Source organism: Nuphar pumila, chromosome 5 (assembly GCF_984573655.1).
Source record: "Nuphar pumila chromosome 5, dmNupPumi1.hap1.1, whole genome shotgun sequence".
Lineage (NCBI taxonomy): Eukaryota > Viridiplantae > Streptophyta > Magnoliopsida > Nymphaeales > Nymphaeaceae > Nuphar > Nuphar pumila.
The window spans coordinates 2,045,841-2,117,929 of record NC_143253.1 but is presented as its reverse complement, the minus strand read 5'-3'; the positions used below and the strand labels follow the sequence as shown (position 1 = coordinate 2,117,929).

At 38.5% G+C, this 72,089-nt stretch overlaps 3 protein-coding genes across 4 annotated transcripts; 1 reads left to right on the top strand and 2 right to left on the bottom strand.

The window, feature by feature from the left end:
* Window positions 1-903: 903 nt before the first annotated feature.
* LOC149836445 (pentatricopeptide repeat-containing protein At2g19280-like) lies at window positions 904-3,323 on the bottom strand. Its single transcript, XM_090006997.1, has 2 exons — window positions 3,037-3,323; window positions 904-2,938 (listed from the first exon to the last, which is right to left on the bottom strand). The coding sequence occupies exon 2, from the start codon at window positions 2,817-2,819 to the stop codon at window positions 1,599-1,601; it is 1,221 nt and encodes a 406-aa protein (XP_089863123.1). The 5' UTR covers window positions 2,820-2,938; window positions 3,037-3,323; the 3' UTR covers window positions 904-1,598.
* Window positions 3,324-7,195: 3,872 nt separating this feature from the next.
* On the top strand, window positions 7,196-9,273 carry LOC149836444 (calmodulin-binding protein 25-like). Its single transcript, XM_090006995.1, has one exon. It carries the CDS (start codon window positions 8,503-8,505, stop codon window positions 9,100-9,102), a length of 600 nt encoding a protein of 199 aa, XP_089863121.1. The 5' UTR covers window positions 7,196-8,502; the 3' UTR covers window positions 9,103-9,273.
* Window positions 9,274-37,393: 28,120 nt separating this feature from the next.
* On the bottom strand, window positions 37,394-63,729 carry LOC149836443 (protein sym-1-like). 2 transcript variants are annotated; one of them, XM_090006994.1, is made up of 9 exons: window positions 63,287-63,729; window positions 63,114-63,201; window positions 53,489-53,583; window positions 39,832-39,904; window positions 39,631-39,723; window positions 39,454-39,540; window positions 38,002-38,082; window positions 37,842-37,898; window positions 37,394-37,634 (listed from the first exon to the last, which is right to left on the bottom strand). In XM_090006994.1, the coding sequence occupies exons 1-7, from the start codon at window positions 63,712-63,714 to the stop codon at window positions 38,002-38,004; spliced, it is 945 nt and encodes a 314-aa protein (XP_089863120.1). In that variant the 5' UTR covers window positions 63,715-63,729; the 3' UTR covers window positions 37,394-37,634; window positions 37,842-37,898. The 2 variants fall into 2 exon arrangements, with proteins under 2 accessions (XP_089863120.1, XP_089863119.1); XM_090006993.1 differs by having other exon boundaries at window positions 37,394-37,631.
* Between the last annotated feature and the right edge of the window lie 8,360 nt (window positions 63,730-72,089).

Genomic DNA, 72,089 nt, shown 5'->3' with positions numbered 1-72,089 from the left:
GATGAGCTTACGAGATCAATTCAAGAAAATGTGTCATGGTGTATGTTGTTTGTTGATGATATTGTTTTGATTGATGAGTCTAGAGCTGGGGTTAATGCTAAGTTAGAATTATGGAGACAGACATTGGAAGCAAGAGGTTTTAAGTTGAGTAAGAGTAAGACAAAATATATGAAATGTCGGTTTAGTAAGCAATGAAGTAGTGATGGGAGTGTAGTGAAGCTTGGTGAGCAAGAAATACCGGTGGATGATTGTTTCAAATATTTGAGATTTATCATTCAAAAGTATGGATAAATTGATGGAGATGTAAATCATATGATAAAGGTTGGGTGGATGAAATAGAAAAGTGCAACTGAAGTGTTGTACGATCGTAGAATGCCATTGTGGTTGAAGGAAAAGTTTTATAGGACGACTATTAGGCCCGCTTTACTATATGGTACAGAATGTTGGACTGCCAAGAGACATCATATTCAAAAAATGAGTGTAGTTGAGATGCGTATGCTTAGATGGATGTGTGAAAATACAATAAAAGATAAGATTCGGAACGAGGAGATACGTAAGAAGGTAGGCGTTGCACCCATTGAAAATAAGATAAGAGAGAATCGTTTACGGTGGTTTGGACATATTCGGCGAAGGCCTAATGATGCTCCAGTTAAAAAGATAGAGAAATGGGAAAATATATTAGTTAAAAGAGGTCGGGGTAGGCCTAGGAAGACTTGGATGGAGATGATAGGAAATGATATGAATGCTTTGAATCTCACCGAGGACATGGCATTGGATAGAAATGATTGGAGGAAAAGGATTCATGTGGAAGACCCAGAATGATTTTCTTTTTTGGTTCATATCGCCGACCCCAATTGTTTTGGGATGAAGGCGTAGTTGTTGTTTTCATATTATAAGAACTGGTTTACTTATTAAAGAAAAATTTGGTCTCAAAATTTCAATATTTGAACAATAATTAAACATAAAATTTTAGGAGCGTTACAAAAACCTTGCCTGATATGGTTAGTTTCTACATGTTCCACACCATTCTTCACAGCCATTAACAAGCGACATATATGTAACTACATTCGGATATATTCCATTCTTTACCATCATACTTATCAATCGACAGGCATCTGGTACATTTCCTCCATTAGAGAGGCCTTGAATAAGCTCATTATATATGATCCTCTGGTTTTAATCCTGCATCCGACATATTTTAGAATAAGGCAGCTGCTTCTTCCATACTATGTGTCTTGCAGAATCCATCGAGTAGAGCACTGCATGTCTATGACATCTGGTTTTATGCCCTTTTCACTCATGTGACACCATATCAAGAAAGCTTCCTGAAAATCACCCGCCTTTGAGTACCCATCAATTATGTTGGTATAAGTAAGCTCATCAAGACAAAATCCTCTCCTCACAAGTTCATCAAAAAATTGTCGTGACTCTAAAAAATCCCCTTCTAATAAGGCCATGAATGATGATATTATAAGTTGTGATATCCGGTGAAATCCCCACTGTTCTCATACCATCCAACCACTCGAAAGCCTTGTACATATTCCCATTCTTGCTATACCCATCTATCAATGCATTATAAGCGAAAAGACTGGTTCCAGTCAGTCTGACAACATCAAGCTAAGAAAATATTCAGCTTCCTCCGAATTCCTGGCCTTACAATAGCCTTTAATTAGCACGGTGTAAGTAACAACACCTGGCTTCAGCACTTTCTTCAACATTTTACAAAGATATCCCATTGCTCTATTCATGTCATATACGTTACAGTATCCACCAATGATTGCCGTGTAACTATGACAATCAGGGATCAGACTGATATGACACATTTCATCAAACAATTCAGTGGCTTCCACCATGAGACCATCTCTACATAGCATCGATATGAAACTGTCATATACATAAATATCAGGTTGGCATCTTGATTCCTTCAAAACATTTTGGGCTTCAGCCCACCTACCTATTTTACAATAACCATCAATAACTGCAGCAATCGATACAATATCAGGAACCACACCAATTTCTGTCATTTTGTATAGTAAAGCATTCGCCTCCTTGACATTCCCCTGCTTAGATAGTGCATTAATCAACACTGTGTAAGCAACAACATCTGGTTTACCTCCGCTATCCTGCAAACCAACAACAAGCTTGAAGGCTTGCAATATATCTCCTTCTACACAATAACTATTCATAAACAAAGAAACCAAAATGGCATTCGGAGAATGAAATCCTGCAAACAACTCCCAAGCACTTTCGAATTGTTTCAGCTTCAACAGCAATGCAATTAAACCATTACAAACTTGAATTGATGGAGAGAATCCCAGCAGCTGCATCCGGTAATTAAAACTAAGAGCCTCATTAATCATCCTGTCCTCTACAAAACAATGAACGAGCGTACTACATACAGTAGCAGTAGTTTTCCTGTCTCTACGAGTCTCCTCAAGTGTGTCAAATATCACATTCCAGCAATCAAAACGTTCCCTGAACGACTCAATCAATCTCGAAACCAAAGGCATTGCTGCATGATTCATATTTGCAGAAACCAGGAGATGGATCATCGTGCAAACAGAATAAGTACCATGAGGTGATCCGTTCTGCCTTTTCGACCATCTGAAGAAATCAAAAGCGAGTTGAGCATCCTTGCTCGCATCAAACACATCGTTCAGGGCCCGGGGCAGATTCAATTCATCGAAATTGACTCGAATTCCATCAGATAAACTGAAATCCCACCCATGACTTCTTAGAGTGGATGATATCTGCATGATAAAATCCAATTTTTTTGTTCTTGGGTACCGCCGAAACACGGCCACGGTTCCGCAATTCATCTTCTGCTTCCTCTGGTTGATCTTCTAGGCATGACAACGGTAGTGAGGCAAGGCTCCTAATCGAGGGAAAACTAAGTGGGTACCTCTTGGAAACAAAAAGCAACCCTCTAATGCAATCACTGAAGAAAGGAAATGGAGAAACCCTCATCAAAATCAACAATAAACCAATAAGTCGTGCTGAAATAGGGCCTAACAGTGATGGAAGTGGCTTCCTCACCATTTTGGAGACACCCAGATGATGGTTTAACACAAAACCGCCTCAAATGGACGATCTAGAAGCTATCCACATGGGAATTTTTGAATTCAAGTAGCACCCAAATGATGGTTTCAACTAAAAAAACCAAGAATCCAGAAGCATCTGATGATTTGAAGGCAACCAAATAGGAATTTCTTTCGCAATGGGTAGATGGGCTACACAAAAGAGATCCAAAGAAGCAAACAACGGATTGAAACTCACCTTGGTTGAAGCTTCTGGGGAGAATTAGGGTTTACTTACCCCCTTTGTAGCGACCAGACAAATCATTATATTCTAAAAAACATTGTCATGTTTTTATGCTGTTTTGGACATAGGTCCAAATATGACTCAAATACACGCTTAGATCTTATTATAAGATCTATATCTGAGAATAAATTTGTAGGATTTAGGTTTACGGCGTGTTTGCTTTGGTCACAAGTAAGGATGAACAATCACAGCAGAAAGTAGAAGCTGTGATTGTTAGTCACAAGGTCAACCTAGTGGACTTTTACACGATTCAAGGAAAAAACAATCACTGATAGCAATTAAAATCAGAACTTATACTTTTCTCGTGTTTCACTAACCTTGAGAAAATGTTGTAATTGTGATTTACAATAACAGGATCTTGAGAAAATCTAAGAATAATATGGCATTGAAAGCATGCCCTTGAAATCCAAATAATTCCAATCCATTTGCACCTATAAGCTTTAATACGTGCATAGCAATGGCTAACAGTAGAACAAAATGTCAGAAATTAGACAATTCCAAATAAACAATTCAATTTTATGTTTGTAATTTGATTTAGAAGGATATTTTCAAATTTTATGATTATAGCTATTATTAACAACAGATAGAGAATGCCAGCCTGGTGGCTTGTCAAGGGGTTGAGATTCAGGTGATATTGAAAATCATCACCAATGGTGATATTTCTAGTATCCGCATTCATTACTGTGGTACCATAGTGACAAACGTTTTAAACGGCAATTTCTCGTTTTTCAAAAACTCGTGAGAAATTGAATTTTTTTCATAAATCTCACATTTTTTTCGGCAAAATCTCGGCAATAAAAAAATAAATTAAAAAATATAAATTGTATTTTTTATAAGAAAATATTAATAAAAATTATTTTAAAATAAAAATACACATTTTTTTGCAATAAATAGCCATTTAAAACATAAATATCACGTTTAAATCGCAGTATTTATGTTTTCTCATAAATCTAACGATATTTTGAAAATCTCATGAGAAATTTCAGTTTTAAACTTTCAGGCAATTTCTCGCGATATTATCACGAGATTTTCATAAATCTCGCGATATTTGTCACTATGGGCGGTACTGAGCACCACCCTGCGGAGGTCCTTTTAGGCTTCTCTCAAGGGCATTTTTGTACCACCATTTGGGCTCCCTGGAGAGCATTTTAGTACCACCAGGCCATTTTTGTGGTACGGACATGCCTCCGCATATGATGTGTGGTGGATATTGAAAATCACCACTGATCCCAACCCCTTGCCAAGTGGGTGTTCTTTGTAGGTTAAGGGCACTCACCCAGATTTTACTATCTAGGAGAAGAGGCCCATCAAGTGACCTTTGTTCCTAAGCAGGTTCCTAATCATAAAAAGAAGGTTTAAAAAAAAGAAGATTGAGAATGGACTTGGATAACATCAATGCAGACCCACTTTAAACTCTCAAGGCACAACCAAGTCATGTAGAACCAAAACTGGTCCGGTCGTCACTAGTCCTAGAAAGGCTTAGCATGGCCCTTGAGTCTTGCAAGGCTCGGTCAGACCAACCCATTAGCCAAGTTAAAACTCTTACCAAATCACCAGCCCATGAGCCAGCTTATTAACTTGGATTTTGAGTGGAATTGAATGCTATCAGGGTGGTTCAAACCAGGCTTTTCTTTTTTTCGAAAGTAACCAAATGGATATTCAGATCAACTCACTGAGCCTGAACCAATTGTCAATGTGGTGTAAAAGCGATTGTTTAAGCCTTAAATCTGCAGGTAAGAAGAGCATGTGACAAGTGTGAAAGTTCAAAAGTAAATAAATCTCTAGTAGTACATCCTTTATGACGATCAGTTAAACTCCAATTTAACAGATTATAAAACAAGTATAAGACGAATCATGTAACATGAATTATATTGATAAACTCCAAATGGATCTTCCATCCATCCATTCACTCTCTTAATCTCATGTCTTTTTTATTTTTCTGATGACGAAGGAAAACCCCCACCTAGAACCAGGTGGGAGAGCAGATCAGGTGATTAGTGATTTGGCATCCTCACCGTCTACAATATGAGGTCCTTGTGAGATGAATCAATGGACGGTGAAGATGCCTGATTTGCTTTCAGCCAATGGGGGGGCTCCGCTTGTTTGGTAGGAGCTGTTAGTGCAAGTCACTATGTGTTGAGACATTGCAAGTTCAAAAACCCAATGGTATGTTGCTTGTAATTGGTGAGGGGTCTGCCTAACCCCAGCTTGCCTTATAAAAAATAAAAAATAAATAAAAGTGCAGGACTTGTCATATTTCAACACAAACAACATGATTTCAAAAAGAAGATTTTTCAGATTATAATAAACTCAGCTTCTGCCTTGGGCATTGCGAACAGGTGTGTGAACCCAAAGATAAAACACCAGTCCAGCTAGGGATGTAAAGGGTTAGGATTCAGGCAGGATATCTGACCAAATCAGAATTCATTTAGTCAGATTCGTGAGCCAAAATGGAATTAGTCCAGCACAATTAGCTCTTCCTGGCTGCCAAAGTAGTTAATTTTGGCAGTCAAGTAAAAAGTGTCAAATAGGAGAGAAAGCATCTAGATTGTCCGTGCAATCTTGAGACTAAATCCTTCTCAAGAGCTCCCCCCCAAACTTTGAACGCAAACAGAGTCCAAAAATTTCCTCGGTATCCTTAGCAGATAGGAAAACAGGAACAAACATGTCGGCCTCATCCGGATGAGTCCATGAAAAATGGAAAAATGTGGGGCCCACCGCCATGCCATGCGAGCGACCTGCAGACCAATTTTCCGCTGGACCAAATTGTTTCATATCCCAGAAAAATTTTCTCATGAAACAAACATGCCCTAAAAGTAACAAAGTCTATTAGTTAGAGAAAATCTTCAAACACACTTCTACTCTAAAGGCACAGGAGTCGGAAAGGATGATTGGCAGGCTCGTTAGAAAGGGTGAACACTTCACAAGTGTTGGAATAAAGTGTTCACCCCCAAACACTGAACCAGTACACCTCTCCAGTACGCCAGTGTCCCAGTCAGCTTATGTACACCCCTACAGTAAACAGAGCGAACGGAGATGACTTAGGCCCTTCCCATGTGAAGGAATTGATTGATGTGGGTTCGCTTCATATTTTCATGATTTAACCAATCTTTCCCCCCTCAAATAATTATTGTAGAGATTAAAATCCTTGATTCCCAATAACCACTAAGTTTCTAGAAGCAAGTAGGGTAATATTAAAGTCACAGTCCAACTTATCACATGACAATAAATATGAAACCAACTTCCTAAAATCTTCTCCGTGGGTAAGGGAGTAAGCCACGGAGTTTTACTCTATCAAGACATTGACCGTAAGTACGGCAGGCAAAGCCAAGGGTGGCTTCTTGTGTAAACATAAAAAAAAAAAAAAAAAACTTCTTAAAATCTTTGTCATTACAACCTCTTATCCGTAATTAGCAAAGGCAGTGGATCGGGAAAACGGGCCCGGCTCCGCCTCACCCCATTTGGACCAGGGATGGAGGACATGAAACGAGAGATAGAGGTTAAAATAAAAACTCGTGAAGGGATGAATGGACTTACACTTTTCTCCGCCCCGCCTTATTCCCATCTTCAATCCCCGCCTTGCCCCACCCCACCCCACCCCGTCTCCAATCCTTCTTTAGGGATGACAGTAGATCGAGGGGAAACGGGCTCCACCCTGCATCGCTCGGTTTGAACCAGGGATGAAAGACACAAAACAAGGATAAAGGCAAGGATGGAGGTTAAAATCAAAACCTGTGCGGGGGATAAAGGCGGAGATGGCGGGCAGGATTTTGAGACGGGGCGGGGGTGGAGACCCTGTACCCCGCCCCTGCCCCGGTCCACTGCTATCCTTAATCCGTAATTTCTGTTTGCAGTTTAATTTTAATGCTTTTTTTTTGGCGGACCCCACTTTTCCAAATGACATTTCTCCACGTCATCAAAGTGGTGACGTCATCATGACGAAAGGTCTTACGTCACTGCAAACCTTAGGGTGGCGTCGAGCATATTTACAAAAACGGTCCCCGTCACCATTTCAATAATTTGCAGAGACTCCTCCAACGGACCGCAATTTAGCGAGGAATAAGATATCAAAATTTCACGATTGACCTCCTAAACATAAATATTTAGCAGAAAGCTTATTATATCGCCAAAGGAATAACGAGGCTATTTTCGTCAATAAAGGATAAAAGAAAACAAAAGAGTAGCCAACGGTAACAGCCCTACTTACTTTCCAAAACATACCCTTCTCAAGTTCACGAAACACTGAGCGAATGTACGCACATAACCAAGCAAGGGTCAGGGTAATTTCGTCACTTCGGAGATCCCTCGCGGGTGAACGCTCTTGACCGTCAACGTCTAACGCCGTCTGATGAGCCAATGACGCGTCTTGACAAGCCCTACTGTTGGGTCCCACCGACCGATCGAGAATGCGATAAACGCGCCACGTGGATGGAAATCGACGCGGTTTCGGTCGAGGGGGTCCGACTATTTAAGGACGGTCGAGCCGCGGGTGAACGCTCCTCGTTAGCCCCCGACCCTTCTTCTTCTTCTTCTTCTTAATTCAATGCAGACGATATCGGTATAGAGAGTCGGATATAGTGAGTTTTTGTGCCTCTCCGAACCGAGAGATTCCGGCCGACCTTCTGGTTTTCCGGCGAGTTTTTCCCGAAGTTCTTCTTCTTCTGTAGCTCAATTCAAACTGTATAAGTAGATAGAATCGGAGCAGGAGGTGTGTGTTTCTTCTCTTTCCGAACCGAGAAATCCCGGCCGAACTTCTCATTTTCAGCCGAGTTTTCCTTGCGTTTCAGGGTTTTCTTTTTTCCTGTTTTCTCCCGAAAAGGAAACGGCGTTTCTTTCGGAGGATTTTCGCTGTTTTTTTTTTTGTTACAGAGTCTGCTATTCTAGAAGCTTCGTTGCAGTAGGAGAAGAGGTTGCTTCCCTCTCACGCAACAGTAGAGCGTGTACTACATACGGAGTGAGAGCTCGCTCGGTTTCTTCAGACACGGATCAATCATCTAGCTGACCGGTTCCGGGAGGACACTGCCTTTATTCCACACAGAGATATTAGAAGACGTTCGATCCGATACAGAGAGACGAAGCAGGGATCTTTGGACTCTCCGTTTGAACTAAATTGCAAACAATTTTTTTCGAGTTTTCCTTTGTGATTTTTCTGACGAGAAAGGAAAAGGAGGAGGAGAAAATATGGCGTCCCAGAACTGTTCCAGCCTCGAAACGTGCGCATTCCGGCCGTTCCTGACCGTCGATTCTTGGTTCTCGGAGGCCTTGATGAGTAGGGAGACCGACGCCCTTACTCGGGCGCTCCAGCTCGAGATCTGCAACTCCGACTCCTCCGCCTTCCTCCCCAAATCCGACACCCTCACCACTACCAGCTCCGAGACGGACGGCTCTTTCCAACCTTCGTCCCGCCGGGAAACCGTCGTTCCTCCGCCCACCGGAAAGATCTCCAAGAGGAAATCCCGTGCGTCGAAGAAATCGCCGACGACCTTCATCAACGCCGATCCCGCCAACTTCCGTCAGATGGTCCAGCAGATCACCGGAATCCGATGCCCCGCCGCCGTCGGAAGCTCGTCCATCCTCAGACCCGAGCCGCAGAGGCCGAGAACCTCTCTACCCACTGGAGAGGTCCTCCCGACGCTGGACAACTCGGCGTTCCTACTGAACCAGGCCGGTTCAGTGCAACCGGAGCGGTTGGGATTCGTCCCGGTTCCTGAGAGTCCGATTCTGGACTTCGACTCGTTTCAGAGCGCCTTCCCCACGTTGGAATCTTGGCGCGTCATGTAAATCGTAGCTTTTTTTTTAATCTTTTTTTGTGTTTATCTTTGCTTTTTTTTTGTGTGTGTGTGTGTGGTGTTTTATTTGTAGAAGGGTTTTACTGTGGGGTCAATCCCTGTGTACTCTTTTGTAGATAGGTGTCCTTTTCAGAGCTTATCTAGTGGCTTTTCCCCTTGTCCATCCGGAAAGAAGTTTGATTGTTTATTGTTAAAGATGGGATTGACTCCAATGGGGGCAGATTCTGCGTTTTAAGGTGGAGTCAGTACGGCTAGGTCTCTGATCCTGTGGGCGGTTTCTTTACAGAAATATTAAAAAAAAAAAAAAAGATTGACTGAAAAGTCAAGAAGCACGGTTGCGCGTTGGAAGGTGCCACCATCGAAGCATGTGCTCACCGGGAAACGGGAGGTGCGGGAGTGGTTGGGGTTGTGGCCAATGACGATCTCGCTCACATATTTGTGATGACTGGTAAACGAGCCAAACAAACCCAAAAGAGAGTTTAATTTGTGCTCGTTCTTGTGGCAAGCTGAGTCTAAGTTTGAGTTGAACGAGTTAAGAAAGAGTTGGCTCACTGGAAAAAAATGCATTTTTTAAAAAATTCAAAATATTTGTGATGACTGGTAAACGAGCCAAACAAACCCAAAAGAGAGAGTTTAATTTGTGCTCGTTCTTGTGGCAAGCTGAGTCTAAGTTTGAGTTGAACGAGTTAAGAAAGAGTTGGCTCACTGGAAAAAAAATGCATTTTTTCAAAAATTCAAAATAATAAAATTTGGACTCTAAACTTAAGGATACTGTTTGTAAAGCCAATAGCTTCAACCATTTACATTCCATGATATAAAATATATTTATTACTACTTAATTGAGCTTATATGGGCGCATGCAATCATCTTGCCAAACACATATTCACGAGCTGAATCACGAGTGGTTCATTTCATTTCTCAGCCCTATAATCTCCTAAAACAAATCACAAGGTGTTGATTTGAGTGGGGTATATGTATAATGTGGGTGTTCTGAGGCTTTATGTAAGGCTGCCATGTGATTGGTCATCATAATATGGCGTATGACATTCCTGACAATTAGATTGGGATCACGAAATTGGAAAGATCAAAAGCTGTAATATGGTTGATAACATAGATTTAGTAATACCACGGTGAAGAACTGGAGGTAAAACCTCGATCAGTTACAAGTCAAATGAGTTCCAAAAGTTCCTAATTAGCAAAAAGATGAATAAAAAAAAAGAGTTCCAAGGATTTGTTTGATTTTCCTTTTTCACAATTGGTTCCTGGGAATTGTTTCATTCTATCTATCAATGTTGAAGTTCTAGACAGACAGAAAGGAATCTATAAACCTTGTGTGGTTCGGATGTTTGATCAATTATTAAATTTCTTTTGTTGTTTTACAGCACGTGAAGGCATGACCTTTTTTTTTCATAACCGAAGTTTTTTCTTAAAAAGATGCAAAGTGGAAAAGGCTGTTGAAAATTCATGAGAATTTCATTGTCAAGTACCGTTTGGATGTAAAGAGGGAAAACTAGGTTCCATAGAAACCTGGTTTTCTTTAAAACTTGGTTTTTGGTAAACTTGATTTTTACCAAAACCCAAATTTTATTGGTGCTTGGATGACCCAAAATCTTAAAAACAAGGTTTTCGAATTTCACCACATACAAAACAACAACAACCAAGTTCCTCGTTATTTTCCGCTCTCCACTAGCCGGGAAATGGTCGGGTTGTTGCCTCCCGGCAAGGATGGCATCAGCTCAGCCATTTCCCGGCCAGTGGCTGACCGGAAAATGGTTGAATATCCTAAAATGAAAAAAACATTTAAAAAAGTTTCAAAAAAAGAAAATTAATAATAAGGCCATTTACCAGCAGGGCTGGTGCCACTCTGAAAGGGAGGCACCAGTCCGGCCATTCCCAGTGGTAGGTGACTGGCCAGAAAATGGCAGGATAACATAAAATAAAAAATTGTTAAAAAGTTTCAAAAAAAAGAAAAAAGTGGCTGGAATTTTTCCGGCCTGCCACCGGCCAGAAAATGGCAGGATAACATAAAATAAAAAATATATTCATATATATATATATATATATATATACACTAATTGAAAAATAATCCTAAAATATTATGCATGGGATCAAGTTTAATGTTGATTGAAATAAAAAAACACAAAAATACCTAAATGCTAATTTAAGAAAAAAAACACAAAAATCCCTTAAACCAAATGAAATATTCATGGCTCATGATATTTAAAAAATAAAAGTTAAATTAAAAACCTAAATCTTAAACAAACATCATTCATATTTAACATTGATTGAAAATAAAAACACAAAAACTAACGTTGCATTCATCTCATTTTGCAAAAATAAAAATAAAAAACAAAATTGCTAATTGAAAAAAACAAAACAAAACACCTTAAAGCTCTAAAAACAAGAAGAAGAAAATGCAGTGCCCAACACCTCATGCTTGCTGGAGAGCTTGTCGAAAGTTGGACTTGGACTGCTTGCTTGGGACTTGAGAGAGAGAGAGAGAGAGAGAGAGAGAGAGAGAGAGAGAGAGAGTGTGAGTCGGGTGGAGAGAGGGGCACTTCGTGGCCCCTGGCAGGTTGGGCCCAGGTGGTGCCCACCCTGACCTGGTCCTCTCTTTAGAGTTCCAGGTCAGGGTGGGCACTACTACAAATAGTGGAGCCCAAAATCAGACTAAAAACCTGAACTGGTTAAGTGTAAATATAGAGTATTAAACTAATTGGTTTCAGTTAAGTTTTTATCTTTTCTTCGTCCAAATCCAAATCAGATTAAGTCAATATCGATTACGTAGGACTCAGTAATGACCAGCATTTTTTTAAAGTTGGTCAGGTTGGTATCTCTAGGCTGGTCAAATTTGTAGTACTTACCGTACACCCCTCAATTGTTAGTTGCCCACTTTCCTTGACCAAAGCTACGGGTCAGTTTTTTCAGGTCTACTTGCGGAAAAGTTCCATCTCTTCGTTAAGCAAGAAATCATAGTCGACAATCTCGCTCTCGGTATAACAACAGTGAGGTCAAAGTTTGGATTTACTCTATGTTGGGCCTTGAAAACCTCAAGGCTTTTACTAACAGAGTCATGCCAATGGTAAGATGTGGACTTTTCCCTTGGCCTAGAAAAGAAAAAGAATAGCGAGATGACTCTGGCCTCAGACAACTTATCAATGTTGTGCGTATCGGCCTGATAAGTATCGTATCAGCAGAAAATTGTTACGAATAAATATAAAAATACTAGAAATTAATTTTTAATATTATTTTAATGATTACATGGGGATTTTAACCTCCACCCCCCCCCCCCCCCATCCTCGTTTCATGTTCTCCATCCCCAGTCCAAACGGGGGTGAGGCGGGGGGCCGTTTCCCCTCTGTCTATCATCATCCCCTAAAAGAACTGGGGATGGAGATTGGGATGGGGCGGGACAAGGCGGGGATGCGGATGGGGCGGGGCGGGGCTGGGGTGGGGCAGGAGAAAGCGTAAGTCCATCCCCGCATGGGGATGGATTTTAACCTCCATCCCCGTTTCATGCCCTTCATCGAGCGAGGGGAGGCGGGGTATGGCAGGGCTCCGTTTTCCCCCGGTCCACTGCCATCTCTAGTTATATAATAGAGAATTTTCAAGGTATTATTTTGCACTCAGTTTGGACCATGATGTAAGGCTATATGGACATAAGGTGACTCTTGGGGGTTATTCTAACAATCCTTATATTTAAAATGTAAAGAGATGGGTCTCTTGGGGCTGAAAGGATTTTTCTCAGAAATGTGTCTCAAACTTGAACTATTTACAAGATTATAAATGCAGTGAAATAGTATGCGATCATGCATATATTTTGCATTTTATTCATACTATTTTATGCATGATCCAATGAAAAAATGTATTAAAAACTCATTCTTGTCAATATTTTTGAGAAACTGCTTTAAATTGAAAATAAAAAAAAAATCGCATATTTCAAGCTCTTCCCTGCATTTTTAAGTGTTTTGTTTAGTTTAAAACTTTTCAGTTATTAGTCTAATTAGTTTAGAAGTGTTTAAATTAATATTTTAGTTTGTTTGGAAGCCCCTTTTCAAAACACGTTTTTGGAGAGGTGAATTTTAAAATTTTCAAAAATTAACAAGGGTTTTCAGGAAAAATCATATGACCTAGATTTTACATTATAAAAACTATTTTTTTAGCAAAGAAGGATGTCTTCTCTCTTAGAAAACACAGGCCTCTGTCTCCCTCCCCCTCTTCTCTTCTTCCCCTGTTTCACTCTTGGTCGGTTCCTCCCTCGGTTCTTCATTTCCCTCTTGTTTCATCATGCTTCTAATTCCTGCTATCGTCGGCTTCTCCTTGTCCCCATCGTTAGAGGTATGTGCAGCCCGGAGGAAAGATCACTTCTTCTTCTCAACCCCTCCATCAGAGGTAAATCACACAGTTTGCTTCTTCTCCCCCATCTCCGTAGTATTTAGAATCATTGCATGCATTATATTTGATTTTCTACATCTTCATCGCATATAGCATAATCTGATTTTTAATTATTTCATTTTCACATCTTAGAGTAGTCATATGCATCGAAAAGATATAGTTGCAGAGTTAACTTGGAGGTCCACATGTTGCTTGACGTCAATCATGCAGCAGCGTGAGTAGCATCAAGACGTGAACCAACATTTCAGTTCAGTGTTAATTTCTTTTTGTTTTATTTTATAGTTTAGTTAAAATTTGTTCGGGTCCAGTTATTTCAATAGATACAGTTGATTTAACATTGTGTTTTCTTTTAGTGAGATTTATAAATTAATCATGTTTCGAAGAACGTAGTAGATGTTTTCATTTTTTAGTCCCCAACCTACATGGTCTTTTATTTATCGTTGGATGTGTTTCAGCCTAGTTAGTTTAGTCTTGATAAATTTTCGTTTATGTTTAAGTTTTCATTGAATTAAATCTGTATGTTCGCATGTGTAGTGAGTCGGTATAGCCTACAGTTTAGTGTTAAACAAAACCAGTGTGTTCTGAGCTCAACGTCAATCACACAAATTCTAAATATGTGTGATTGACACTGATTATTATTCAGGTTCTGTTTAGATTAGTTAATTAGTGGATAGTTTCCATATTTTATTAGTCGGTTGCACCATTACGTTAGCATATTCCGTGTGTTTTAGACTTGTATAGCCTAATGATTAGTTATGAATACGTTTTGTTTTAGCTCATATAACAATCCAGCATTAGTTGTTAGCTATATTCAAGTTAGTTTTACTTTTAATTAGTTAGAGTAGATTTACAGATTTTATAATTGCCTTTAGTTAACATTTTATTTAGACCAGATGTAGTTGTGTTTCATGTTTTTAATTAGCTGGTTTGAATCCACGTTTTCCTTGAAGTAGAATAATTAATTTGTTTAGTTCATTTTATGCATAGGTAAATTAATCCTATCTACGGTTTCTTTGCTTTATAATTAGTTAGTTGAATAGTTTATCTTAGAGTGTAATTAAATTAATTCATAGATTGTTATTAAGTTAGTTTGTAGTAGTTTCATAATTTGTTAGTTAATTGGTTACATTAGTTTGTTTCTTGATGGTTAGTTTGTTTTGCGATTTTGTCATTTAGTGGTTTAGTTTGTTACAAGTTAGTTCATATTTGTTACATATAGTTAGTTTGTTATTAACAGTTAGATTCTTGTTTTTGTGATTTTTGATCAAACTAACATTAATTTTTTGTCTAGTTTTTTGTTGTTTTGTTTTCGTTTTATGATTTTGTTTTGCAGGGAAGTGATTGATCGTACGGTGAGCTCTCAAAAGTACCCTCGAAGAGCCCTCTAAAAGTTTCCAAAAGGTTCTCTCAAAAGGCCTTTTGAGCCCCTCAGGGAACCCTCAACAATAAGCAAAGGAATATCAAATAAAGCAGAGACATCAAAAGGAACTAGAAGCTCAAGCATTAACGACCCTTTTCTTTTAGTTTTAACTTAGGAATTATTCATTCATGTATTCTGAGTTTGTAATAAGGCCACTTAACTTATTTTTATTTGTTTAAGCCCTCCGCAGAGGGTCGTACTCTTAGTTAATTAATTAATTTTTTTAGTTTTCAAGGTAATAAAGAGTAGATTAGTTTTCTATGGAATACAAAGTGTTTCTTCCATTCCGTGAAATCGACCCGGACTCTACCACTCGTGCGAGCCAGTTTTTAGTATTTGGTATCTGGCTTTCACAAACATTTTTATCAAAAATATCATTTCATAAAACTTACACCAAATTTTTTGCACCATTGCCGAAGAATGCCGATAGAAATACGAGTATTCACTTTATTGCCTATTGCGTGTTCTCGTTTTACTTAGGATTGCTAGTTTCTTTTTTGTTACTTATTTAGGGCTGCCAGTTTATTTTCTTGCTTATTACTCAAGGTTGTTAGTTTATTTCAGTACTTAGGATTGTAGAACCACGTGCTTGTAAGCCCTAGAGACTAGTTTACTATTCCTGTATGGCCCACCTATTAGGCTATCACTAGGAGGTGACTGTGCACGATTCATATCGTGCTTATAGTTTATTTTCTGCAAAATATTTGTTTGGGTGCAAATGTGTGGTGTGTGTTTACTGTTTTCTTTCCTTATTTTATTTTACCTGTTATATGGTTTGTTGTGGTTTGATCACACTGCGTGTTAGGTAGATAGAAAGCCCCGCTTTAGGACGATTGCTATACCGGTCTACCCTGAGGTGTATGCAAGAGCGACGCTCGCTTGACCCCGAGCTTGTTGAGCAAGTTGAGGATCCCAAGTCTATTATTAGAAGAGCCTGTTGATCTGACCCCATGGTTGAGGATCAGCAGTTGACCCATCCCCTAAGGGAGTATTTCATTCCCAATGAATATACTCCCGCCTCCTGCATTGCTAGACCTGTTGTAGGAGCACCACAGTTCGAGATCAAGACCCGTATAATGTTACCATCATTTTATGGTCTTAGCAACGAAGACCCCTACTGTCATCTCGATGAGTTCATCGAGATCTGCTCTACTATAAGACCCGTAATTTTTCAGCAAAAATTCTGAATAAATTCATGAGGTATTTTCAAGTGAAAATAGCATATGAACCCAAAATACGAATCAAATCAAATCGAATTCAATGAACCAGTTATACTTAGGATATTCGTATCTTCGCGAATATATGCTCAAACATTCAGAAAGCAATAACTTTCTCCCTGAGTAAAATTAGAAAATTTTGTATCAGCCAACTTTCTTAGTTACATTGATATGAAGAGAATGACGTAATTAAAAAATTTTGAAAAAAATTGCCAAAAACCTAAAATTTTTGCGGGACCCACAAAAATGTTGGTGGGACCCACAAAAATATTCCTCAAAAAATATCTTGTGGGACCCACAGAATATTCTATAAAATATTTTATTAAATATTCTATGTGGGCCCCACACCAAAAGAACCTACAGTCTTTATCTAGAAAGATAAGGGCAAAAGGAGAAAAAGAAAACTTGGAAGAAAAGTTTTCTTTGGCTATAAATAACCTTTCCCTCTCTCTCTCTTCTCATAAAATCGTCCCTCGTCTCTCTCTTGATCTCTTTCTCTCTCTAGAACCTCTCCTACCTAGCCTACTTGGTCTGAGTCTGCCTGATCTGGTATGAGCCTACCTGACCTAGTCTGAACCTATCTGACCTGGTCCAAACCCACTTGACTTGGCTTGAGCTCAGCTGGGTCTAGTCAAAAGTCAATGTCTCTTTTGGTCCTAAACCCAAGTTTGATTCATTTGACCTAGACCTAGCCTACTTGGGCTAAGTCTGAACCTGCTTGACCAGTTGACTTGGACCGAACTCAGTTTTGTTCAAACCACTTGGGTTTAGCAGCTTGACCTGCTCTTCCTCCTTCTCAACTAGATCGAACTCATCTGACCTAGTTTAGCCTTTCGAAAGGAGGTTCAAACCCAGTTCAAAGTAGACAGAGCGTTCCAGAGTCGTTCTTCACCGATCGGAGAGTAAGTTTGATTCGTCGATCACTCTCTCTCAAGTATTTAATGATTTGTGTTGTGATATATATCGTATACGTTCTGAAGTAGTATCTGACCCTAGTTCTTGGTTTACTCCTTTTGAGACACTTCGGTGTTCACCCGCGTCTCTTTACTATTATCGTTAGATATTTTATGATAAAAGCCCCTTCTTAAGGCAGTATATATGTATTTGAGATTGTTGTTGCGTCAAATGATGGCAAGGCTTCTGCTTTCTGCATATTACATATATATGTATCTGCTTATGCTTTTAAGATTATCATCGCGTCGAGCGATGCCAAAGCGCTTGTTTTCTGTAATTTAAATTATGCATTTAAGATTGCTATCGTAGAGAGTGATGCCAAGGCTTCTGCTTTCTGCATATTACATATATATGTATTTGCTTATGCTTTTAAGATTGCCATTGCGTCGAATGATGCCAAAGCTTCTGCTTTCTGTAAATATATATGTATTTGTTTTCTGCAAGTTATTTAGTTCATTTTTTCTCGCCAAATATTAAATATGCACTCATTTACGCCATCACATTATAAAGCACATGTGCCTACTTATATTACATATAGTACGCATAAATGAGCGTTCAAATGAAGATCAACTCTAAATCACCAATGTGAATCTATTGCCGCTCCTCGATCAAGATTCTGCTTGACGAAAGAAGTCTCTATTAGAAAGGCTTTGCTTTTGCATAAAATTATTTTTTTGTAAAAACCCAAGTCACTTGCACATGGTCTGGCTATGACCCAAGGTTCCAACAAACCTCGATGGATGCAAAGTATGCACAACGGTGTGCATCCATCCTGAGTTAAGCGTAGCAATTTTTTTATCAAAAAGAGAAAATGCTGCTAAATTTTTTGAAAAGATGCTCACCGATCTTAAAAAAAATACACGCTTTCTCCGTCAAAGAGATGGAAGTGCCGCAGAATTTTTTAAAGAAGCTCAACCAGCTTAGAAAGGCATAGCATCTTACTTCGTCATACAAAGGAGGTGCTGACCAAATTCTGTCAAGTACTTTCTATAACATAGAAAGAGTCATCACACTTCTGTCGTCAAAGCAGAAAAAGTATTGTCGAAATAGTTCACAAAAGATTTGCCTAAATCGGTTGAATGACACGAGGATTCCCTGTTGTCGAAATGGTACCAGAATGGCTCATTCCCATGTTTGTCTATAAAGGCACTTTACTCGTAAGGGCCGAAGAGTCAGAGTAGTTGTTGCGCCTTGACTAGGTCAAGTGCTCATTGTGGTGATATAAACCGAGTAGTCGATCCGTTGAGATCATGTCATATGCATGCTCATGAAAAATATTGTTATACAACTAGACTCGTAAGTGTCGAAGAGTCAAAGTTTTATATCCATCTGAAAGAGGTGAGGTGCTCGTGATGGTCGTAGATGCTGAGAGCAGAGTCAAGCATGCATGTGAATAAAACTTAAGGTCGCAGGACCCCATAGTTTTTTATCGTGCTAGGGAATACTAAATGGGGTCAGGTATATATTTGCTCAGTGTGGGATGCACTGGCTTGCCTGAATGACATGTGAATATCCAACAAGTAATGGTTAGACCGGCAGACCCCTTCAGGACTATTGCTCATCGTAGAAAACGATGATAGTACAACTACGAGTGACACATATTTGATTATGAGCCAAAGAGTTCAAGGGGCCTTCCGACACTCATGAGGTATGGAGGTCATGATTATTCTTAAATATCTAAGGATTGAACCCAACTACTATAGTAGAGGATGCATCCAAACCGGCCTGTTAGGGTTATCCCGGTATGAGTTCTACTATCCTATCATGGACAGGATCAACAGGTCTCTAGGTTATCTAAAATACATAAAATAATAAACCCCCAGAATGTCGCATTGATGCCTGAGTTCTAGCTTCTCTCTCGTACCAGGGGGTGAACGGGTTAATATCGAAATAATGCATTAGTTTTAGGTTCAACGATGTATGAATGCATGAGTGAATGAACGTTGTTCTGTTAAGTCCTGCATAACCTTGAGAAATGTGCCACGATCGATATACTATTGGGCCGATAGGGCAAAGACTTATGTGGTATCCACATGACTAAGCGGAGCTCGAGGAGCTTGTGCTTAGGTTCATGGGATACAAATGTGCTAAGTCATGAAGACTTGAGCTTAGTGTTCTAATTGAGACCTGAAAGAGTTTAATTGAAGCCATGAAGAAGCTCACGCCAAGTCTTGGAGACTTGAGCAAAATGTTCAACTCGAATCCCTAAAGAGGCTCTCACGATATACGCTAAGTCATGGAGACTTGACCATCGTTGTTGCGAATTGAGACCCTGAGTGGTCTGTGCATTTCTATGAGTTGATACTTGTTTGAACGTGTGGATGAATACTTGTTTATCAGACCAGCAGTGGTTCTGACCTCGTTTAATAGGGATTACAGATGTTGAACCTACGATGCAATATGTGAAGCAAGGCGGTATCGAGTTTTAGGGTTTCTCTAGACAGTGTTGTACTGCTTCCTTTATAAAACTAAATATTGTTTTTTCAAGTAGTGATGTTTGTAATAAACAAGTGATTTTGATAAATGGAACACCTTGGTGGTCAATGAGTGCTTGGCCACATACCTATGACTTGTCCGAAGTTTTCTAAAACTCACGACTCATTATCGTCCATTTTCGCTGCTAAAACCGTTTTTAAGTTCTGCTGCAAAGAAAAAAAATAATGAAATTTTCAACTTAGCTTTGTTTTAGAATTTCGGAGCATTACATCTATGGTGCGGATCAACAATTTTAGGAATAACACATTGAGGTTGACGTTGTTCTCATTCTCCCTCAAGGACAAAGTCAAGCACTGGCAAAAGGCCTTAGATATGGTTCAAATTACCACTTGAAAATACATGCAGCAAGAATTTCTCAAGATATACTTCTCAATTGGTAAGACAAATCAGTTTTGAAAAGCCATCACCAGCTTTTCTCAGATTGAGAGAGAATAATTTCATAAGACTTGGGAGATTCTCCAGAAGTGTCCCCACCACCAGGTGCCTCATTGGCAACTGATGTAGTACTTTTACGATAGCCTGACCGAGAAGGACATGCAAATGGTTGATTTTTCATGTGGGGGCACGTTCATGCTCAAGAGCGAGGATGAGGCATGGGCCTTGTTTGAAACATTGAGTGAAAATGCTATACACCATGCCCTATCATCGAGACTTGATAGGACCATATCTGTTCCTAGTGGTCCTAAAAAGGGAGGGATTTATGGAGTTGGGTTCGAATATGAATTGCCAATCAAAGTGGACCAGTTGACCAGGAAAGTTGATCAATTAGTGACCAATCCAACTTCATTAAATCACGTAGGAAAAATGTTCGAGCAATGCTCTAGCCCTGCACACTATGTTTCAGACTGTCCGACAATGCCACTCTATCCTGAATTTGTTTAGAAGCAAGTGAGTATTGCCCAAAGTTTTGCCAGACCGATGCATGATCTATATGCAACCACCTATAACCCAGAATGGCGAAATCACCCCAACTTTGTGTGGAGCAATCCACAAGCCACACCTCATCTGCCTTCCCAAATACAGCATAGACCGGGTAACCCCCCACAAGGTTGCCCACGGTCCACATTCCCACAGGCCCCTCCCCAGCTTAGCTTACCTTTTACCCAAGAGCTCACATCGAGTCAATCTTTTTAGGAGAAGCTTCTAGAGGCCTTCTCTGACATCAAGGCTAACCTCGGTTCTCATACATAATCGATAGTGAAGCTAGAAACCCAGATGAGACAGTTGGTTGAGGCCTTGAGCAGGTGAAGCGAGGGAAGCCTCCTAAGTCAGTCTGTTGTCAACCTGAGGGGTAAAGAACCCATGCATATCACAGAATCTTATCAAGAGCATGCCAACTCTGTTATGACCTTTCAGAGTGGGAAGGAACTCTACCCTACTTAGTAGAAGACTAAAGAGCCCATTAACAAACCTATTGACTAGTCGATCTCTCATACCAGGCCCAAGGAAAGCGGGCAGGGCCCATGGCCTATGCCTTCTCCTTCGTATATTTGTAGAGCCCCTTTTCCTCAAGCTTTAAAAAAACTGAATGATTTTGGCAAGCAAGGGGCTAGAATGCACGAAATGCTTGACATATTCAAGCATGTTCACATAAACCTCCCCCTATTGGATGTCATCCAACAAGTGCCCACCTATGCAAAGTTTCTTAAGAAACTTTGCACATAGAAAAGAAAGTCAAGATCGTTGCCCAAGAAGATCTTCCTAACTGAGCAGGTGAGCTTTGTGTTTCGATACCAAGCCCCACCTAAACTGAAGGATCCTAGGGCACCGATCATATCTTGTGTCATAGGGAACATGACCATTGAGTGTGCATTGTTTGATCTTGGGGCAAGTATGAATATATTGTCAGGTTCTCTTTATGATATTTTTGGGATTGGGGATTTAAAGTCCACGACGATCATCTTACAGTTGACCGACAGGTCTACCAAGCTCCTCTGAGGAATCTTGGAAGACATGTTAATCAAGGTTGAGGACTTTTATTTCCCTGTTGATTTTCTCATTCTGGATATGGAGGGCACATATATCGCTCACCAGAATCCCATCATTCTTGGCAGACCATTCTTGGCCACTGCCAATGCTCGTATTGATTTTCGTACTGGGAAGATAGATGTTTCTTTTGGCAACAAGCGACTGCAGATAAATATTTTTTATGTTGCCTTGAGAGTGAGAGGAAATGATGAATGCTTCCATATGATGGACATTAAATGGAAGCAATCTGATTCGTTGTTGGATGCCTGCATGGATAAAAAATCAGTTTATGGCTCACCATCATGTGAGAATAGTCTTCACATGGAGACTAAGCTTAGTTTTAGCAGCCTAAAGAGCCATTGCAGGGCCCAGAGGGGTAGAGTTGGAGAAAATGTTGTAGATAGGGTCATAGATGAAACCATTTCCCTCAGACCTCTCGATTGAGAATGACTTCGCATCCATTGATCTGTCTGCCTGAAGATGTAAAATTTAGCGCCCTCTGGGAGGCAGCCCATATTAGTGTTGTGATATTAGTAGTTTTGCTATTTTTCTATCATTTTCTTTGTTCATGAGCATGAATGTTAGATCATGTATGCATTGCATTTTGTGCATTTTTATGAGCTGTAAACATTGAGACATGTGGAATCTCTGCAGAGCCAGTATAGGGTAGCATCAGGTAAGATTTCATAGTGCGAATCAGGTGACTTCTATTACTTTTCATCTATTTTTCTGTTTCTCATATGCATTCATATAGTTTCATGCAGGCATGGGGGAGTGCCACTGAGGACAGTGTCATTCAAGCATGGGGAAGGGTGTAGTTTGCACACCCAAAGTTTTCCTATCTTTGTACTTGCACATTGATGAAAACTCATAAAAATTGAGCTTTTAAATAATGAGTTTGACCTTATATGAATGTTTTACATAATCTAATATTTTTAGAGAATTTTTAAGCCCCACGAAAAAAAAAATCTGATACTAATATAAAAAGACATGGTTATTTATGTGGATTTCAAAGACATGGTGATAGATGCATGTTAGAGTTTATTTTGAATCACAAGTATGAATATGCATGGTATATTTTTGAAAACCAAGCAAATGAACAACATTAAAAAAAAGAGCTCAAAAAGTAAAAAAAAAGCATACGTTTAGTCATTTGATATCTTCGTATTCTTCAGTAGCAAGGCTCAAACACAAGCTGAAGTGTTTGAGTTTCATGTCGAAAATGATAATAAAGGAAATCACTTTTTTGTCTAAGTTGATATATGTGACCTATTTTGTTCGAGCAAGTATATACTGAGGGATGTTAAAACTTGGTGCCCTAAAGCCATCTGGTTTGGAAACCACTGATCTGAAAGCCCGTTTCATGGACTTTATAGAGAGTCTAATAGATATTGACATTGCACATGACAAGAAACAAGTTATACGTAAAACTATGAAAATAGAAGGTCTAGTGACTCGAGCAATTAAGTCTGAGGGATACTTTGTATCTGGTGCCCTAAGGTCGTCTGGCCTGGGAGTCACTGACCCAAAGCTCGTTACACGGGTCATGAAAACTAAAAATTTGATATTGTGCTCAAAAAAAGAAAAATATATATAGAAAAATTAAAAAAGAAAAAAAAGAGTCAAGAGCATAAAGATTAAGTTCATTGCTTAGGAATAAGTATTGAAAAAACCTGTGCAGAAAACATATAAGTGAAGATGAATAAACAATGACATGTGTGTATTTAATTTTTCGAGAATAAAACATAAATGATTATGGTTTTCTTAGAAAAGTAAAAGAAACAATTTTCTCTGTGGTGGCATGTAAAAGGCTCTAATTCTGTTTTGAAAATATAATGACATGAAATATTTGTGAAAACAAACTCCTTTACTGCATAATACTTTTTGAAGTTGAATTTTTATGCATACATAACAAAGATGTTTGTGGGTAGCATCACTGGAAACCCTCACGAGACCTTACTCGTCCACTAGGGTAACCCAGGGGTTTAAAGGGCTTGTTGCATATGCTAAATGCATCCGTAATTCCTACAAAAGTGAGTTAGGCCTTTGCTTTGTTAGTTTGTTTATTTTTTTTTTTTGTTATTTAGGGTCAATTTGCTTGAGGAGTAGCAAACAATAAGCATGGAGAAATTTGATCATGCATATATTTTGCATTTTTATTCATACTATTTTATGCATGATCCAATGAAAAATTGCATTAAAAACTCATTTTTGTCAATATTTTTGAGAAATTGCTTTAAATTAAAAATTTAAAAAAAATCACATATTTCAAGATCGTCCCTGCATTTTTCAGTGTTTTATTTAGTTTAGAACTTTTCAATCATTAGTCTAATTAGTTTAGAAGTATTTAAATTAATATTTTAGTTTGTTTGGAAGCCCCTTTTCAAAACACGTTTTTGGAGAGATGTCTTTTAAAAATTTTGAAAATTAATAGGGGTTTTCAGGAAAAATCGTGTGACCTAAATTTTACATTATAAAAACTATTTTTTTTAGCAAAGAGGGGTGTCTTCTCTCTTGAAAAATGCAGGCCTCTATCACCCTCCCCTGCTTCTCTTCTTCCCCCGTTTCACTCTTGGTTGATTCCTCCCTTGGTTCTTCCTTTCCCTATTGTTTCATCTTGCTTCTAATCCCTGCTATCGTTGGCTTCTCCTTGTCCCCGTCGTTAGAGGTACGTGCAGCCTGAAGGAAAGATCACTTCTTCTTCTCAACCCCTCTATCATAGGTAAATCACACAGTTTGCTTATTCTCTCCCATATTTGATTTTCTGCATCTTCATCGCATATAGCGTAATCTGATTTTTAATTGTTTCATTTTTGTATCTTAGAGTAGTCATATGCATCAGAAAGATATAGTTGCAGAGTTAACTTGCAGGTCCATATGTTGCTTGACGTCAATCACACAATAGCGTGAGTAACGTCAAGGCGTGAACCAATGTTTCAGTTCAGTGTTAATTTCTTTTTGTTTTATTTTAGTTTAGTTAAAATTTGTTCGGGTCCAGTTATTTCAATAGATACCGCTGATTTAACATTGTGTTTTCTTTTAGTGAGATTTACAAATTAATCTTGTTTCGTAGAAAGTAGTTGACGTTTTCTTTTTTTAGTCCCCAACCTACATGGTCTTTTATTTATCGTTGGATGTGTTTCAGCCTAGTTAGTTTAGTCTTGATAAATTTTCGTTTATGTTTAAGTTTTCATTGGATTAAATCTATATGTTCTCATGTGCAGTGAGTCGGTATAGCCTACAGTTTAGTGTTAAACAGAACCAGCGTGTTTTGAGCTCAACGTCAATCATGCAAATTCTAAATATGCGTGATTGACACTGATTATTATTCAGGTTTTGTTACAAGTTAATTCATATTTTTTACATATAGCTAGTTTGTTATTAGCAGTTAGATTCTTGTTTTTGTGATGTTTGATCAAACTAACATTGAATTTTTATCTAATTTTTCATTGTTTTGTTTTTGTTTTGTGATTTTGTTTTGCAGGGAAGCGGTTGATCGTGCGGTAAGCCCTCAAAAATACCCTCGAAGAGCCCTCTAAGGTCCCCAAAAGGCCCTTTGAGCCTCTCAGGGAGCCAGCCCTCAACAATAAGCAAAGGAAGGTCAAATAAAGCAAAGGCATCAAAAGGGACTAGAAGCTCAAGCATTGAAGACCCTTTTCTTTTAGTTTTAGCTTAGGAATTATTTATTCATGTATTCTGGGTTTGTAATAAAGCCACTTAACTCATTTTTATTTGTTTAAGCCTTCTGTAGATGACCATACTTTTAGTTACTTAATTAATTATTTTTTTATTTTTCAAGGTAATAAAGAGTAGATTAGTTTTCTATTGAATACAAAGTGTTTCTCCTGTTCTCTGAGATCGCCCCAGACTCCACCACTCATGCAAGCCGGTTTTTAGTATTTGGTGTCTGGCTTTCACAAACATTTTTATCAAAAATATCTTTTAAAATAACATTTTATAAAACTTACATCAGTACGGAAACATACGATTACCAGAAAGGCATTCAAATTGTAAGTGAGTTGAGAGTGTGGATCTCCCTGGCCATTTCGAACGTAACAACATATACTTCACCCCATAGTAATTCTGCATTCGAGCTTTATCAGAGCGGGTTTGATCGATCCCTGACAGTGCCAAAAGCAGTCTCCGTGTGTGTGGGTGTATTGATGCAGGAATCGAACACGATCGATCTCGACAAAAACAAGAGAAAGAATATTTTAGCGAAATAGGGTTAGTAGAAAATTTTGTTTTCTGACAAACAAACAGTGAAAAGAAAAATCATGTTTATGAAAGCCGAAGGGGGCTTGAGAACGTACTCTGTCTGAACGGTATCGAAAGTTCTCACCATCGGTTGCCCTGGTGTCACTGAAAAACCGGGTATCTCTGGATTCATCGTTGGTTGTCGAGGAAGGTAAAACATTCAGACTTGTTTCCTCGATAGTCAGATACCACTAATTGAATAGTGGTGGTTGATTGCCTGAAAAGAGGGAAAACCCTCATTTTTAAAGGGAGAAGAGGAAAGATGGGCAGTCAACAAAAATTGGTGTGTCAAGAGTGTTAAAACTTTTGATGAAAGCCTTCTCTGTCTGGTTCGGCCTTTAAATCAACAATAACAAAATTCCATCGAAATTTCTTTTTTTTCGCCTGATTAGTGGCCGAATTGAATGCTTGTGGTGGTCGCTGGTGATGCCGGGGGGGGGGGGGGGGGGGGGGTCTGTCACCAGATCTGGCTGTTGGTGACCAGATCGGACACCGGAGGTAGAAGAACCTTCTCTCGAACGTCATCGCCGGAATATCCCTTTTCATGGTGGGGACTCATCATCGAAGAAGCGGAACGAAAAAAAAACAAAAAGAGAAAAATAGGAAAGGGGCTTTTACCTTTGCCTGTGATACCCCAATCCTTGGGTATCGCTGGATAGGCCGCCATCAATCACCAAAGGAGGTAGCCGAACCTCCTTGTCCTTGTCTCCATCATCAGCCACCGTAAAAGGTGGTCAGTGACTCACCAGAAAGCTCACGCAGTTCCGACTGCTCGCCTTCCTCTGTCGTCAACGCTCCTCCGAGCAAAGGGCGGTTTGATTCAACCTAGAGGTGATGGATCACCGAAAGAAGCATTGGGCTGCAACTCGTTGCTAAAAAAAGCACCGGGCTGCCACCCGTTGCCGAAAAATCCTTCATCGCTCTAGCTGTCATTCTCCTCAAAGAAAAAAAATAAAAAGGAAACCCTAATCGAGTTTTTCTTTTTCGTTTTTACTTATAAGCTTTTACTTAAAAAAATATTTCAATTTGGAACTAAAATTTCTTGAAAATTCCAAATCGGGTCTCAATAACAGGTTGTTAATTCGAGTTTTTCTAAAAATGGTTTTTCTGTTTTCAGAAATTCCAAAATAGTATCTTAAATTTTCTGTTTAACTTTAAAAAAAATCAGATTTTCTGTTTAAGGTTATTATCTATAAAATAGTACACTGACTTTTTTGAAATTACAGAAAAGTGGTTCTCTTTTTTTCTATTAAAATCAGGAAATTTTAAACATATATATAGCTTGCTGGATAATTACAGAAAGGCTACTGATATTTTTTTAAATTACAGAAATAGGGTTGAATCTTTCTGTTTAACTCAGAAAATTTTCAGTTTAAAGTTTCTGTTTTCATTTTTTCTTAGAAAGACTTATGCTTTTCTAAAAATTGCAGAAAGGTGATTCATCTTTTCTGATAAACTCAAAAATTTTAGAAAGTGTTTTGCTTTATTGTTTTTTTACAAAACAAAACATCTAATCATTTATGATATTACAAAAAGAGGGTTAAAAACTTTCTATTTAACTCAGAAAGTTGCAGAAAGAGGTTTATGTGCTTTTGCCTACATAAAGCCTCTTCTTTTGTTTTCTGAAATTGTAGAAAAATAGTTTTGAGTTTCTGAAAACCACCTAGTGCTAAAAGTATTTAGAATTTAGCAATTTTTTTTCATATTCTTGCACATTTAAGTATCTTATTACATGTTAAACTTGTTTAGAATGATCAAAACTAGTTACATTTATAAATATTAGTTGAAATAAGCATTATTAATTCTAATATTTGTTTATAATTAGAAAAATGGCAAATCAAATAGTCATTGGTTGAGTTGTCCAAAATTGGAAAACTCAATTGGACGAATTTTGGAATATGGAGAAGGAAGATGGAATATCTATTAACACATAACAAGACTCTATATATATTGAATAATGTAAAATCTTTACTAACTGATAAATCAAGTTAAGAAAATAAAAAAGCTCATAATAAGTTTTTTGAAGACGATCAACTTCTTGAGCAACTCTTCTAACATTTATATAAGATTACCTCATCCGAGTATTTAAAAACTTTGACACTACAAAGAAAATGATAAAAAAAGTTAGAAAAAAGTATGATATATCTTCAGAAACCCACATTCAACTTCTTCTGGATCAATACAACTCATGTAGGATGAAAGAGTCAGATAATGTAGTCGATCATGTGAATTGAATGTTGATAATAGGTAAAGGACTTAGTCATAGCTGAAAATGATATTCCTGAACGAATGCAAATCTCCATCATACTAAACAATCTTCCTCTAACTTGAAAGATGGTGTCAATTGCCATGAGATTAAACCAAAAAAGTCTTACTCTAACTGAGCTCCTTCTATAATTAGCCCTTGAGCAAGAGCACATGTCAAAAGACAGGAAGGGAGAAGTTATGAATACCCAAGAATCCTTTCTGGCAACTTCTCGCATGTTCAAGCCTAAAGGCACATTCTTCAAGAATTTCAAGAAGAATAAATTCAACAAGCGTCTAGTGCAAACAAAAAACTCCAAGTCTGTAACCAGAGGAGCATATTTTTTCCACGAAAAGTTAGTTATTTTAAGAATAATTGCCCAAATAAAACCAAAAAAGAGAATCTAGGAAAGCAAGTAAATGAAGAACGAAAAATATTATGCACTATGTCTGAATCATTGATCGCAGATAATGATCTTTCAGGATGGTGTATTGATTCAGGGGCAATGCGACATGTGTCTAAGTCAAAAGAAGGACTCGTAGAGTTGAAGAAGCTAAAGCCTAGATATCACAAGGTCTATATGAGAAATAACATATATAGTGATGTGGTCGGGATAGGGACCTACAGGCTCCAAGTAGAAGGGACCAGTCTCCAACTAACAAATGTACTTTATGTACCTTTCATGAGAATGAATCTTTTAGCAGTAGGAGATTTTGCTAAAAAGGGTTTCAAAATCTGCTTTCGGGGTGATAAGGTCACTATTGGAAAAGATGAAAAAGTGAAGATTAGGGGTTGCTATGATGTTGACCATGGTCTCTTTCGTTTAAATATAACTCCTTCTATAAATAATGCAATGAATATTTCTGGTTATATTGATTGTGTATTTAATGTCGATGCATATTTATGGCATTTAAGGTTAGGGCATATAAATGTTAATAAAATAAAAAGAATAATTAGCATGGGATTACTACCCTCTCTTAAAAATGTATAATTTAAAAGATGTGAACCATGCATATCAGAAAAAATGACTAGAAAACTTTTTCCTAAGAAAAGTAGGTCATGCGACTTACTAGTTTTAGTGCACACAGATATTTATGGACCCTTAACAGTAGAAACACATGAAAATATCATATTTCATCACATTTATAAATGACTACTCAAAGTATGAATACATATACCTAATTTCTAAGAAATTCAAAGCTCTAGAAAAATTTAAGATATATAAACATGAAGTTGAAGATTACTAGGAAGAAAAATTTAAGTTATTAGATCTGATAGAGAAAGTGAATATAACTATAATGAGTTTGAGACCTTTTGCAATGATAATAATATAACTCCTCATACAACTATACCTTATAGACCTCAACAAAATGGTGTAGCAGAACGAAGGAATAGAACTCTAATGGATATGACAAGGTTCATGTTGGCACATGCAAATCTTCTCAAGAAATTCTAGGAAGAAGCAATTTGCACTGTCATGCATATCCTAAATAAAGTTCCTTCTAAGGCTATAGAGCTTACATCCCATGAATTATGGACTGGTAGGAAGCTAGATTTGAGTCATTTGTAAAAGTGAGGATCACTTGCTCATGTGTTGATTCCTAGTCAAATGAGGGACAAGTTAGATAGCAAGACTATCAAATGCATCTTCATGGGATACCCAAAAGGATCAAAGATATATCGTTTATATAATTCTTAAAAGGGATTTATAGAGAGTAGAGAGGTAGAATTCTTGAAAACTAAAGAAAGTAATTTTGATCCTGAAGATGATGGTGTCTTTTTTGATATCATAAATGATCTTGAGGTACCTACTCAAGAATTAGAGCATAACGATCCAATTATAAATAATAAGCAAAACTCACAACCAATAATTGGACAAAAAAGAACAAGAACTCCTCCATCCTATTTGAATGATTATTATACATTCTTAAGTGAGAAATTATGTTATTCTATGAATTTGGATAAAATCCTTGACAACTTAAGTTTTGAAGATACAGTTGCTTCCAATAAGTCTGAACTATGAAAGGAAGCGATGAAATATGAGTTGGACTACATAAAAAAATAGAGTTTGGAAATTAGCCACACTGCCTAATGGATAAAGGGCAATTGGTAGTAACTGGGTTCTTAAGAAAAAACTCAAGGCAAATGGATTTATTGATAAATTCAAGACAAGACTAGTAGCAAAAGGCTATTCTCAACGAGAAGGGATTGATTATGAAGAAACTTATTCTCATGTAGCCAAACTGATCTTGACCTATATCAAATGAATGTAAAAACGACTTTCTTGAATGGTGAACTAAATAAAATTATTTTCATGCAACAACCAGAAGGTTTTGAAATTGAAGGTCAAGAGAATAAAGTATACAAGTTGAATAAATCCTTGTATAGACTTAGGCAGTCACCAAGACAGTGATATTTGACTTTTCCTAATGCTATAACCGAGTTGGGTTATGAGGCAAATAGTTTGAACCACTATGTATATGCCAAGAATAGTGGGAGTAAGTTTATTGTATTATCTCTCTATGCTGATGACATATTAATTACAGAAAATGACATAGACATGATAAATATGACTAAATCATGGTTAAGTTCTCGATTTTAAATGAAGGATATGGGTGAAGCTTCATATATCCTTGAAATTAAAATACAAAGAAATAGAAAATCGAGATTGTTGTGTCTAAGTCAAGAAAAATATCTTGACCACATTCTAAAGAAATTTAAAATCGATAGTACCAAGGCAAAGGGTACTCCTATAGTAAAAGATATAAAACTAAGTAAGAATTATTATCCAAAAGATGAATAGAAAAAATTGAATGTTCCCTATGCCCAAACAATTGGAAGCCTGATATATGCAATGCTTTGCACTATACCTGATTTAAGTTTTGTTGTAAGTTTAGTGATTAGATATCAAAGTAATCATGGGCTCTCTCATTGGAAAACAGTGAAAATGATTTTTCGATATCTAAAGGGAACTAAGGAACTTAAACTATGCTATCAATCAGATAGTCTAAAGCTTGCGGGTTATTTAGATGCTGACTTTGTTGAAAATAGAGATGAAGCAAAGTCCACTTCTAGTTATGTATTTATGTTAGGAGGTGGAGCAATTGCATGGTCATGCAAGAAACAATGGTGTGACACAACATACCCAAGAAGCTGAGTATATTGCCTGTAATATGACAACCACATTTGGAGTATGGATAAATCGTTTCCTAAATAAGTTTAAATTGAATATACCAAAAGATCTAGTTCAACTTTATTATGACAATAAAGGTGCTATAAGACTAATATAAACATGAGCTGATAGCTCTAAAAGTAAGCATATTGAAGTTAAATATCAATTATTCATGATATGCTTATGAAAAATGAAATATCAGTGGACTATATTCCTTCAAGTGACATGGTAGCAGATTCGCTAACCAAGGCAATCACTGAGGATGTTTTTACTAGACATGTGAGTCAGATGGGACTGAGATATGTCTAAGTGGTGAGTGAGTAAAGATCACTAAGAAAGTGTGTATGCAAGATTTTGGTTGAGAACAAGCATGTAAACATAGGATATCCCTTATGGCCAAGTGAAAGATGTAAGGCTATATGGCCATTAGTTGATTGATAGGGGTTATTCCAATAGTCACTATGTTTAAAATGTAAAGAGACGTGTCTATTGGGGCTGAAGGGATTTCTTTCAGGGATGTGTCCCAAACTTGAACTATTTACAAGATTATAAATGCAGCAGAATAGTATGAAAACATACAGTTACAAGTAAGGCATTCAAATTGTAAGTGAGTTGCGAGTGCAAATCTCCCTGGCGATTTTGAGCGTTAACAGTGTATACTTCACCTCACAGTAATTCTGCATCCAAGCATTCAAGTGCTTACACATGAAAAGCACGTTATCAATTTCCATAGACATAAGGCCAAGGACAAAAACCAAGATGGTGTTGGATGGAAAAGCTACTTTCTCTTTCCCCTCCCCTCCCCTCCTAAGCAAGAGAAATAGAGAAAGAGGCTTCCAATTATGGCAACCCCTTCTCACAGCGCGACACAACAACGAATAGACTTATAATCACTTATAAAAAATATTTTAAATAGGAAAGCAATTGTTCATTGTTTAACTTTGTGAGCTTCCAAGTAAATATTATCATTATCGTCCAAAACATGTATTCATATGTGTTGGTTGTTTATGCTTGTAGAATAACAATACCGGAAACTCAATAATTTTTATACATATCAAGTTTTACAAGACATCAAAATCATAAATTTCTTAAAGCTATTATTTTTTAAGATCATTATGGGTCTCCAATTAGTGTTATCAGTACTACTATGGTAGTATACTTTAACTCTTTTAGATGTCATCATTAATTGCCTACATCAACCACACGTGTCATTCATCTAATGAAAATACCATGTGACTAAAAAGTCATTCATACATTCAGTTAACAAAACTACCTACAACAATCACTCTTAATGCCAAGTATCTACAAAAACCTTAACCCTTGTTAAATGCTTATTCACATCCAATCATAAAGTCATTTCTCCAAAGATATAACCATCAAATACTAAATAAATGATAAAAAACAAACATAAAGTATCTACAATACCAACAAATATATATAAATATATGAAAGAACATAAAAAAACCCTAAACAAAAAATCTTATGTCAAATATTAAATAAAACACATGCAAACATACATAAATCTTCCACAACAATAACCAAATACAAATAATACAAGATTGTATTAAATATATATTTACAAAAAAAACTTCAAAATGCAGAAGAACAATATATATATATATATATATATATATATATATATATATATATATATAACTCATTTTAAAACCTAACAAAAAGACGAGAAAGTTGACCAAAAGGATATCGCAATCCCATTAGAATGCTACAAGATGATTTCACAAGAATTGCCGCAAAGATGAGAGGTGGAAAGAAAAAGGGTTAGGGTTTTAACAATAAAAAAATATCACAATAACTTTATAAATGAATCAACAAATATGCGAAAGTTGAGGACATTCACAACAAGTATTTGTGAATATTAGCATATTTGCAAACCTTCTCAAAAAGTATTTAGTTAAAGAAGGTTTGCAGGTTATATTTGAAAAGGTCATATTGTATTTGCAGAGGTTTCATCAGAGTGCGAATGTCAGAAAGATTCGCAACAAGTATTTGTGAATGTCAACAGACATTTGCAAAGCTCCTTGAAAAATATTTACTTAAGTGAGATTCGCAAGTTATATTTGTGAAATTTGTACTATATTTGCAAATGTTGTACTATATTTAAGATCTCATCATAGTCTTGAACATTCGCAATAGTTATTTGCGAATGTTATACATTTGCAAAATTTCTTGAAGAGTATTTAATTAAAGTTTACAGGTTATTCGTAAAGGTCATACTGTATTTGTGGATTTTTGCAGGATCTCCTTTTTATTGAAAGGTTGCAAACTTTCTATAGAGTACCTATATATTACACAAATCTCAGCAATTTTGCATGTGCCAAAGGCAAAAAATATCCTAAAAAAAGTTGAGCATTGACGATTTTAGATATGCAGGGCATTTTGTCAAATTGCTGCTACAAACTTTTGTATGTACAAATACCTCTAAATCAACTAAGAAGCAGTGAGTGTGCGTCACCTTGTATTGGGACGTTGCAAGTTCAAATCATGATATGGTTGTGCATCTGGTGAGGGTCTGCCTAACCCCAGCTTGCCTATCTAAAAAAATACCTCTAGATCACCATGGCAAAGGCTGTTTTTAGCCAATCGAACCTCATCTATAGATTCAGTATAGTCCAAACGCTAAGAATCGGCATTTGGATCAAGTTTTTTGCACTTAAAAATATGACTTTAGATACTGAAAAAATATTGCATATTGTAGGCGGTTGATTTTTCAAGCCTTATAAAACCCTACCTACAGGCAATCTAAGGGCCCTTTTTCACTAAACAAAACATATAGATCACATATGTAAGGTTAGTTCCAAGAAATACAATTAAAAAAAGAAAAAAAAAACATTTGTACATACAAACAATTTCAGCACATACCAACTCCTAATAATATGAAATCAAACAATCAACAGAAATGATTAGGCTTAGGTTCTAAAATGCAAATTTGAAGCCGGAACGATCTGGTTACCACAGGGCTTAAGGTAGGGCTCCCATTGTTGACTTCTTGGCACAAAAAGTTGAGAAAAAGGATAGCAATGGTATGTGAGGTGCAGTACAAGTGCAGAACCTCTGGTGATTACACTTGCCTTCACACCTACCAATTAGAATGACTAGAAGAGCCCTCCAAAAGGGAAGACCTACAAGACTTGTAAAAGATTTGACGAACAATGACCTAGATGGCCCTCCCTTTTATTGGAAATACCACCGCTAACTGCAAGTTAGATAATATAACGAACATGGCCAATTTATTGTTAACTTGACGTTTTTGCTCTTTATCACCTACGCATTCAGGCGTCTGATTTTTTTGGGCAACTTATATGGCACGTGATTTTTTCTAGGTGACACTTACATGGCACCTAGTTTTTTAGGCGACAACATAGATAAAATGGTTTAAAGAAGGCACAAACTTTTGTAGTCCACAAAAAGGGAAAAGTGTCAAGTAAACATGTTCGATATATTATCATTCAAAAATCAGATTTGTGCCAAAAGTGAGTACCATCATCATTTCCATAAGATTTAACAACAGACTAGGAAGAGACCTAAATGAGAAACGAGTCCAGACCATCCCAAGTGCTGCCAGTTCCTGTTATGGTCTCAACACAGACTCGTGGGGAGGGTCAAGCACAATGTGATCATGCTTGCCCCCTACAATGTCCAATTCTAGACATGTTATTGGTCCATAAAATCTTTTGACGATAAACATGGACAGTCACTACATGTAGGTGGAGCCTCAAGGGGGTTGGTGCAGTGGAAGGGGACTTGGCCACTAGACGGGTAGTCAGGGTACAAAAAAAAAAATTTTTTTGAGATAAAATAAAAAATGGCTACAATTATTAATAAAAATCTATTTCATGTGGACAAATCAAACTATTTGCTGCAGTCAGGGCTGGGTTAGGACTGGACTGGGCTACAAAAATGGATAAAAATCTATTTCATATGGAATCAGGGCTGGGCTAGGACTGGGCTTTAAAAAAAAAACAAAAAAAATTAACTGTTTCAGGAGGCAGGACTGGGCTGTCCCTTGCACTGACTGGCTTTCTGCTGCTGTTTCACATGTGCTCGTGTCAAACAAATGGCACCAGAACACGCCATTGAGAAGGATCAGGTATTATGACAGTGATTGATCCGCTCCTGGTTTTCTTCCTCAGAGAAGGAAAACCAAAACATTTGACAGGGCCTTCTGAAAGGTTACCTAAAAACAGGATATTTTTTAACTTTTTGGCTCCTTTTCTGCACTAAACCAAATGCAAGCCTATCTGCTACTATCAATAGCACCATCTTATCTATCAGGAAATCGTCAGTGTGAATTTCAACTGCTCAATCTGACCTCTAGATGCTTTCAGTAGGTTTCTTTATTAGGAAAGTGCACTTTGAGTCAAAGCTATTTCGATGTAAAAACTGGATAATTTTTTACCATGAAGATTTGTGTACTATGGACTGTTGATTTTCGAAGCACATGAAAAACCTTCTTGCACATCACAATCATGCTATTCAAAATATGTTTCTTACTAAATAAACTGTTTGATTATATCCATGGTGTTTTTTATCAATAAAACATTCAGAAAAAACATCAAAAAACCAAGTGTAGTAGATAGCATGGTGCCGACAATAGCGGTCAATGTTTTCCTTCACATATTTTATATTAATGCAACTGTCGCAGCAGCTTCAGAAAATAACACAGACGAGTCAACCTAATGCAAAATCTGACTAGAAGTGATTGGGTTGCATTATGATTAACTCCAACTTGACCCAAACCCAACCCATCTGCAGCACTATGAATAGATACGGATGGAAATAGGATGCATCAAGAGAAGCAAGGTCCAATTCTAATGGCCGTGTTTAAGAGAAGATGAAGTCCTTGTTTCAGCCCATTTAATAAACTAACTCGATTCACTAAAAACTTTCTTGTTATATTTAAAAAATTTTTCTTTCACTAAGATGGCCATAGGCCAAAATCTGCATTATGGGCCTTACGGGCATGTTTGAATGCCTCGGATCTCAAATTCAAAATGATATCAATCCCACAATCTAAAACACATGACCATCTTGATCTCAGATCTGAAGGCTAAAGATCCACTTTGAAATAAAACAGGGATTCGGTGAGAGACCCACTCCAGGAAGCCTCATCCACCAACTGGTCTAAACAAAGATTTGCACCACTTGATCAAATATTCAAATGTGACATGTCTCAGTTGAATGCATGATCTCCTTTTTGCAGGGTGTTCCACCCACTGATTTATGCTATGAGTACATGTTTAGATTGAAAGTAGCCAAACTAGTATTCAAAACTAGATAAGTAATTTAATCTGAATGTTTAAGTGGCTCACCTAGAACAAGAGAGATTTCAAAATGAAAAATAATAAAGACATAAGATCTTATCAGAAGAACAAGAAAATGATAAAGTCGAGTTTAACATGAGGAAGAAATAATATTGCGGAACATGAAACAAAAGGAGCCGGAGAGATTGGGAACAATATGTGTACAGACAAGCAGTAGGAAAGAAGCAGCCGTCCCTTTCCTAAGCCACTGGATAGGCTTCTCTCTGCCATTAATCCTAGAATAGTCAACCTCTTGATAATATATTGAGGCAGGGATGAAACCAGGCACCTGCTCTATCATTGGCAAGACCTCTAACCAAGATTATCAGCCAACACTATAAAAGCTTCAATAAAAGAAAAAGGTGTCTTCAAATTTGGGGTCCACCACCCTAGTAAATATGGTTCTCAATTATACACTACAGTCTACCTTAAATCTGGATGAGAAAACAGTACAACACAAATCCCCAGTCAGGTTCCCGTGATTTGCAATTTGATCTAATTTTTACAAGAACCCAAAAAGAAAGTAAAGGAAAAGGTGTCTTCAAATTATTCCTCTTTAGAGTTCTCTATAATCTATGTACACCATCAGCAGATTAAGTTACTTGCAACTTCTGTTGTTTCTAATACATATAGGGTTGCAAACGGGTTGGATTCAGGTAGCCAAATATGCAAAATTTAGCTGTCCCGGATCCGAACCGATCTGACTTCCCAATGTATGAGATCTGATCCGTTTGCAACCCGAAATACATATATATGGCAGGGTTCTATCAACTGCTGAGGGCAGGTTATTACAAGCATCATCAACAATAGCAATGCCTTCCCATGAAAGAGCATCAACTAAAAACACCAACTCAGCATGCATAACCACTGAAGCAAAATGTCAACTATCAACATGGATTCACCAGATTTCACAACATGTCTGCATAATTACAAAAAAAAAAATGAACTTGTTTTTCCATGAACAGATCCAAATTTTGATGATCAAAGCACCTCCTTCATTTAAACCAGTGCAGGCAGTTGTTGGAGAATACCTTGTCAGGTCATTAACAGCTTTGGCAAGGAACCTTCACACCAGCCTGCTTTCAAAGATGAATAAGGCAAAATGAAAACATAGTTTAAATTCTTCAACATCAACTTAAACAAAGATCTAAAAACATGAATACTTGGATGTCTTCTGCAAGTACAAAGACGTCCAGACAGCACATTATTAGAGAAGCATGAGGCTATAAGAGAAAACTAGAGATCAGTAATGAGGTTAGTAGATAAAAAGTGAGAATCAAACTTACAAGAAGCTTTCCACTTTAAATAGGAAGGCTGGTATAGCAGTTCACAGCAATCCTTCTCTGTTAGTGCCAAAGAAATAGAGTTAGATTCTGTTATAGCAATAAACAAGATCACATGAATGTGAATGACAGCAATCACAGAGTGGCTTTACTGAAGTTATACCTACTGAGAGGAGACATTTCTGTGGGCCTTGAATGATAGGATCACATTCCATGCCACAGCAATCACATTTGCAGCAAGTACCTGCTTGACAATCAAGGAGCAGCATAATTGAGAGAGAGAGGGAGGCAAAGGTAAACCACAAATGCTAATGAACTATATGTGGACTGAGAGAGACAGAGAGAAGCAAAGGTAAACCACAAATGCTAGCGAACTATATATGGACTTCAAGTGGAAAAAACAAAAGCTAATAGCTGCTGCATAACTGCAATGACCTTCCAAAATTCTTGAAACCCAGCAATGATATGAAATTATTATTCTTGAGGAAAACACTGCAACCAAAATAATTTTGCATCTAACATATTAGCTAGAAAATAATTTCCTTTGTCTTGGTTGCTCGAAGTCTGGAACTGTCAAGAACAGAGCCATGGTCGTCATAAATCATTGTGGAATTATCTTAGTTTTAGCCAAAGGGAAAATACAGACGGCGTATTCATGAACAGTGAAAGCACTCATTTTAAAACATACCTCATATAATTATAACATCACATGAAATGATGACAAAATGTAGGAGTACTCACAAGACCACTAGCTGATGGCAAAATATGAGAGTCCCATGCACATATATAATTATATAAACGCACACATGCCCACACGCACACACAAGAATTCAGAGTTTCCAGTCAAGAAAGCGGAAGCGGAAAGCGATTCGGGAAGCGGAAGCGGGAAGCGAGACACTTCTAAAATTTTAAGAAGCGGGAAGTGTGGAATGACTTAGAAGCGAATCGGGAATCTTCTCAGAAGTGAGAAGGGAAGCGACCTAAAAAGCGAAGAGGAAACAAAGTGGGAAGCGACCTAGAATTCGAGTGGAAAGCGAATAGGAATTGAGTTTTCCCGATATTGGGCAAAAAAAAAATTTGTTCAAGACTCCAAGCCCCCCAAAAAAAGGAAATTCACTTCTTGATATTGGGAAGCGAGATTCCCAATAATGGGAAGTGTGCTTCCCATTTCGCTTTCCCGGACGTTTTGGAAACGACGTGTTTCGCGCTTCCGAAACATGTTTCGGGGGAGCGCACTTCACCAAGTCATATAACGTTTCCGGTAACCCTGGAAGAAACATCAAAGACACTCTTATTTCCCAAATTAATGGTGCATTAGAGTTGGTCCAAGAACCCACTTGATGTTCGATAAGCATGACTTCAAATGATTAACACAGGCAATGCACATGCACGCAAGCACACAAGAAATATCAAAGATACTTTTATTTTCCAAAATCGTGGTGCATCAGATTTGGTCCAAACACCAACACAAGAACATTCACTTGATAAGCAAGCATTCGGGTCATTAAACGATAGTGGACCTATAATGAAAGTAGTAAGCAGCAACACGATATGCAAATAAGTAAAAAGCTGAGTTCATCCATGACATTTCATGCCAGAAAGGCATCTTTCCCACCTGGAATTTCTGAGGAACATATAAGAAATTGAGAAATTGGAAGGGTATCCATAGTTGCCAGTTTGCCATGACCGCAGAAAACCACTCCTGAAACCAATAGTACAAAGTGAAAAGTCACATGAATAAAAGATAAGGAAAGTGCGCATACATAATATAAATCAGCAAGGGCAATGTAACCTGGCGAAGCTTTGGCAGGACTTCTGAAGGCCTTCCTTCTAAGGTCACAAGTGTGGACAAGAAGAGCCCAATGAAGAGAGGAGAGAAAATGAACTATAACAGGCACAAGACCATAAGTTTTGCCAATATTCATCTTAAATCAAGCTTGTAACCTTCTGTAGGCAAGAATGAAAAACCAAAAAAGAATGAAGAAACTATTACCTGATCAAGCAGAAGACGCAAGAATGCACCTGATCCTCCAGGAAGAGATACCATCTTACTCAGAGATAAATACCTAAAATGTCAAATATTTCAAGTGAATTACACAAATATCCAATCCACACAGAGAGAGAGGGACAAGCAAGCACACACACACACACACATATGTATATATATATATATATATATATAGAGAGAGAGAGAGAGAGAGAGAGAGATTTCCAACAGAGATTATCATCCACATATCCATCATTTTTCTCTTTGAAAAGTCAAGATGGGGAACAACCTCCCACTGGATTTCAATATGACAACCATCGAGTATGCTGGAGCATTTCAATTGTCTGTGATCTTTTGAGTATGTTGGTCAATAAATGGAAAAAATAATACCAACTCAAAAAAGGCCATAAACTAATTGTCCATGAACATAGAAGCGTATAATCTATTTTTCCTCATGACAAACAATGAAAAGACGACGATTCCTTTAGGGGGGAAAGCATGTCACAACTAAGAAATACATGTCTGTCAGAAAAAAGATGATAAACAAAGGATAGCAGATCATTCATGTGCTTATTTCAAAAGCTGCAATTTCAACTAAGTGACTCCCATATATATTTCTTGGGAAAGAGCATATGGTGAAACAATCACTTCAAAGAAAGACTTCTTGAAATAGTTCACTACAGTAATATTTACAGGACATTACACCTAAAATAACACTTTGCAAATTAATTCATAAAACTTCTCACTTAATAATGCACCTCAATTACATTTACACTAGGGAAATAAATGACAAAGACAACACAGTGCACCTACCATGCAAAGATTGTGCATGAGAACATGCTTTAATCCTCGAGATACCAGAATAAGTTTTTAAATAGCAAATTGAAGTTCCAATTTACACCCATACAAATATATATAGGATAAATATTGGATACTAATGAAGGTATGGGACTAATGAGCTAGAAATCATAGGTGCAAGTTGTATCGACTCAATATAACCACATAGATGTGTTCAACATGGTTTGTTTGCTAAGGATCAAGCCTTGGATCATGCTTTTCTGATGTAACAATTGTTGGAATTTGTGATTCCAGCCACGTCAACCTTCAACAGAGAAAGAGATAGAGAAAGACAAGAGGTTGCTGCATAGAAAAGGTCATTATCGTGACCTAGAAAGGTTGTGTTTATATACAGTGTTTTACAAAATACTATGAACAATAATGTCCCTGATTATAAATACAAAATACAAATATGTGCACATGTGCAAATTAGAAATACTAAACATAAAGTATGGATCTGGACCAGACGTACATCCAGAACCGTATCACGGCTTCTTTAACAGCCTCGCTCAAGTTGTGCATGATCTCGAATCATGGACAACTTGCTTTTTAAGAACCAAAAATTATACTTGGTCAGCCCCTTTGTAAACATATCAGCTACTTGATCTTCAGTGCGAACATAGTATGGCTCAATTTCTTTCTCTTCAACCTTTTGCCTGAAAAAATGTTGATCTATCTCGATATGTTTAGTGCGACTATGACGAATGAGATTAAAAGAAATATTTATCACACTTTGATTGTCACACAATAATAATGATCTTGAGATAGATTCTCCCAATTCTGTTAGCAAGTGTCTAACCCACGTAGCTTCTGCTGTGGTCGTTGCCATGGAACGATATTCAGCCTCAGTACTAGATCTGGCAACAACCTTCTGTTTTCTACTACTCCAAGACACAATGTTGCTGCCAAGAAATATACAATAGCCTGAAACTGACCTTCTCTCATTTGGATCTCCTGCACAGTCCGCATTTGTATAGATAAAAAATTTATGAACCCCATTATCTATAAGATTCCTCTTGTAAACAAGTCCATCTCCTACCGTACCCTTTAAGTATCTCAATATCTGTTTGATTGCATCCATGTGCCCAGTTCGAGGTTCATGCATAAATTGAGACACTTGATTTACAGAATAGACAATGTCAGGTCTAGTGAAGGTAAGATACTGGAGCATTCCGACTATACTTCGGTATTTGGTGGGATCATCATATAAGTCTCCATCGTGGGAACTCAACTTCTGTTGTAAAACGCTCGGAGTAGCTAAAGGCTTGCGATCTTTCATTCCCACTCTACTTAACAAGTCAAGAGTATATTTATGTTGTGTTAGGGTCAACACATTATCTTTCCTGTCAACTTCTATTCCAAGGAAGTACCTCAGTTCTCCAAGGTCCTTCATTTTAAAATTCTAACTTAAGAATTCCTTGACTTCCTGGATATGACTGCAAGAGTTGCCCGTGATAATTATGTCATCTACATAAATCAATAAGAATGTGATTGTATGCTTGTTCCTGAAGATAAAGAGTGAGTGATCAAGAGTGCATCTACGAAAACCAAGATTTTGAACTTTGAGAGAAAAACTATCAAACCAGGACCGTGATGCTTGTTTTAAACCATAAATAGCTCCCTTCAATTTGCAGACATACGCCTTAAGATCTCCTTTCGCATATCTAGGTGGTTGTTCCATATAAACTTCTTCTTTAAGGGCCCCATGAAGGAAAGCATTCTTCACATCCATCTTGCTCAATGTCCATTTGTGATGGACGACTAAAGATAATATAATACGAATTGTCCCCATCTTGACCACAGGACTAAAAGTCTCATCGTAATTCTGGCCATATTCTTGAGTGAAACCACGTGCAACAAGTCTTGCTTTGTGTCGTTCAATGCTCCCATCAGGTTTATACTTGATCTTATAAACCCACTTAGACCCTATGATATTTCTATCATTGGGTCTGGGAACAACTTCCCATGTTTGACATTCATGTAACGCTTATATTTCTTCATTCATTGCCTCTATCCACTTGTGTGACTTGACTGACTGATAGAAGGTAGTAGGTTCATCTTGCTTTTCAACCTGTGACAGAAATAACTGAAAATCCATAGTGAAATTATCATAACTAACCCATCTCTGAATTGGGTGTCGAATTCTTTCAGATCTCCTGACAAAAGAATGATTTTCAGGTTATCAACAATCACATCAGTAATGGTGGGAATATTTTTTGCTGCTCTTCTCATATAGACTGGTCCTGAAAACTTCTTAATCTCCTTGGGCGGCAAATTGTCAATCTCAATTTGAGTTGTGCAAGAGGTTTCATCTGGTACAAGAATAGGCATGGGAGCAACACTTTAATCAGATGAATACTCTCCATTGATGTTAGCAAACAACTCGAATTCAACCATGGAGAATAAACTTCAACACTATGATGCGTATTTTGTAAAGAATGCCCATCTTCAAAATTTTGCTCATCAAAAACCACATTTCTGGAGATCTTAACACGCTTGGACAGAGGCTCGTAGCAACGATATCCCTTATAATCATCCGCATATCCCACAAATTTGCATTTAGAAGTTTTATCCTAAAACTTATTTCTTAATGATTTGTCAATATGCACATAACACAGCCAAAAACTCGTAAATTATCATAATCTGGGTGTTGTCCAAAAAGAGTATAATAAGGTGATTTATTTGCTAAAATGACCATTGGCAAACGATTTATAATATAAACCGCAGAGTGAAAAGCTTCTGTCCATAACTCAATAGGAATATGATTGTCATGCAACATGCTCATCGCACTCTCAACAATATGGCGGTGTTTCCGTTCAGCCACACCATTCTGTTGCAGTGTGTGAGAGCAGGAAACTCTACGACTTATACCATTGTTTCGAAGAAAAGAAATAAAGTCATTTGAAATGTACTCACCTCCTCCGTCACACTGAAAATTCATAATATTTGACGAAAATTGAGTTTTGACAAAGGCACAAAACGTTCTGAACAATTGAGGAACTTCAAATTTATGTTTCATGAAGTATATCCAGGTATAACCCGAATAACTATCAATGAAAACAACATAGTATCGACTTCCCGAAAGAGAACAAGTAGGTGCAGGACCCCATACATCAGAGTAGATAATCTCAAAAGGTCTTGAAGCTCTTTTATTAATTGAATTGAAAGGAAGAACATGGTTCTTGCACAATTGACAACTTGTATATTGCTCATTACCAAAAGTAGGACTCAAACTAGATGAGGAGATAAGATTATCTCTTACAAGCTTTAAAACAAAAGAGGAACTACAGTGACCAAGTCGACTATGCCAACTATTTGACTTATTACATTTAGACAGACTAAGAAGACATTTAGAAGAGGATTCATCGGACTCCAATGAAGGCTTCAAGACAACAGGAGCAGAAACACGAACAAAAGGATCTTCCTTGAAGATATACATATTTCCTCGTCTCTCTGTTAAAATATACATGTAATCAATATTTATATATATATATATATAAATAAATATATATATATATATATATATATATATATTCACCCATACCCGATAAGGGGTATTTCTGTAAAATCGCCCAATAGGGGCAGTATAGTCTTTTTCCTTTTTTTACTTTTTCTTTTCTTTTTCCTTTTTCTCCTTTTTCTTTATTTTTTCTTTTTCTTTTTTGTGCATTAAATGCACCTTCATTGGGGGCCCCAACAAGGAGTCGTTGGGCCCCCAACGGTCACAATTGTGACCGTTGGGAGCCCAACGACACCTTGTTGGGTCTCCCAATGGTGCCTTTTCTCTCCTTTCTCTAAACCCTCTCTCACTCCTCTCTTGCCTATAAATAAGTGGGGTCTCCCCCTTTGTAAGGTGTGGCTTCTTCAAGCCCTTTAGTGCATTTATAAGATTTTATGCTTTCTAGCTATTATTGGCTTTTGTGTATGTCCTCTTTTGGACTTGTTCTTTGATTTCTATGTGTGAATGTCCATTGTAGGACATACATTTCTTTTCCGCATATTTCATTACATGGTATCAAAGCCTTGGTTGTGCTCTTGATTCATATAGCTAGTTGTCTTGTTCTATCTCTCTTTGCTTGTCCTCCATTGTTGATTATATAATGGAAGGAGAACAAAAGATTGATCTCTCCTTCAAGCTCAATGGTACTAACTACATGATGTGGGCCGCCGCCATGGAGAACAACCTCAAAGGTAAAAAGCTTTGGGGATACGTTATGGGCACCATTAGGGAACCTCAACTTCAACTTACGAAAATAGATGGTGATCAAGAAAAAGCCCTTGAAGGAAATGCTCGCATGAAGGCTATTGAAGATCACCAATCCAAGGTTGAAGATTGGGAAAGTAAGCATGTAAAAATTTTTGCATGGTTCATGAACAACGTGGAGCTAAAGATTTGCGCCAACATTGCTAAATTCCGCCTAGCAAATGAAGCATGGTTCTTTATGAAAGGTATGTATACCCAAAAAGACCTTGCTCGTCAATTCTTTATCCAAGAAAAAATTCGTACCATTAAGCAAGGTGAAATGAGTGTAAGAGATTACTATAGCACTCTTGGCCCTTTGTGGGATGAGTTATCTCTTCTTGAACCTAAATGGGTATCAAGTGAAGATGTGGAAATGCGAAGAGTACAAATGGAGAAAGAACACTTTTTCCAATTTTTACATGGGCTTAGGCCTGAATATGAACAAGTGAGGTCCTCCCTCCTTCATAGATCCAAACCACTTCCTTTGGAAGATGCAATAGCCGAAATATGCCAAGAGGAAACACGTCTTGGTATGATTAAAGGAGGAGATGAAGTTCTTGCTGTGACTAAACCCGGCAATCATATGAAAACCTACAAGCCTCCACACTTTGGGAGGCAAAATAACTATAATGGCAATTATAGGAAAGCCATTTGCCATCATTGCCAAGAACCGGGTCATATAAGACCTAATTGTCCAAAGATAAATGAACCTCCAAAAGGTAAAGTTGCTATTATTGAAGAAATCCCGCAAAAGAAGGAGGAGCCAATGAAAGGGAAAGAGTCTTTCTCCCTTGCTCAACTATCCGAAGCACTTCAAATCCTACTCAAGTCACCATCAACTTCGGGAGCCGCCATTGCCTCTTCTTCTCCTCCAGGTACGCCTTCTTGGATTCTTGACTCTGGAGCATCTTTTCATATGACCCCTATTGAAAATGGACTATCCAATGTATGTAGCAACTCCAAAAAATCCTATGTTTCCACCGCCGATGGTACCTCTTTACAAGTTAAAAGTTTTGGAACCTTAGATTTTTCAAAAGATTTTTTTGTGCCAAATGTAAGAGTAGTACCTCAACTTAGTTTAAATCTTTTATCTGTCTCTCAAATATGTGATCATGGATGTGAAATCTCCTTCTCAACCCAAGATTGCTCTATACAGGACCTCCAGTCCGGGAAGCGGATTGGGCAAGGCCATAGGAGGGGAGATCTCTACTACATGACCAATTTAAAACTTCCTACTAACTCATTTTGTAATCATGTCCAAGATAAAAATATAGAAACTTGGCATCAAAGACTTGGACATCCAAGCTTCTCAAAAATGTACTCCTTTCCTTTTGGAAAGAAATTTTGTAATGAGAAACATTTTGTTTGTAAGAGTTGTATTTTTGGAAAAATGAAATCCACCCCCTTTCCAAAGAGAACATTTGTGTCAAAAAGACCCTTTGAACTAGTTCATTCGAATGTTTGGGGTCCTTCTCCGGTCATATCAAAAGGAGGATACTCGTATTATGTTACTTTCATTGATGATTTCACTCGATATGTGTGGATATATTTTCTCAATCTAAAATCCGAAGTCTTTAACTTTTTTAAAAAGTTTCATATGATTGTCAAAAATCAATTTTCAACTAATATCTCCATTCTTCGATCCGATTCCGGTGGAGAATATCTATCAAATGAATTTCAAGAATATTTGGAAACCAATGGAATTTGTCATCAAAGATCATGTCCTAGGACTCCCCAACAAAACGGTCTAGCCGAAAGAAAGCATAGACATATCTTGGAAACCTCTAGGACTCTTCTCATTTCCAAAGAAATTCCAAAATGCTATTGGGCCGAAGCCGCCTTAACCTCTACTTATTTGATAAATAGGATGATATCCTCATCTCTACAAAATATATCTCCATATGAAAAACTTTTTGAAAGAACACCCGATTTTAATAGATTAAGAATTTTTGGGTGTAAGTGTTTTGTCCTTACACATAAAAGAGATAAGTTATCTCCCAAAGCTATCGAATGTGTGTTCTTAGGATACGGAGAAAATCAAAAGGGTTTTAGGTGCTTCGATCCCAAAAGCAACAAACTATATGTATCCAAAGATGTTACCTTTTTAGAAAATGAGAACGGTTTTGAGAAAAATAAAGATATTGATGAAAGCGAATATGCTTTCTTATTTGATCTTCTCTCTCAAGAAGATGTGACTCCCCACGTTGAGGATGTTTCTAATGATTTAGAGGATACTCCTCTTAGTAATGTTGAAAATGGAAGTAATGATAGGTTAATTCAAACCTATGCTAGGCGTGGTCAAGAAACTCCCATTAGTGCATTAGAAAAATATTCTCAAAGTTCCAACATAGAAGAAACCTCTTTAAGGAGATCTAGCCGGATCTCCAATCCACCAAATAGGTTTGTTTCCTATGAGTCCCTACCACCTAAATATAGGGCATGCCTAATTGCATTACACTCTTATCATGAACCATCACACTATAATGAAGCCAAAAACATTCCTCAATGGGTTGAAGCCATGAAACTAGAACTTAGTGCCCTTGAAAATGCTAAAACTTGGGAAATATCTTCATTACCCACTGGAAAGAAGTCTATTGGATGTAGATGGGTCTTCAAAATTAAAACTAAAAGTGATGGATCATTAGAACGTTATAAAGCTAGGTTGGTAGCCAAAGGGTATGCTCAAGAGTACGGAATAGATTATGAAGAAACCTTCGCTCCCGTAGCTAGAATGACTAGTGTTAGGACTCTTATTGCAGTTGCATCCGTTAAAAAATGGCCTATCTATCAATTGGATGTTAAGAACGCATTTCTTAATGGCGAATTAAGTGAAGAGGTCTATATGGATCCTCCACCGGGAGTATCTATTGGTGAAAACAAAATTCTTAAACTAAAAAAGGCACTATATGGGTTAAAACAAGTTTCGAAAGCTTGGCATGACAGATTTAGCAGTGTAATGACTAGTTTGAATTTTCGTTCATGTTATACTGACACTGCGTTGTTTGTGAAAAGTGCAGGATCTTCAGTAGTGATTCTACTACTATATGTTGATGATATGATCATCACTGGAAGTGATGAACAAGGAATCCATGATATTAAGAAAGTTTTAAAAGAAAATTTTGATATGTCTGACCTTGGTTTCTTAAGATATTTTTTAGGTATTGAAGTTGCCTACTCTCCCCGAGGGTATATTCTCTCTCAGATGAAACTTGTTGCTGACATTTGTTCCAAATCTGGCATTTCCGATGATAAGAAGGCAGACACCCCTGAGGTCATCAATGCAAAGTTAAGGTTGGAAGATGGAACACTTATCGAGAATCCTACTCCCTACCGGCAACTTGTTGGGGCCCTGACCTACTTATCCATCTCTCGGCCAGACATAGCTCATGCAGTTCACTCAGTCAGTCAGTTTCAACATGCACCTACATCTGTGCACATGAGTGCAGTCTTAAGAATAGTCAGATACATTAAAAACACCATAACTAAGGGAGTTTTTCTTTCCTCTTCATCATCTCTTGATTTAATTGCTTATACTGATGCTGATTGGGGAGGAAACCCTAATGATAGAGTCTCAACTACCGGTTTTTGTGTTTTCCTAGGTGACTCTATGATCTCTTGGAGATGCAAGAAGCAGCAAAAGGTGTCATTATCCTCAACTGAAGCGGAATATCGTGCAATGGCCACTACAACCATGGAGCTTGTATGGCTTAGAAGTCTCCTCAATGATATGGGCGTAATCATCTCCACTCCTTCGAAGATGTGTTGTGATAACAAAAGTGTCATTTACATTGCAAGCAATCACACCTTCCATGAGCGGACTAAACACATAGAGATGGACTGCCAGTATGTTCGAGATGAATACTTAAAAGGAACCATAGCACTGCCCTACGTCACATCCGAGTACCAGTTGGCGGACTTCTTCACTAAAGCTCTTGCTACTCCTCGTTTCATGTTTCTTCTCAACAAGCTTTCGGTTGTATCCCCGTAAAGCTTGAGGGGGGGTGTTAAAATATACATGTAATCAATATATTTATATATATATATATATATAAATATATTCACCCATACCCGATAAGGGGTATTTCTGTAAAATCGCCCAATAGGGGCAGTATAGTCTTTTTCCTTTTTTTTCCTTTTTCTTTTCTTTTTCCTTTTTCTCCTTTTTCTTTATTTTTTCTTTTTCTTTTTTGTGCATTAAATGCACCTTCATTGGGGGCCCCAACAAGGAGTCGTTGGGCCCCCAACGGTCACAATTGTGACCGTTGGGAGCCCAACGACACCTTGTTGGGTCTCCCAATGGTGCCTTTTCTCTCCTTTCTCTAAACCCTCTCTCACTCCTCTCTTGCCTATAAATAAGTGGGGTCTCCCCCTTTGTAAGGTGTGGCTTCTTCAAGCCCTTTAGTGCATTTATAAGATTTTATGCTTTCTAGCCATTATTGGCTTTTGTGTATGTCCTCTTTTGGACTTGTTATTTGATTTCTATGTGTGAATGTCCATTGTAGGACATACATTTCTTTTCCGCATATTTCATTACACTCTCCCCTTTAACGAACGTCTCCCTCGTTTGAAGGTCCTTGACATACACAAAAGAAGGAGTAAATTCGACAGAAGAATGTGTATCATCAACAAGTTTGGAGACAGAAATAATGTTCTTTTTTATATTAGGAGCAAGTAGAACATTGGACAGTTTTATGGATGAATTTAAGAAGGGTATTATGGCATTCCCAGTGTGAGAAATAGAATGATGAGTTTCATCTCCAGTGACAATACTGTCGTTATAGAAATAAGAAGATAAGTTCGAGAGTTTACCTGCATCTCCCGTGAAATGGGTGGCTGCCCCAGAATCTATATACCATACTCCCTAGTCATTTTGTGTTATTGTCATCTTTGAAAGAGCTGCCAATAAAAGTTGTTGCACATCTCCACTAGATTTACTCCCATCAGTCTGCCTTTTTTAATGAATAATAGAATTCTTGCCTTTGTTCTGAGGGTTGAACCAACAGTCAGCCTTAATGTGCCCCCTTTTATTACAAAGGAAGCATGTAAGAATATTTCTTGGATTTCCTGCATGAGCATTAGGAGGCATGTTTGGGGTAGGTAGCAACCCACGTCCCCCTTGTCCACCATATCGTCCTCGAGCTCTACCTCCGCGATGATTATTTCCTCCACCACGACCTTGTCCATAAACCAACCCAGTAGCCAAAACATTTTGTGAGTCAAGTTGCCCACCATCATCATCAGAAAAGTTCTTCAAACTAATCTCATAATGTAAAAGTTTAGCCCGTAAGTCTTCAAAATTGGGTAAAACAGGAAAGCATGCGAGAGACGTGACAAGAACATGATAGTCTGCTCCCAGTCCGCTTAAAACTTGTTGCACCTTATCTCTCTCTGAGATTGCACATCCAACAAGAGCCAACTGATCTGTGATGCTTTTTACCTTATTCAGATATTCCATAACAGACATAGTTCCCTTCTTTAATGACTGAAATTCTCGCTTGAGATACAAAACTTTTGCTTCCGACATTTGAGAATAGGTTTGAGCCAACATATTCCATAGTTCAGCGGCTGAACAATCATCTGGAATTGCAATCAGTATTTCCTGTGATAAAGTAGAAGTGATGCACGCGACTAGTGCTTGGTCTCTTTTCATCCAAGCCGTGAAGTCAGGATTTTGAATAATCCGAGATGAGACAACCCCTTTATCATCCTGTATTTTCTGAGTGATAAATTGAAGCGGGACTGGAGTTTATCCATCTAGATGCCCAGAAAGATCTTGGCTTCGTATGAAGGGAATTATTTGTCTTTTCCAGGTTAAGAAATTTGAATGGTTGAGTTTTTCAGAGACATGTTGACTCAGAAAGCTAGAGGAAAGGCCAGAATGAGTAGAGGACGAATCCATATTTTTCAATTATGGATTGCAAACTTTTCGATGTGTTTTGATTATGGATCCCGTGGTGCTGTGTATCCCTTTTTTTTTAAATATTAGTTTTGGTTATGTATCAGAACCACAACACAGGTCCTTATGACGCCCAGTATTTCAGAACAATGGATTACGTGATTCCAAAAGAAAAGACATCTTTTGTGAGAAAAAGAAAACAATCGAACCAACAACAATGAGATGGAGAAAACAGAACTTCTGTTGTAGAAAACCAAGATGCAATACAACAATCTGGATAAGAAAAAAAAAAGGAAGAGATTAGGGGAGAATAATGAAAAAGATTTTAGAAGAAAAGGATATTTAACCGAAACGATTTTAGAAGGAAAGGATGATTGAGGCAATAGAAGATAAAACATATCAGTTTTGACGTGATATGGGTTTGTGAGAACAGATCAGTCTTAACGTGATCTGGTTTTGAGAATAAGAAAAATGATTAGAGTAAGAAAAACGATTAGAGGAGAGAACATATCAGTTTTAACGTGATCTATTTTAAAAAGAAATAAGAAATCACAGATCTTCAAGTATAGATCTAAAGAAAAAAACAATACCAGATCTGATATGATCAGATTTGTCTTAGACTGAATGAAGAAAATGATAGAATATAGAGAAAACCCAGATCTGACGTAAAACCGAAGAGAAAAGAATAAAATGAAAGAGATGGACAGAAGAAGGAAGAGAAGAAATATGAAGCCAACCTTAGTGAGCGTGGATCGGTTCAACCTGCTCTGATACCATGTTGGAATTTGTATTTCCAGCCACGTCAACCTTCAGCAGAGAAAGAAATAGAGAAAGACAAGAGGTTGTTGCACAGAAAAGGTTATTATCGTGACCTAGAAAGGCTGTGTTTATATAGTGTTTTACAAAATACTATGGATGATAATGTCCCTGATTATAAATACAAAATACAAATATGTACACATGTGCAAATTAAAAATACTAAACAAAAAGTATGGATCTGGACCAGACGTAAATCCAGAACCATATCACGTCTTCTTTAACAAAAATGTGATCGTTTGAGTTATGAAATTTTGGCACATTGTGGGCCATTTATTTTTGAACCCCTTTTAAAACCTAACTGCTTATCATAATCACATGATTCAAAACAAGTTTCCTACTAAACAAACAATGTAGATCACATCCATAACATTTGATCTACAAAAAATTGGAAATTTTTGAAGAAAAGAGTGATTTCTAGTTTTCTACTAATTAGTTATGTACCTTCATTAGTAGCCAATATTAACCCATATATATATATATATATATATATATATATATATATATATATATTATTGATGATGACAAATATCAAATGGACCATTGCCAAATTACATATTTTTGTTTACACTTCTAATTCGTTTGTCTATTTTAAGGCTTCAATTTTGCTTCAGAACCATATGAGGATTTAAATGCAAATTCTTCATTTCAAATGATGTTGTATATTGAGAAACTTAGTTGATGCAATTTTGCATGGAACATGTTAAGAACTCGTAGTCATTATAATCTACCATGTGCATTTAAGCATAAATTTGTCACTGCTTTAGTTTTTTGGTTTTTATTCAATGTGCCAGGCATCATCTCAAATGTTAAGAAAAACTTGTTGGTGTAGGGGACAACAAGGAAGATGATGAAATTTCTTTAAAAAAATGAATGCCTACTAAACAGAAGTGGAGAACACAAGGCAAATTGTAATGTGTATGGTCAAGTTTTTGCAAGGCCCCCGATGGTTCCCTCTTGTTGATGAGTTAACTATGAATTTTCACAACCAGAAAGATGCCCACTTTTATAGGACGACTGGAGTGTTGTGCGATCGTAGAATGCCATTGCGGTTGAAGGAAAAGTTTTATAGGACGACTATTAGACCCGCTTTACTATATGGTACGGAATGTTGGGCTGCCAAGAGACATCATATTCAAAAAATGAGTGTAGCTGAGATGCGGATGCTTAGATGGATGTGTGGAAATACAATAAAAGATAAGATTCGGAACGAGGAGATACGTAAGAAGGTAGGTGTTGCACCCATTGAAAATAAGATGCGAGAGAATCGTTTACGGTGGTTTGGACATATTCGGCGAAGGCTTAATGATGCTCCAGTTAGAAGGTTGGAGAAATGGGAAAATATATTAGTTAAAAGAGGTCGGGGTAGGCCTAGGAAGACTTGGATGGAGATGATAGGAAAGGATATGAATGCTTTGAACCTCACCGAGGACATGGCATTGGATAGAAATGATTGGAGGAAAAGGATTCATGTGGAAGACCCAAAATGAATTTCTTTTTTGGTTCATATCGCTGACCCCAATTGTTTTGGGATGAAGTCGTAGTTGTTGTTGTTGTTGTTGTTGTTGTAGAAAGATGCCCATTTTTGCAGAAATCCCATTATGTTCATAGGAGCACCAATAAATTCAAGAGAAAAACAAGCTATACACATGCATCGGGTGCCAATGGACCCCCTACTTAATTCCAGTTATATCAAGCAGAAAAGCAGATTGACCAATGTTTTACTAACAATTAACATTGAAACTCGAATTATTTTCTATTATCCTCACAGCAAACTTTAACATGGAAACAAATATCATGAATCATCCAATAATTCCATGAATTATACAAAACGGGGATCACCATCATCACAGCAACACCCACATAATTACCAGAAATGAAGTGTAGGGCCCACCAGCACCATCCCCAAGAAAGTAAACAGAAGGGTCCGTTTCAGATCCCATTTAGACACACGTTCTATCAGTAACTGTCATAACAAAATCCAACAGAACATGAGTTTGAACACATGAAATGGAGCCATCTGCACTATGAACTGGACTACTTTTTGCTCAACAGGAATCGATGGTGCAAAATTCATGACACAAAAGATTATTCTTGAATTGCAAATGGAAATTTCACATCGTGCAGGTGTTTTTCAGATTAATGTAAGTCCACTGGATTTTACTAAACCATTGATTGCATAATTTTGACTTGAAGCATGAATGCATTAGAGATAATTTCAGATAAGCCAACCAAAACCTAAAACTTGAAAAGATCTCACCACTGCACAACTTCCCAATTTATATTTTCACCACTCGGTTTGGACAATAAAGGGTGGCAACAATTATAACAGTATGCATGTCCAAATTCTTTCAAGTATCCACCCATCTAGTCATCAGATATCAATAACCTCTTATTATTTTACTATTTTACACATATCATAACTACTCAAAAAGTAGAAATGTAACAAATTCCGCTAAAATTTATCATGATGTTGTTTACTACAAGGAAACACCATCATCACAGAACAATGTCATAACAGGAATCGAAACCTACCAGCAAGCGTGATCACTGGCCAATACACACACACACGCACTATATATATATATATATATATATATATATATATATATATATAGAGAGAGAGAGAGAGAGAGAGAGAGAATAACGAAAGTATGTTAAGTGGGTTTTTCAAGATTTTGTTGTATTTTAAAATTTTGGCCCTACACATTGTGATCTACATGCTTGATTGTAGAGGGATCAGCTCTTAAAGCGTTCAATTACGATACACAAGTAGGTTTTTATGATGTTTGAAAAATCGACAGTCCAAAATCTTCATAAATTTTTTAGGCTCCAAATATTTTTTCATCAAAAATCATGATCAGGATGTCAATTTCTAGTAAATTGACCATGTCGAACACATCTATGAGGTCAGAATTGTGTAAAAAGCACCGATAAAATCCATTTAGAATGCTCTCTCTCTATGAGTAGAGAGTAGCTGCCTACACCCATCCGTGCCTACTGCTGCCTATGGAGCTTTTGAAGGGTTCTTTTTCATGTTTTTCTCGAATCTGACCGTACAGATGTGTTCCACAATTATCATTCGCAGGTAGGTTTTTATAAGGTTTGAAAATAGACGGTGTAAAATTTTTATAAATATCATAAATATTAAGGCTTAAAAAATCATGTTTTCTTATAGAAAAAACACAATCCAAGTATCTTTTCCTAGTAAATCGACCATGCCGAACGCATATTAAAGGTCAGATTTAGGAAGAAGAACTCAGAAACACCCCTCCCCCTTCGGTCGCGGTAGGCTGCCAGAGGCAGCTCTCTCTCTCTCTCTCTCTCTCTCTCTCTCTCTCTCTCTGGATGTGCTCTGTCGCTAATCGGTTTTTTCAGATGCTCAATTTGCCTTCATTCCCCATAGACGGCTGCAACATTCGTTTATTCTGGCAATGGAGGTGGTTCACTCTCTCAAGTCCAACGGGAGGCCGTTCTTTACTCTTAAGCTTGACTTCCACAAAGCTTATGACTCGGTGCACTGGCCTTTCCTCTTTCACATGTTGGAGAACTTTGGATTTGGTCGACGCTTCTCTAGTTGGGTGTGTGAGTTGGTCACTAATGCACAATCCCAAATTCAGATTAACAGAGTCCGTGGTAAGCAGTTCAAGCTTGGGCGTGGTATTCGGCAAGGATGCCCCTTGTCCCCTCTGCTTTTTAACGTTGTTTCCGAAGGCATTGTGGTCTTATTCAAGAGGGCCGTGGGGTGTGGTTTTATTAAACCAATCTGAATTCAGGAGTTCCTGAGCCATATTCCTACTTACGCCGATGACATGATTGTTTTCGGCGTTGGATTCATCCAACAAAAGTTAAGAGTCAAACTCATCATCCTCTTTTTCCTATCGATGTCGGGCCTCTCGCTAAACAATGATAAGTGTTGCATTTCCATGATCAATGTTCTTCCTGTAAGAAAGTGGAAAATACGCTACAACAAATGTCTCTCAACAAGTTCTCACAAATACATCATAAGAACCACAAAGGTTCACAAAGAGAACTTAAGAATACACACAACCCGAAACGGGTATAAAAATGAAAAATAAACAATTTTATTGACTTGAGATAAAAACCCAAAAAACAAGAGTAAGTATTTACAAGGGGAATAGCCCCATATTTATAGAGAGGTAGAGAGAAGCCTTAAGAGAGTTGTTGGACTCTCCAACGGCTCTAATAGAGCTGTTGGGGAGTCCAACAGCTCTTTTTGGATTTACCTTTTTGACTTGGTCAAAAAGGTACCTTTTTGACTAGTCAAAAAGGTAAAGGCCAAATCAGTCCAATGATGGACTGGTTTGGCTAATTCTAGTTGTATTTTAACTAGAATTAATTAAACAAAAAATCCTAACTAGAAAGGAGATAAAACATTACATGTCTATGAGATTACATATTTTAACACTCCCCCTCAAACTTACGGTTGGATAACCGAAAGTTTGCCTAAGAGAAAGTGAAACCTAGGAGCAGCGAGAGGCTTGGTGAAGAAATCGGTCAGCTGATATTCTGAAGCAACATAGGGAAGATTGATGGTGCCACGCAAAAATTCCTCTCGAACATAATGGCAATCCATTTCTATATGCTTGGTGCGTTCATGAAATGTCTGATTGCTTGCAATATAGATAGAGCTCTTGTTGTCACAACACAGATTTGATGCTTTTAGACTTTCAACTCCCATATCGGAAAGTAGACGTCGAAGCCAGACTAATTCCATAGTAGTTGTAGCCATTGCCCTATATTCAGCTTCAGTTGATGAGAGAGAGACCTTTTGTTGCTTCTTACATCGCCAAGACACCAAGGATTCTCCTAAAAAGACACAAAAACCTGTAGTTGAGTGGCGGTCATTTGGATCACCACCCCAATCTGCATCAGTATAAGCAAGCAATTCTAAGTTAGAGGAAGCGGATAAAAATAATCCTCGAAAAATAGAATTTTTGATATATCTAATAATACGTAAAACTGCTCCCATATGAACAGAAGTTGGAGCATGTTGAAATTGACTGGCTGTATGGACCATGGTTGCCAGTTGAGGAAGCGGGAGCGGGAAGCGATACGGGAAGCGGGAGCGGGAAGCGAGGCACTTTCAAAATTTTAGGAAGCGGGGAAGCGTGGGACCACTTAGGAGCGATTCGGGAAGTGTCTCGGAAGCGACCTAGGAAGCGTCTCGGAAGCGACCTAGGAAGCGTCTCAGAAGCGAGGGGGAAGCGAAAAAAATAAAAATAAAAAATACAAAAATACAAAAAAATTGAAAAAAACAGGGGAAGCGAGGGGGAAGCGTGGGGGAAGCGAGGGGGAAGCGTGGGGGAAGCGTGATGGGAAGCGCGCTTCCCATTAAAGGGAAGCGCATCCCCCATTAAAGGGAAACGCGTCCCCCATTAAAGGGAAACGCGCTTCCCAAAAAAGGGGGACGCTTCCCCCCACGCTTCGGAAGCGCGACGTTTCGCGCTTCCGAAGCGCGCTTCGGGGAAGTGCGCTTCCCCTTTTAGCTAGGCGCTTCCGGTAACTCTGGTATGGACCGCATGTGTAATGTCAGGTCTTGTGATAGATAGATACGATAGAGCCCCAACAAGTTGCTTATACGGAGTCGGATTCTCGAGTGGCTCTCCATCATCAATCTTCATTTTGACATTCACAATCTCAGGAGTATCAACATGTCTTTCATCTGAAATACCTGACCTGGCAACAATATCTAATGCAAACTTAGATTGAGTTCACAAGTAACCTCTAGGTGAGTAGGCAACTTCTATACCAAGAAAATATTTCAAAAAACCCAAATCACTCATTTCAAAATGTGTTTTGAGAAATTTTTTAATATCATAAATTCTCTGTTTATCACTTCCAGTGATGATCATGTCGTTAACATAGAGTAGAAGGATGATAATACCTGCATCAGAATTCTTAACAAACAAAGCTGTGTCAGTAAGACAAAATCGAAAACCAAAATCAAGCATAACCTTACTAAACTTATCATACCAAGCTTTTGGAGCTTGCTTGAGACCATATAAAGCCTTGTTTAGGCGAAGTGTTTTCCCTTTAGGTATATTCATTCCTGGTGGTGGGTCCATGTATACTTCTTCAACTAAAGTTCCATTTAGAAAAGCATTTTTAACATCCATTTGAAAGATATGTCGTCTCTTTATTGATGCAAGAGCTATTAGGATTCTAACAGTGGTCATTCTAGCTACTGGGGCAAAGGTCTCTTTATAGTCTATTCCATATTCTTGAGAATAGCCTTTTGCCACCAACCGAGCCTTGAATCTTTCAAGAGTGTCATCACTCTTGGTTTTCACCTTGTACACCCAGCGACAACCAATAGGTTTCTTGTTGTTTGGAGGATGGTCTTGAATGGTCCAAGTATTTGCTTTTTCTAAGGCTTCTAATTCGACTTTCATAGCCTTGACCCATTCTGGTTGATCCTTGGCTATATCATAACTGGGAGGTTCTTCATAGGAATGAATTAGAGCAATAAAGGCTTGATGTTTTGGTGAAAAGGACTGATATGACACAAACTTTGCAGGAACCCTCGAGATCCTAGTGGATTTTCTAGATGAAGAGGCAGATTCATGTTCCCTTGTGTATTTATCCAGGGCACACTGTCTTTCTAAATTTCCTCGTCTAGAGTATTGAATACAATCTTGACTATTTCTATGAGGATCAGAATCAATCACATCCATCTGATCATCTAGATCAATTTCTCTTTCACTATCCTTTGGAACTAGATCCAACAAGAAGGAATACTCATCTATTTCAGTAGAATTTTTGTTTTCAAAAAAACTTTCATTTTCTAGAAAGGATACATTCCTTGAAACGTATAACTTGTTGTTTTTAGGGTCAAAACATCTGTATCCTTTTTTATTATTTGCATATCCTAAAAAAGTACAGGGTATAGCACGGGGAGAGAATTTATCATTCTTATCTGTAAAAACAAAGCACTTGCACCCAAACACCCTCAGTCTAGAATAATCAGGTTTTTGTTTATAAAGCTTTTCAGTAGGAGAAATATTCTTTATTGAGGATGAGGGCATCCTATTAATAAGATACACAACAGTTAAAATAGCTTCAGCCCAAAAAACTTTAGGAACTTGATGTGTGATAAGTAGTGTTCTAGTTGTTTCTATAATGTGTATGTGTTTTCTCTCAGCTAACCCATTTTGTTGAGGGGTATAGGGACAAGATTTTTGGTGTGAAATTCCATGTGAGTTCAAATATTCTTTAAATTCAGTTGATAAAAATTCTCCCCCTGAATCAGTGTGAAATATTGAAATATCATTCTTAAATTGATTTTTGACCATATTATGAAATATTTGAAAAAAAGAGAACACTTCAAATTTGTGTTTGAGAAAGTAAATCCAGGTATATCGTGTAAAGTCATCCACGAAAATTACATAGTATAAAAACCCACCTTTTGACGTAACTGGTGCAGGACCCCAAACATCAGAGTGAATTAATTCAAGTGGTCGAGTGGAGACAAAAGTTCTTTCTTGAAATGGTAGTCGTTTCATTTTTCCAAGAATACATTTTTCACAAGTGAAAGTTTCAAAATTACAAATTTTTTCCATGTTTGGAAAGTACTGAAGCTTGGATATACAAGGGTGACCAAATCTTTGGTGTAAAAGATCCAAGCCTACTTTTTTAACATTGCAGCATAATGTTTTCTTGGGTAATTCCAAAAAATCCATGTAATATAAGCCTCCTTCTCTATGGCCTTCCCCAATCAGCTTCCCTGACTGGTGATCCTGTACTTGACAATCATGAGAAGAGAAGGAAACATTACACCCATGATCAGTTAATTGAGAAACAGATAAGAGATTTAGATTAAGTTTGGGGATATATCTAATCTTTGGAACACAAAATCCTTTTGAGTTTTGAGAGTTATTTTCGAAATTTCTTATTCCTTTTATCTCAAGGGATGTTCCATCCGCAGTAAAAACACTCTATCCACTTAAGTCATAACAATGCGACAGTAATTTTAAATTTGGTGTCATGTGAAAAGAAGCACCAGAGTCAAGAAGCCATAGGGGTTTACCTGGATCGGAGGTGCCAACAAAAGAGATCGCAACTCCAGCTGAGGGAGAAGTTCCTTTAAGAAGAGGTTGTAGAGCCTCCACCAGCTGAGACAGGGACATGTTTCTAATGGATGTCTCATTTGATTCTTTTGATTCAACAACAGCTACCTTCTTCTCATAAGATTTTTTCAACTTTGGACAGTAAGTTTTAACATGTCCGGGTTCATGACAGTAATAACAAATAACTTTTCTCCTTTCAAAATCGCCTCCTTGCCTTTCATTGTTTATTCTCCCAATATGTGGAGGTTTGTATGTGCGAATGTGATTACCTGGTCTAGATACAGCTAAAATTGTATCATCATCGCTTTTGTCGACTCGTTTCTTGAGTCTATTTTCTTCCATACTTAGCTCTTCAATGGTATCTTCAATAGAGGGAACATTTCCCCGATGTAGAAGAGCGGACTTGGTTGATTCAAATTCGAGTCTCAACCCATTTATAAATTGAAAAAAATGCTCCGCATTTACTTGATTTTGGCGAAGCTCAATGTCTTGTGGACAATGCCACTTTGGTTCAAGAAGAGCCAACTCTTCCCATAGTTCGGATAAACTATTGTAGTATTCTCTAATACTTCTCTCTCCTTGAACCATATTCCGAACCTTTTCTTGTAAGTTACATATATGAGCAATATCTTTAAGAGAATACATTCTCTTAAGATATTCCCACGCATCATTAGCATGTTCAAATTTTGCGAGACTTGAACACTTCTTTATGTCTACACTAGAAATTAGCCAAGACATGATCTTGGCGTGACCCATTCTCCATTCTTTCCATTCCTTTTCATATGTGGAGATGGCCTTAGTTTTTTCCACCTCCAAAAGAGGTACTTCTCTTCCACCTTCTTCTTTAGTGAGCGTTAGTTTAGGTTCCTTATCGGTTCCATCAACTAAGCCCCATAGACCCTTTCCCCAAATAAGATGTTTCATGATTGAAGCCCATGTTACATAGTTTGAATCATTGAGTTTTATGGACTTAATGGTGACATTATCATTGTCATCCATTTTACAAGCTTGGGAATGAGAGGGGAAGAAGAAAAGCAAGTGGGAAGAGAAATATTTTAACCACAAAGATCGAAAATAAGTAGCCTTCCACGCCCTTCAAGGCTACACACGAGCACTCCTTCAAAGAGACTTCACTTTCTTGAAGAGTAGTTGCATGGCACGCTTCCCAATACACGTCCACCGACCTTGCTCTGATACCATGTAAGAAAGTGAAAAATACGCTACAACAAATGTCTCTCAACAAGTTCTCACAAATACATCATAAGAACCACAAAGGTTCACAAAGAGAACTTAAGAATACACACAACCCGAAACGGGTATAAAAATGAAAAATAAACAATTTTATTGACTTGAGATAAAAACCCAAAAAACAAGAGTAAGTATTTACAAGGGGAATAGCCCCATATTTATAGAGAGGTAGAGAGAAGCCTTAAGAGAGTTGTTGGACTCTCCAACGGCTCTAATAGAGCTGTTGGGGAGTCCAACAGCTCTTTTTGGATTTACCTTTTTGACTTGGTCAAAAAGGTACCTTTTTGACTAGTCAAAAAGGTAAAGGCCAAATCAGTCCAATGATGGACTGGTTTGGCTAATTCTAGTTGTATTTTAACTAGAATTAATTAAACAAAAAATCCTAACTAGAAAGGAGATAAAACATTACATGTCTATGAGATTACATATGAGATATTATATGAGATTACATATTTTAACACTTCCGCATACGCAGGCCATCGGTCAGAAGATCTTTCAGTGCGCCATTTCGGATAAGTTTTTCTCCTACCTTGGTTTGCCGCTTCAACTCTCACGTATTCCATCGACTGCTTGGAACGCCACTCTCCAGAAGGTTCAGACTAAGATTTCGACCTGGCAAGCCTCCTACCCTTCGATTGTCGGCAGACTTACCATCATCAAACATGTTCTAAATGTTATGCCAGAATTTTTTATGTTTGTGTTCCTTATGCCTATGGGGATCAATAAGAAGCTATCTACGTTATTGACCAGGTTTTTGTGGTCTGGGCAAGATAACAATAAAAAGCGTCACCTTGTGGGTTGGGACTATATAAGGTTGTCGCATAATAGAGGGGGGGGGGATTTCGGACTACAGCTTAAGAAGTATTGTTCTGATTGTTAAGCAAAGTTGGCTTGCGCACCAACCGGGGTCCCCTTGTGCAAACTTCCTTCTAGCTAAATACGGATCGGTGGAGTCTTTGTTTGGGGGTCAAGGCGCGATTAGGTCGCCTCTTTCGCACCTGCATAGATCGTGGATTCAAGCTTGGTCTACTGTGTGCGCTGGCGAGGGCGACGACGTCGCTCAGAGCCAGTTCCTTTGTAGAGCGATCACCCCGAACGGCTCCTTTCGCACCAGAGCAACCTACCTTTCTCTCCTTTCGACAGGTGTGAATCAATGCCATGCGAGTATTATCTGGGGCAAAGGTCCTCCTCCGAGAGAGTGCTTCCTTGCTTGGCTTATTCTGCACGATCGGGTGCAGACGGATAGCTTCCTCAAGTCCATAGGTTTTTGTACCGTGAGTAAATGTGCTCTCTGCGAGGTGGCCGAGGAATCAGCGCTGCACCTATTCTGGGAATGCCATGTCTTTCAGAATATCTTTAAGGTTACCTGGAATAAGCCGGTTGTATGCATGCACCAGAAGTCTTTCGTTGTGGACCTCTTGTGGGGCCCCCCGCCAGTTCGTAGATGTAAAAGTTGGCGGATCATTTGAAGAACTTGGTTGCTTTCTTCCTGGTGGGCTGTTTGGATGTCGCGCACCAATGCTATTTTCAGGCAGAACCCGGTTCATTTCAATAAGTTAGTAAATTATATTCTGACGGATGCATACGCCTCGTTATGCATCTGTCTCCCTGATCTTCAGCGCCGCTTGCCGCTAAGGCCTCTCCCGGATCCGGACTGATCGCCTCTGTTTCTGTTTTGTATTCTGTGCTCTTTTTTTGGCTTATGTGTTCTTTGTCGTTCTGGGTCCTGTTTGTTTTGTTTGCCGGTTGAACCAGTCTTAATGTTGATATTCTTAGTCTCTCTCTCTCTCTCTCTCTCTCTCTATATATATATATATATATATATATATATATATAGTGTGTGTGAGAGCGCACAGATTATTCGTGAGTACTGAGTGCACTTAAGTTTTCACCATTTTTTTTTAAATTATGACCGTACAGGTATCTTCTACATAGTTGAATTGGCGGGGATCGGCCGCTGAATCATCTGATTCCGACACTTTAAGCAGGTTTTTCTTATGTGTTGAAAAATCAATGGCCCATAATGTTTTAAATTTGAAACATTATAAAATCGTGATTTTTTGTCGAAAAAACACGATCCAACAAACACAACAATTGTTGCAAAGAAATTCGCGAAATAAAAAAACAAAAACTGATTGAAAATATATATGTGGATGACCTGGCAGATGGAATCCCCGATGAAGGTCAACAGAGCAGAAGTCAATGCCTTGGTCAACACCGGAGATTCCTCAAGAAGCCTCAAATACCTAAAAAAATTACCGTCGTGATTATCAAGCAAGGAGTTTTGGATTTTTAAATAAAACAAAATAAATGAAAAACCGAACCGATTACCAAGACAGAAACGAAGGAGCTCCCCGACCACCATCATCCCCACCACTGGGTCCACTCCCACCTGACCCATCGGACCCTGACCCAGAACCCGAATCCGACCCGCCACTGCCGCTATCGCTTGTAGCCCTAAACCACCGATCACAGAATCGGCCGGAATATCGCCGGAAAAAATCGGAAACCCAAAAATGGCTCCGGTGCGGTGCAGCGCCTGAACCGGTCAAGATTCCACCGGAAAGGGAAGGAAGTCGGGCGCTGTGGACGGTGTATACGCCGGAATCCTCCAGGTTTCCTGCGGTGCAGCGGGCTAGTGGGCTAGGGTTTGCGGCGGAAGGGCGAAAAGGGAGACCGGCGGAGATGAGCCGGCGATACGACGTGTCCGGATGGATGGCCGTGATTTGCCTGCCGGAGTAGAGATTGACGGCCCTCATCGCTCGCGAGGTTGAAAATGGTTTGAGCGCGAGGTCATTGTTTTACGATGAAGCGGCGACAGTGGACGTCTAACGCTACTGGTGCTAGCCCGCTATGGATCGATTCTGACGCGATGTCCGACCCGATGTAGAAAAGGCCCAGAACGAATCTTGCAGTTGCCGTTACACAGAAGTAAATGATTCGGATTCAGGTCAGATATCCGACCAAATTTTGAAACTTATTACTCCGATTGGGTAGGAAATTTCGGATCTGATTGATAATCAGATCCAGAATCGGTATATAGTATCACATCTAAATCCGAATGTAACTGGATCTGGATACATGTAAATATTGCATCCATTTTAGATTAGGTTTAGCTTTTTTATCTAAATCCGAATCCAATTAGGCCAGGTACATTCAAACCGGGTCCGAACCCTTTACATCCAATCATGCCGCTGATAGCATCTTGTTTAATTTCATGAAATTGCCAGAGCAGAGAAATCAATCCATTATCCAATGTTGTCTAACATGTTGCCAATATAAACTGGACTAAATTTATTGGTAAAATAAACGTATTACATTTGTAATTTTTATACAATTATAATATTGTTTATATATAAATTTATTTGTAGTTTTCAATTATCAAATGTGCATGTGTGTGTGGCTGAGTCTATTTGTGCATATATGTTTCTATGTTTAAGGTTATTTTAATTTTAAATATTTGATATTATTGTTAGCAACATTTAGGGTCCGTTTGTGTGTCACGGAAAGTGGGTGGTTTTTCACGGAAACGCATCGATGGACGGGCATTTTTGCAGGGCCCACTCCACAGTGACAACACAAACATTGGAAACGTGCATTTTCGAGGAAAACCCTCGACAGGCATACCATTTTATGTTGCCAATATGATGACCGGAAGTATGACAGGCCGAGCCATCATGAGGAGTTTTACGCTGCCGGCACGATAACCGTAGGTATGACAGGCTGAGCGTTAGTTTTTGTAAGAAACTATTTTTTCTGCAGGCTCCGCTACTACTGATCATCCATCTCAACATTTCTCGAGATGAACAAGGCACGCATCTCAGGAAATGCCAAGATGGATGGTTGTCACTTGTCAGGCAGATTGTTATGCCAACCATACAGCAACAGTAACGTGAAGTCTTTCTAAAAAGTAACAAACCATCGATGGACAATTTACTGATCTCAAAAAAGGTTAAGATGGATGGTTGTCAGTCTGGTCGCTGCAGGCCCACCATGCAGCGACACCGCATACAATGTGAAGTCCTTTTAAGAGTGACAAAAATTACTTTTGCAGCTTTTTCTTTTTTTTTTGGATTGGCAAGCGGGTCAGGGATACCCGACCAGTACCAGCTGGAAGAAGGAAAATTATAAAACTATAGATAGGGATGGGCAACCGGTCGCACAATGGGCCAAGTTGACCCGTCTTACCATAGGCCGAGTTTGGGCCAAGATTTTAGCTCCCGGCTCGTTAAGTACCCGGCCAAAACCTGGCTCATTATAAAGTGGGCCAGGCCTGGGCCGGCCCGTGGGCTACCGGATTGACCCAATGGGCCTGAATTATTTATTATTTTTTTAACATTATAAAATTTTAACTATTGCATAGTAACTTGGTAACTATTAATATTTACCTAATTAGTTGTATTAATTTTATGAAAACTAAAAAGATAATTAGTTGGGTACAAGAGAAGTTGAGTCTGGGTAATGGTTCGCTCTTCAAACCCGAGCCCCGATCAGAACCGGTCCAAAACCCAACCCATTAGTAAATAGGTCATCCCATTTCCAGGTCGGGCTGCACTTAAAGTCCGGCAGGGCGAGGTCTAAACGAGCCCGGGCTGGGCCAATGCCCACCCCTAACCATAGGTGGTTTCTCCTTCCATAACCTACTAACACCAAAAGCATTTATAGAGATTATGCATTTGAGGAAGTGTCATCCTTTAGTATAAATACAAAGGAGAAAGGGCCTCAATTCTCGCTCCAAATGCATAAACGTTCATCTTAGCTTCGAGATTCCAAATGAGCATTTGACCAAGATTTTGCCTCGAGAACACTAAATGCATAAACGCTCATTCCAGAGATTCCAAACAGGTCCTAATGTAATTATTTTGACTTGGGAATGTGTCTGCACCGAAACTGTTGAAAGGAAAAGATGGATCGCACCAGTGACAGTCAGATTAATTAAACTCACTTTGCTGAGGCATAAGAGTTTTTTTTTTTGAAAGGCAAGCTGGCGTTAGGCAAACCCCTACCAGTTATGCAACCATACCATTGGGATTTGAACATGCAACGTCCCAACAACACAAGGTGACATGCACTCGCTACCAAACAAGTTGAACCCCCGTTGGTATTTGATGGCAGTAAGGAACCTAACCGGTTGTTGGATATCTGACCAGCTTAGTAACTCAGCAGTGAGGGGAGACTCCCTGATTAATGAACTCAAAAGAAGATAGCGACCCGAGTGATTCACCAACAATTGGGAATCATGATGGGGAAACAAGGAAACCTAAAGCCAATAGGGAAGTGGAGGGATCCAGCGACTATCATAAAGCCAACGGAGAAAGGTGTTTGAAGGATTTTTTTTTTTTAAGGCAAGCTGGGTTAGACAGACCCCTACCAGATATCTCTTAAGCCCCATGTGGGGGAAGGATTTGGGCCTTCAGCTTGGCACAGGACCCGGCTTACCACTAGGGATGGCAGTGGGGCGGGGCGGGGGACAAGGTCTCCACCCCCGCCCCGCCTCAAGATTTTATCCTCCACCCCCGCCTCCATCCCCGGTTCAAACGGGGATGAGGCGGGGCGGGGCGGGGATATTGCGGGGAAAAGTGGTGGGGGCGGGGAAAAGTGCACGTACATCCCCGCCTCCACCCCTGGACGGGGATGGATTTTAACCTTCGTCCCCGCCTCCATCCTCGTTTCATACCCTTCATCCCCGATCCAAACAGGGCGGGGCGGGGATATTGCTGGGAAAAGTGGTGGGGGCGGGGATGAGGCGGGGATGGGGCGGGGCGGGGAAAAGTGCACGTCCATCCCCGCCTCCACCCCCTGACGGGGATGGATTTTAACCTTCGTCCCCGCCTCCATCCTCGTTTCATCCCCGATCCAAACGGGGCGAGGCGGGGCGGGGCCCCGCTTTCCCCCGGTCCACTGCCATCTCTACTTACCACATGGGATACCACCTCGGTGCTTTGGAGAAAAATTTTTGTTTGCACTAATTATGAAAGGGACATCAGGTATGTAAGGCAATTCAGTTTCTTGCTAAAGTATCACTCAATATTAACCCAAAGAGGAGTAACCGCATTACATGCTACAAAAACATGATTGTGGCTTTCAGATTGCAGAAGACACATGTAGCAACGATTTGCTAAATTCTATAACATGGCTAGAAGTTTGTCTTGAGTAACCAACTGGTGTTGGGCTTGTCTGGCAATTACAAGAAAAACTTTAATTAGGGACGAAAATTTGCGACGGATTTTTTTCGGCGTTAATTTATGACGGATTAGTTAGGAAAAACTATTTGTCGCTAACATTCGAATTATTTGTGAAATTAGCGACAAAAAATTTTTTGTCACCAATTAGCGACGGATTCACGATAAAAAAAAATTGTCTTAAAAATCATCGTAACTTCGAGATGGATCAGCAGTAAATTTTTTTCGTCGCTACTCCATTGCAAATTTGCGATGAAATTTTATCATCGTTAAATTTTCCGTAAATCCCTAATGTGATCCTCCTTTCTTTTCCTTTTTCTCGCCCCATTGCTCGCCCTCCCTTCTCCCCCTTCCAGCGACCACCTCCCTCTTCGGCGACCTCCTCCCTTCCCTTCTCCCCCTTTCGGCGACCGCCTCCCTCTCCGGTGACCTCCTCCCTTCCCTTCTCCCCCTTTCGGCGACCGCCTCCCTCTCCGAAGACCTCCTCCCTTTCCTTCTCCCCCTTTCAACGACCGCCTCCCTCTCCGACCGACGCCCATCCCCTTCTGGCCACACCGACCGACGCCATCTCTCCTTATTCCCTCAGCGACCCCGCCGACGATCCACCACATGTTCCTCCAGCTCCGGCAAATCGATCAAAGTCCACCATCGACCACGCTGGTAAGCTCGCCTTCCGTACCCTCGCGCCTATCCCTCTTTCCAACCTGTTGACAAGGGACCCGCCCCCTGCCGCTGGTATTTTCTGGTAGGGGGTGGAGCCCCCTTGCCCTTGTTTAAACATCATCAACAGGAGGGATCCCCCCCCCCCGGCCGTTGTGTTTGATCGGCCGGCAGGGGACGAAGCCCCCTTGTTTAAGCAATAGCGGTAATGGGATCCACCCTCCCTACTGTTGTGTTTGATCGGCCGGCAAAGGGCGGAGTCCCCTTGCCGCTGGTATTTTCAGGCAGGGGGGCGGAGCCCCCCTGCCCTTGTTTAAGTAACAGCGACAAGGGGATCTGCCCTCCTGCTGTTGTGTTTGTTCGGTTGGCAGGGAGCAGAGCTGCCATGTTGCTGGTATTTTTCGGTAGGGGGCTTCGGAGCCCACTTGCCCTTGTTTAAGCAACAGCGGCAGGGGGATCCGCTCTCCCTGTCGTTGTGTTTGCTCGATCGACAGGGGACGGAGCTCCCCTGCCGCTGGTATTTTTTGGTAGGAGGGTGGAGCCCCCTACTTTTGTTTAAGCAACAACGACAAAGGGATTCCCCCCCCCCCTACTGTTGTGTTTGCGCAGTCAGTAGGGGGCCCGCACCCTTACCGGTGGTACTTTCTGACAAGGGGGTTGCACCCCTGCCATTGGTACTTTTTGGCAGAGGGATCTACCCCCCTGCCATTGTATTTACTTGGTCGACAGGGGGGCCCGCCCCCCTGCCGCTGGTACTTTCTGGCACGGGGCTCCACCTATTTTCTTCTGCTTCTCTGTGTCTTTGTCTTTGGTTGGTAAGAGTAATGTGCATTGCAGGTGCGTAACTGAGCAAAATGCGCGATGCTTAATGCTAAGCATCACATGTGGCTTAAAATGCTATGCGGAAAAAAATAAGTAAAATACAAATCGGGTAAATACCTGTGGTGAGTAAGTGATGCAAGTGCATCACAGGTTATTTAATTTCTTAGATGCAAAACTTTTTTATTCACACACTCACTTAGTTTAGTTGTCGATAAACTAAACGGGACCAACTTTCCCATTTGAAAGTGCATGATTCCTTTGGCCTTGACTCTAGAAGGTTTTGAGTATGTTCTCCAGAAAACTTTGACTCAACCTGAAGAGACTGTCACTAAAGAGGAAAAAGAAAAATATGACAAGTTTAAAAAGGATGATCTTATGGCTAGGACCATCATGCTAACTTATATGAATGATGACTTTATTAGAGTCTTTGAGGATTACAAGACTGTAAAGGAAATAATGGATGCCATAGCTACAAAGTATGATACAACATCTGAAGTTCATATCAAGTTGCTCCTTGAACAGTATAACTCATATAGAATGAAATAGTCTGATAATGTAGTTAATCATATCAACCTGATGTTGGTGATGGCTAAAGACCTAGCCATAGTAAGTAATGTTATACCAGTTAGGATGCAAGTATCCACAATTTTGAATAGTTTGCTAGCTTCTTGGAAGATGGTAACCACTGCTCTTAGGCTGAACTCCAAAAACATTAACCTGACTAAACAACCCCTTCAGTTGGCCATTGAACAAGAACATATGGCCAAAGATAAGAAATTTGAGTTGATGGTAGCCCAGGACAAGCCCTCCAGTAGTCGAGTACCCTTTAAAGTCAACCAGTTTAAAAGAAAGGGTAATAAAAATAGCAAGTTCAACAGAGGTCTAAATGCAGGTTTTTGAAGGCCTTAAGGAAACAACGAGTCTCAAGTGAAGTGTTACAAATGCGGAAAGTTGGGGCATATCCAGAGAAACTGCAGGACAAAATTCCCCAACAATGGGAACAATGGGAGAAACAACAACAACAACAATAACAACAAGAGAAGAAATGACAACAAATAAATCATTTGTATAGTGTCTGAGTGCCTATTTGCAAATGAAGACCTGTCAGGATGGTGGGTAGATTTTGGAGCTACCTGACATATATCCAAGACCACAGATGGGTCAGTGGATATGAAAGCGCTTAGTCCTGGAAAACATAAAGTGTATATGGGAAATCATTCCTACTATGATGTAATGGGTATCGGGTCTTATAGACTCAATGTGGAAGGTACTAGTGTTTTATTAAATGAGGTTTTATATGTACCCTTCATGAGGAGGAACCTAGTGTCTGTATCAACTTTGACTAGTAAAGGTTTTGAAGTCAGATTTGTCCCTGGCAAGGTCACAGTAGGAAAGCATGGCAGAATCCTTTTCGAAGGAAAATTTGTAAAAAAACATAGTATGTTCAAGTTATGTGACAATAAAGGATTTGTTTCTACTTATATTGATTGTGCATTTAATGTTGATATTAAGGTTTGGCATAAAAGGCTATGACATATAAGTATAAAAAAATGAAGAAATTAGCATAGCAAAGAATAATACCTGCCTTTAATGAAACTCACTTTGAAAAATGTGAGTCTTGTATTTATGGTAAGATGGCAAGAAAACTTTTTCCATCCAATGTGATACGTGTCGCTGATTTATTAGAAATTATCCATACGGATATTTATGGACCATTCAGAGTTCAAATCCATAGTGGCATGTTATATTTTATAATGTTTATTGATGATTTTTCAAGATATGGATATTTGTATCTAATCAGATAAAAGTCTGAGGCTTTTGAGAAATTCAAGGAATATAAACATGAAGTCGAAAGACAACTCGATAGATATATTAAATTAATAAGGTTTGATAGAGGAGGTGAATACACCTCGAATGAATTTTATGAATATTATAAGGATCTTGGGATAAATAGACAAAGAACAATGCCTAGAACACCACAACAAAATGGTGTTGTTGAGAGATGTAACTGAACCCTCTTGAACATGGTGAGATCCATGTTGGCAGTAGCACAATTATCTAAGGTATTTTAGGGTAAAGTTGTGAACACAATTATGTATATGTTGAACAAAGTGCCCTACAAAGCAGGCCCAACTATCCCTTATGAAAGATGGACTGGTATAAAACTAGATTTGAGTCATCTCAGAAGATGGGGATCTGTAGCACATGTGAAGATCTTAGATCCAAAGATGGATAAATTGGATAATAGATCTGTGAGTTGCATATTTATTGGATACCCAAAAAGATCCAAAGGCTACATATCATACCATCAACATATGGGACCGATTGAGAGTAGAGATGTAGAGTTCTTAGAAGAACTTAATAATGAATCCACTGATCCAGTGGAAGATCAATTTGATTTACTGTATGATCTTGATAATCTAAAAGAATAGTTAGGCAATGAACCAACTGATTTTGGTGCCTCTACTTCTCAAAATCGAGGTGGTCATAAAAGGTCTAGACCTTCTCCATCCTATTTGGATGATTACTATGTTTATCTGACTCAGGTGATTTGTTATTCTATAGACCTGGATGAAATGACTGATAATCTGACATACAATGATGCAATAAATTTACATGAATCGTCAGATTAGAAGAAAGCCATGGATGAAGAAATTGAATCCATTGAAAAGAACCAAGTTTGGAAATTAACAAATCTTCCTGAAGGAAGAAAACCAGTTGGTTATAAATGGGTTCTAAAAAAAAGTATAAAGCTGATGGAACAATTGATAAATTCAAAGCAAGACTGTTTGCAAAAGGTTTCTCACAGAAAAAAGTATTGATTATACAAAAACCTATTCACCAGTAGCTAAGTTTGCCTCCATCAGGATAATTCTATCCATAGTAGCTTTCTATGATTTAGATGTTTGGCAAGTGGATATAAAAACTATTTTTTTGAATAGTGACTTAAATAAAATAATATATATGGAACAACCAGGGGGATATATTGTTGATAAAGATAAAGTGTACAAGTTGAAAAAATCCTTGTACGGGCTAAAACAATCACCAAGAGAGTGGTATTTGGCTTTTCACAAAGCTATCACAATGATTGAATATAATATGTAGCAAATCAATTAGACCAATGTGTATATGTCTGGAAAAGTGGAAGCCACTTTTGCATTCTGTTCTTATATATTGATGACATATTATTGACAGGAAATGACAATGACATGATAACTAAGACTAAGCATTGGTTGAACGCCAATTTTGAAATGAAGGATATGGGTGAAGCATCATATATTTTAGGAATTAAAATCACCCGTGACAAAAATTTAAGATCCTTAGTCTTAGTCAAGAAAAATATATTGATTATATTTTGAAGAAATTTTGTATGCATGACTCCAAACCAATTGGACCTCCTGTGGCTAAAGGAATTAATCTAAGCAAGAGTGATTGTCCAAGTGAGGGACAATAGAAGCTAAACATACCTT

Bases quoted from the DNA above. Each gene is read 5' to 3' on its own strand.
- LOC149836444 (XM_090006995.1), top strand. From the start codon at position 8,503: ATGGCGTCCCAGAACTGTTCCAGCCTCGAAACGTGCGCATTCCGGCCG.
- LOC149836443 (XM_090006994.1), bottom strand. From the start codon at position 63,714: ATGAGGGCCGTCAATCTCTACTCCGGCAGGCAAATCACGGCCATCCAT. The intron at 39,905-53,488 runs GTAATTATGTGG...TTGACATTTTAG, and splicing joins GGCCCTACACTTCATTTCTG to GTATTTATCTCTGAGTAAGA. The intron at 38,083-39,453 runs GTGGGAAAGATG...ATTGTCAAGCAG, and splicing joins ATGTTCCTCAGAAATTCCAG to GTACTTGCTGCAAATGTGAT.
- LOC149836445 (XM_090006997.1), bottom strand. From the start codon at position 2,819: ATGAATTGCGGAACCGTGGCCGTGTTTCGGCGGTACCCAAGAACAAAA.